This window comes from Rhinopithecus roxellana, chromosome 2 (genome assembly GCF_007565055.1).
Source record: "Rhinopithecus roxellana isolate Shanxi Qingling chromosome 2, ASM756505v1, whole genome shotgun sequence".
Taxonomy (NCBI): Eukaryota; Metazoa; Chordata; class Mammalia; order Primates; family Cercopithecidae; genus Rhinopithecus; species Rhinopithecus roxellana.
In genome coordinates, this window is record NC_044550.1 from 52,218,026 (window position 1) to 52,278,973 (window position 60,948).

At 42.1% G+C, this 60,948-nt stretch overlaps 1 protein-coding gene across 4 annotated transcripts; it reads left to right on the top strand.

Annotated features, from left to right (window-relative positions):
- The first annotated feature begins 35,132 nt into the window (after positions 1-35,132).
- On the top strand, positions 35,133-60,326 carry PLAC8 (placenta associated 8). Of its 4 annotated transcripts, none has more exons than XM_010358950.2 (5): positions 35,133-35,287; positions 41,774-41,914; positions 44,655-44,779; positions 55,903-56,016; positions 60,047-60,326. In XM_010358950.2, exons 2-4 carry the CDS (start codon positions 41,803-41,805, stop codon positions 56,005-56,007), a joined length of 342 nt encoding a protein of 113 aa, XP_010357252.1. In that variant the 5' UTR covers positions 35,133-35,287; positions 41,774-41,802; the 3' UTR covers positions 56,008-56,016; positions 60,047-60,326. The 4 variants fall into 4 exon arrangements, with proteins under 4 accessions (XP_010357252.1, XP_030772122.1, XP_010357253.1 ...); XM_030916262.1 differs by lacking the exon at positions 35,133-35,287 and adding an exon at positions 36,753-36,770; XM_010358951.2 differs by lacking the exon at positions 35,133-35,287 and adding an exon at positions 39,488-40,163.
- The last annotated feature ends 622 nt before the right edge of the window (positions 60,327-60,948 follow it).

The following is a 60,948-nucleotide window of genomic DNA, read 5'->3' on the forward strand; positions in this document are numbered from 1 at the left end:
AGTAAGGCAGGGCAGGAATGGAAGTTTTGATATTTGGAACAACGTAACTAAAAAAAAAAAAAGGAACTGATAAATCTTAATTGGTTCATTCACTTACTCTTTTCTCCCTCACAGGTCAAATTCGCATTTTTTTTTCCACAGGTCAAATTCACATTTTGGTTAATGATATAAATGATGAATTGATGGGTGCTGACGAGTTGATGGGTGCAGCACACCAACATGGCATAAGTATACATATGTAACAAACCTGCACGTTATGCACATGTACCCTAGAACTTAAAGTATAATAAAAAAATAAAAAAAAAAAAAAAAAAAAAGAAAAAGAGGCCGGGCGCAATGGCTCACATCTGTAATACCAGCACTTTGGGAGGCCGAGGTGGGTGGATCACCTGAGGTCAGGAGTTCAAGACCAGCCTGACCAACATGGTGAAACCCCATCTTTACTAAAAATACAAAAATCAGCCGGGCGTGTTGGCGGGTGCCTGTAATCCCAGCCACTCAGGAGGCTGAGGCAGGTGAATCACTTGAACCCGGGAGGTAGAGGTTGCAGTGAGCCAAGATCACGCCACTGCACTCCAGCCTGGGCGACAGAGTGAGACTCTGTCTCAAAAATGATAAAAATAAACAAATAAATAAATAAATTCATGTTCAGTCAAGTTCACGATGGGAAGGACTTTGCTGGAGCAGAAACAAGGGATGGGCTTGGAGGTGTATAGGAATGGACCACCAGCACCCACATGGAATGAAAATGAGGTCACATATAACAGACATGAATCCAAAATCAGTAGGCAGAGAACTTTCTCATGTCCCACAAGGCTATTGTGGAAGCTGGGGTGAATATGGAAATAAAGAAGTGTCAAAGAGGAGGGGACTTCTGAGATCCTAACAGGACCACTGTGAGTGCTCAGAGTGAAAAATACATTCTTCTGCACACCTGCGTACAGTTTCATTAAACTGTAGGCAACTCAGTGGTTCACAAAACAGCCATCCCTGTCTCCCTGTTCAGAGCTCCCCAGTGAGACCTTGCTGAGCCTGAGATACATTGATGTCACCCTTCTACAGAGAACTTCCACAAACTCCTGCTGCTGTGGCGTCCAGATCCAACCTAGGTCCTGCCGTATGCCAGCTTCGTGTTTCACACGCAGGTTTCTTACTTCCAATAAATCCTGTTTGGAGGTTATGTTAGCCAGAATCAGTTTCTGTCACTTGCAATCAAAGAAACATAATAAAGAATGCCCTTCTTTTTCTTCCTTCTAGCAAAAACTTTCAAAGATACATTAAAAAAATAAAAAAGAATGCCTTCTTCAGCCCCCTAACAGCTAAGATTTATGCATCCAGGGAAACTGAGAAGATTAGCAAAATAAATAGCAGGTTTAAGATCCTTGTCTGCACTCCAGTTTCTTTTGAAATAAATACAATTCCAGTGCCATTCTCCAAGATGACTGCCACTTGAAAAGTTAACTTCCTTAGTAATTCTTGTGTCTTTAAGTATGGCTTCATGAAAATTACTGTATGCTTCTTTTAAAACTGAACACAAGATTGGCAAAATGTTGGCAAGTTGGATGGTGGGTATATGGAGATTATTACACTTTTCTACCTTTATGTATGTTTGAAATGTCCATAATGAAATGAGTTTAAATGTTGTCATGCCAAAGGCTTTTATTATTTTGGATTTTCTTTCCACTCGTAGGCCAGGTGTTACTTTGTATGGTCCCACGTGCTGTAGGCAGCCTCCTCAGTCCATGTAAGTGTGGTTTTCTTTCTTTGAGAGCCTGTAACTGCATTTGGCACTTCCTTAATCCCCATTGAGTACATTCACTCCAGGAATTGTTTATTGAGTGTCTTAGTCCATTTGGGCTGCTATAACAAAATTCCATAAACTGGGTAGCTTATCAACAACAGAAATGTATTACATGTCTGGAGGCTGGGAAGTACAAGTGCAAGGCATCAGTAGATCCAGTGTCTGGTGAGTGCCTGAGTTCTGGTTCACAGATGGTGCCTTCTTGCTCTGTCCTCACGTGGTGGAAGGAGTGAATTATGGGGGCGGTTTTCCCCACACTGTTTTCACGAAATCTGAAGGTTTTATCTCAAGTGATTCTCTCGCCTCAGCCTCCCAAAGTGTTGTGATTATAGGTATGAGCCACCATGCCTGGCCAACTGACGAACTCTTGACATCTGCTTTCTCTACATTTTCTCCTGGAGGTTTTAGGCACCTCACACTTAACAAGTTGAAAAACAGCTTTAGATTTTCTCAAAACCTATTCTTCCACCCAGCTCTGATCTTCCCCATTTTGTTTTCTGGCTCCACCCTCCACCTGGCTGCTGAAGCCAGAAAACAAGAAGTAATCCTGAATTTCTTCCTTTTCTTCCTATCCCCTAATCTAACTCATTAGCATAAAGCTTTTCTTGATTGTGCGTCTCAGAGTTTGGACTCTTGTAATCTTGAAGGCTGGAAACATTTTAAGAAAATGGCTACCTGTTGGCCGGGCACAGTGGCTCATGCGTGTAATCCCAGCGGAGGCCCAGGTGGGCGAATCACGAGGTCAGGAGATCGAGACTATCCAGGCTAATATGGTGAAACCCCATCTCTACTAAAAATACAAAAAATTAGCTGAGCATGGCGGCGGGTGCCTGTAGTCCCAGCTACTCGGGAGGCTGAGACAGGAGAATGGCGTGAACCCGGGAGGCGGAGCTTGCAGTGAGCCGAGATCGCGCCACTGCACTCCAGCCTGGGCAACAGAGCAAGACCGCATCTCAAAAGAAAAAGAAAAGAAAAAAAAAAAGAAAAGAAAAGAAAAGAAAATGGCTGCCTGTTTGCTGCTAGAAATTTATATCTTTTTCTCTGAGTGAAAATTGGGAATTCCTGGGAAAGATTCTTCTTTTTTTTCTGGGAAAAAAATTATTTTGTTTTCAGTTTTTCAAAAGAGCTATCTTGTTTTGAACTAATCACCTGATGTTTTAAAAGCATATCTTCAATATGAATGAAGGTTTAGTGTTCACGGGAGCAGACAACTAACTTGGTTTTATATTATTTTATTTTATCTTATTTATTTATTTTTTTGCAATGGAGTCTTGCTCTGTTCCCCAGGCTGGAGTGCGGTGGCGCAGTCTCGGCTCACTGCAACCTCCGCCTGCCAGGTTCAAGGGATTCTCCTGCCTCAGCCTCCTGAGTAGCTGGAACTACAGGAGTCCGCCCCTACGCCCAGCTAATTTTTTTGTATTTTTAGTAGACGGGGTTTCACCATGTTGGCCCAGATGGTCTCGATCTCTTGACCTCGTGATCCACCCACCTCAGCCTCCCAAAGTGCTGGAATTACAGGCCTGAGCCACTGAGCCCGGACTCATTTTTGTATTCTTAGTAGAGATGGGGTTTTGCCATGCTGTCTAGGCTGGTCTCCAATTGCTGACCTCAAGTGATCTGCTCCCCTCGGCCTCCCAAAGTGCTAGATTTACAGGCATGAGCCACCGTGCCTGGCCTCTAACTTGGCTTTAGATGACAATTATTTATAGTTGTGTCTCAGCCTGAACAAACAAAACCAGAAGCTCTCTCCTCCAGCAGCCATTCCTGAGTCTACAGGCCAGACTGAAAAGACCTGATATGCACTGTCTCCTGAAAGAGAGCAGATTGGGGGTAATGCTGGAATAGAGGATAAAGGAGCATAAAAGGATAATCATTTAGGAGAAAGTGTATTGGTTACTGTTCTTCAAATTTCAAACTGGAGATCTGTCAGCCTCAGCATCTCAGATTAACACATCTGCGCTGTTCTATCAATAAAAACAAAAAGATGAACAAGGAAACATTTTTGGTCATACAAATGTAACATCAGTCTCTGCCCCCCACCTCCTATCGTTGGGAATTTTCTGGACTTTATGAAGTTGTCCAAAGACAATTATATCAGATTAGAATATTAAATATACTGTTTAATAATCTAGACGTCTGTCCCCTGCCGGTGGTGTGGGAGCTTGGTGAGCAGGGGAAGGAGTACAGCGGGGAGATGTTTTCCATGCGATGCCATGAGGAGGAGGAAAAGACTAAAACTGCCTTTGCAAAGATTATGAGAGTGACAGAAGTCTAGCATGGCTGACTCCATCTTGCTTCTAGTCTCACCAGCTGGCTGTCCTCACTCATTCCTGGGCATACACCAAGCTAACCACTGGAGGAATTTATTTATAGTTTAACTTTGAAGCAAGGATAATAGTCTCTCCCTAAAACTAGCCCCCTCCTTGCTCAGGGACTAAGACCACCTTTGTAAGACTAATGAAAAGTCACAAGATTAGAATTATGGGAGGAACCTGAATTTTGGTAAAACGTAGGCATGGTTAAAGAATAACCAGTCATTGTTTTTCTATAATCCCTTACCACTCAGGAGTCATGAAGCCAGAGTTCACAAGATTTGTGGCTTCCCAAATTGCTCCTGCAGATAACATCACTATTATAGAACCTACGATTGGTCTTTTGAGATGTTCTTCAGACTTTTGCATTCTGGTGACTGACTGACCACCTGGACCCATGACTCACGACTCAACCAGTCCTGTGACCTCCAGACTTAACACATGAGGACTGTTTTCCACACTCTTATGATTTTATCCTCAACCAATCAGTAGCACCCATTTCCTAGCCCCCTGCCTGACAAATTATACATTAAAACACTTGCCTCTAAGTTCTTGGGGAGGCTGATTTGAGTAATAAGCTCTCACTGGTTGCTTGGCTAGCCATGTGTTAGTTAGACTCTTTCTCTACTGCAATAGTACTGTCTCAGTGCATTGGTTTTATCTGTGCACCCATCAAGAAGAATCTGATGGGTGATTACAAAAGGAGGAGGAATTTTGGAGGTCCTGAACCTGGGAGAAGAGAGAAGAGGGAAAAAATGCCTTAAGGAAAGTATGGGGTTCCTGGGTGCTGGCTTTTATTTTTCTCCACTAAACAGTGCTGTAGGGAGGCTTATTTCTGAAAACATTGCCATTGAACGACTTATTTGTAAATGTCCTTGCTCATTCTTAAGCTCGTACTATGTGCTGTGTGGCTTTGAAGGCAGGCACCTCACTGCTTGGTGTTTTCTGCTGAAATCACATGGTCACCTACTGTCTATGTCCACAGTTCCTAAACCCTGTCATTCTGCTGCCAGGCCCTTTCTGTGGGCTGTGGCTTTGTAAGGAAAGAAGCAGTCAGGATTCTCCTCCAGATGCAAATATTCAGCCCTCACTCTGACATGTTTCACAGTTTAATTTCTTCCTCTACTATCACTGGGTCAAAATTCTTGAAACAAACAAAAGGATATAACTTGAAAAATTATTTTGCAGACAAAGTCCACCACGCTGGCAGGTTTCACTGCTTCCTGAAGATACTGCTTTTTGCTTGCTTTTCTTCCAAATGGTAAAGCAGATCTCAGGATACATATGTGGCTTTGCTATTACTGTCTTCTTTTCCCTCTTGACAAATGAGAAGTTCAATGCTCATTGAAGCTTTTTGTAAAGCTGTGGTATAAGAACTGGCATTATGGAGTACAGGTCTTTTCCCCATTCACAGTGTTTGTGACCAAACTCAGGTGAGCTTTTAGGCCCAAGAGATTAGTGGATTACACTTCGCATTTAACAAACCCTGTTCCTGCACCAGTATATTGTCTCTTTTAACCTTAAAATCTAGGAAATACTAGGAAAGCCTTATTTCCACTTTTTTTTTTTTTTTTTTTTTTTTTTTTTTTTTAAGAGACAGTCTTCCTCTGTCACCCAGGCTGGGGTACATAGTTTACTGCAGCCTCAAACTCCTGGGCTCAAGCAATTCTCCTGCCTCAGCCTCCCAAGTAACTGGGACTACAGATGCATGTCACCATGCCTGGCTAATTAAATAAAAGGTATTTTTTGTGCAGAGGAAGTCTTGCCATGTTGCCCAGGCTGGTCTCAAACTCCTGGCCTCAGGTGATCCACTTTGGCCTCCAAAAGTGTTAAGATTACAGATGTGAGCCATTGCACCAGCCCTTATATCCACTTTAGTGGTGAGGAATCTGTGGCTGAGAAAGGCCAAGCAATATGCTTGACTTCACACACTAGCAAGGGGATTGGTGAGGCATGAATTCCTCTCTAGGCTCTTCTGCCTTTGCCAGCCCCTGCCTATGGGGCCACCCTGGGCTCTGACCATGGCCCCTGCTCTCCACGCTCTCACACTGCCCCTGAGCAATCTCATCCTCTTACAGTTTTAACTGTCAGCTGGATGCTGATGATTTCTGAATGTATATCTCCATCCCAGACCATTCTGAGCTCATGTGTTCAAATTTCAGCTGAATGTCTCTACTTGGGTATCTCATGGGCATCTCAAACTCAACATGTCCCTAAGCAAACTCTGAGTTATGTATTGCACTCAAGCTTTCTCCTCCTCCTGTATCATTTCCTCTCCTTCTTCCCTTCCTCCCTCTCACTCTCTCACTTCCTTTTTCTTTCTGAGAATTCAGGGTTTTTTCTGCCTGATTACTCTTCTTAGTTTCAATTTCAGGACTTTAATAGATGAGAACATGTAGAATTTTTGTTTAAGAATGCTAGAAAGTAAAAACATCCATTTGGGGGAAAACAAAGCAATCAGAACTTTAAAGACTATAGATATTGCAACTCTGAAACACTTAACAAAAAGTAAATTCACCATGAAAGTACTAATTTGGCATTTGAACACAAAATATTTATCACTATAAACTAAGGAGAAATGACTAAATTTATATGTCTGTGTGTCCTCTGTAGATATGTCCTGTTCTCTGACATCTGTGGGAAGGAATTATCCATGGTTTAGCAGAAATTCTGATTTGCCTCATTTTTTCATTTCTCTCTCACCAAAAATAACTCTTTTTGTTCTTGTTGTTTTCTCCTGATGTTTACTTTTCAGGGTCTAACTTTATCCAGATCTGAAAATCCAGACAATCCAGCTACTTCTCTCTGTATCAGGAAACAGAGGCCTGGGTCTAGAGACAGGGTCTTGGTGAGAGAAGGACTCAAAACCATGGGATACAGCATGACTGGGCAGCACCACAGCTGTGGAAGGTGAGAATGTTTGGCAGCATATGACTCAAGACATATGGATCTACATAAAGAAGAAAAGTATCCTGTCCTTGGGTAGGAGAGCTGGGTTGGGCATCAGTTGGTAGTTTTGTGTTTACTGATTTCATCTTCTTAAAACCGTTTCATGATGGTTATAGATTCTGGGGACCAAGAGTGTGGAGGGCCTGGAGAAGTGGTGATATGGTTTGGCTGTGTCCCCACCCAAATCTCATCTTGAATTGTAACTCTCATAATTCCCACATGTCATGGGAGGAACCCAGTGCGAGGTGATTGAATTTTAGGAACAGGTCTTTCCTGCACTGTTCTTGCAATAGTGAATGAGTCTCCCAAGATCTGATGGTTTTAAAAATGGGAGTTTCTCTGCACTAGCCCTCCCTTTGCCTGCTGCCATCCACATAAGATGTGACTTGCCTTCCACCATAATTGTGAGACTTCCCGAGCAACGTAGAACTGTGAGTTCTCTGTTAAACCTCTTTCTTTGTAAATTGCCTAGTCTCAGGTATGTCTTTATCAGTAGCTTGAAAACGAACTAATACAGTAAATTGGTACAAGTAGAGTGGGGTGTTGCTGGAAAGATACCTGAAAATGTGGAAGCAACTTTGGAACTGGGTAACAGGCAGAGGTTGGAACAGTTTGGAGGGTTCAGAAGAAGACAAGAAAATGTGGGAAAGTTTGGAACTTCCTAGAGATTTGTTGAATGGCTTTGACAAAAATACCAATAGTGATATGAACAATAAAGTCCAGGCTGAGATGGTCTCAGATGGAGATGAGCAACTTGTTGGGAACTGGAGCAAAGGTGACTCTTGTTATGTTTTAGTGAAGACACTGGCGGCATTTTGCCCCTGCCCTAGAGATTTGTGGAATTTTGAACTTGAGAGAGATGATTTAGGGTACCTGGCAGAAGAAAATTCTAAGCAGCAAAGCATTCAAGAGGTGATTTGGGTCATTTAAAACTAAATAACTAAAGGCATTTAGTTTTAAAGTGGTTTAAAACTAAATGACTAAAGGCATTTAGTTTTAAAGTGGAAGCAAATCACAAAAGTTTAGAAAATTTGCAGCCTGACGATGCAATAGAAAAGAAAAACCGTTTTTCTGGGAGAAATTCAGGCCAGCTGCAGAAATTTGCATAAGTAATGAGGTGTAGGATGTTAATACCCAAGACAACAGGGAAAATGTCTCCAGGTCATGTTAGAGGTTTTCACGGCAACCCCTCCCATCACAGGCCCAGAGGCCTAGGAGGAAAAAGTGGTTTCATGGGCTGGGCCCAGGGTCCCCATGCTGTGTGCAGCCTAGGGACTTGGTGTCCTGAGGCCCAGCCACTCTAGCCGTGGTTAAAAGGGGCCAACACAGAGCTCAGGCTGTGGCTTCAGAGGGTGCAAGCCTCAAGCTTTGGCAGCTTCCACATGGTGTTGAGTCTGCGAGCGCACAGAAGTCAAGAATTAAGGTTTGGGAACCTCCACTTAGATTTCAGAAGATGTACGGAAATGTCTGGATGTCCAAGCAGAGGTGTGCTGCAAGGGCAGGGCTCTTGTGAAGAACCTCTGCTAGGGCAGTGCGGAAGGGAAATGTGGGGTTGGAGCCCCACACAGTGTCCCTACTTGGACACTGCCTAGTGAAGCTGTGAGAAGAGGGCCACCGTCCTCCAGAGCCCAGAATGGTAGATCCACTGACAGCTTGCATGTGCACTTGGAAAAGCCACAGACACTCAACACCAGCCTGTGAAACCATCTGGGAGGGAGGTGAAAGCATCTGGGAGGGAGGCTGTAACAGGGGCTGAACTGCCCAAGACCATGGGAACCCCCCTCTTGCATTAGTGTGACCTGGATGTGAGACATGAAGTCAAAGGAGATCATTTTGGAGCTTTAAGAACTGACTGCCCCTCTGGATTTCAGACTTGCACGGCCCCAGTAGCCCCTTTGTTTTGGCCAATTTCTCCCATTTGCAATGGCTGTATTTACTCAATGCCTGTACTCCCATTGTATCTAGGAAGTAACTAACTTGCTTTTTATTTTACAATCTTTCCAGCTCACAGGCGAAAGAGATTTGCTTTGTTTCAGATGAGAGGTTGGACCGTGGGCTTTTGAGTTAATGGTGAAATGAGTTAAGACTTTGGGGGGACTGTTAGGAAGGCATGATTGGTTTTGAAACATGAGGACATGAGATTTTGGAGGCCTGGAGCAGCATGATATGGTGTGGCTGTGTCCCCAGCCAAATCTCACCTTGAATTATAACTCCCACAATTCCCACATGTGGTGGGAGGAACCCAGTGGGAGGTGATGGAATTATGGGGATGGGTCTTTCCTGCACTGTCCTCATGATTGTGAATGAGTCTCACGAGATCTGATGGTTTTAAAAACAGAAGTTTCCCTGCACAAGTTCTCTTCTCTTGTCTGCCTCCATGTGAGACATGCCTTTCACCTTCTGCCATGATTGTGAGGCCTCCCCAGCCACATGGAACTGTAAGTCCAATAAACCTCTTTCTTCTGTAAATTGCCCAGTCTTAGGTATGTCTTTATCAACAGCATGAAAACAGACTACTAATGCAAGTGGGCAGAACTGAACAACAAACAGAGAAAGAGGAGTGGGGGGATCCTCCACCATACAGGGATTATATCAACTTCTGAGTCAAGGTGAAGGTAAACTGCAACAGGTCATAGTCCTTAGACCCCAGGACTAAGAAGAAAATAAAAAAGGCTGTGCTAGCTAAGGGAAAGCTGCTTGGAAGCCTATCCCAGAATCGTCCAGGGATTGATGGGGGATCAGGAGAACATACACCCAGATGTGATGCTGGTACAACCCAGAGTAGAATTTATTCTGTCTTTCATTGACCACATTGCTGGAGATCAGGATCATACAGATGGAGTAGTAGCTTGTGCTGCTGGACTAATAGGGGACTTATGTACAGCATTTGGGAAGGATGTACTGAAATTAGTAGAAGCTAGGCCAGTAATCCATGAATTGTTAACTGAAGGGCAGAGATCGAAGACTAACAAAGCATAAACCCTTGCTACAACAAAAGAACTGAGGAAACTGAAGAACCAAGCTTGATCTGTTACCATTGGGATGATAAACTGAGGACCCCCACTGGAAATCTCCAATCTTTTGAAAAACGTGGAAGTGAGGAGTGTGCACAGATGCTGAATGTTTGGGAATGACAGGATGAGTGAGTGAGGCTTGAAAACACACCACATTGAAAATCCTGCCATAGCAGCAGCCACAGCCACCAACAGCAGTGCTGTTAGTGAGCTAAACAAGCACTGACTTCGTAGAAAACCATAACATCGGCCATCTTGGAAAAGAGAAAAACAATGGAGTTACTTATTAAAAAAGAAAGAAAGAAAAAAAAAAAGACTATGCTTATAACACTCTAGTTCTAGGTACCAGGCTTTTCAGTGCTGGGAAATGCCAGTGAAAAGGTATGAGAACTTTCAAAACTAAGCCCAATCAGTGGTTCAGGAGCAAGATGGTTGATATAAGAACATTTTGTCATCTGGTTTCCAGGAGTTAGAACAACCGACTGGGGAAAAAACCCTGGCTGTGTCATATTAAGACTATCATGGCTGGGCACAGTGGCTCACACCTGTAATTTTGGGAGGCCGAGGCGGGTGGATTGCCTGAGGTCAGGAGTTCAAGACCAGCCTGGCCAATATGGTGAAACCTCATTTCTACTGAAAATACAAAAAATTAGCCAGGCATGGAGGCAGGTGCCTGTAATCCCAGCTACTCAGGAGGCTGAGGCAGGAGAATTGCTTGAACCTGGGAGGCGGAGGTTGCAGTGAGCCGAGATCGTGCCATTGCACTCCAGCCTGAGTGACAGAGCAAGACTCTGTCTCAAAAAAAAAAAGAAAAAATTCTGCTGCAGTCCGCCACTTTTCCCTTTTCGGACGCCTCTCTCTCTCTCTGCTCTCCTCTATCCTTTCTTCTGCCTATTAAACTTTCCACTCCTTAGCCCACTCTGTGTGTGTCTGTGTTGTTAATCTTCTCCGGGCAAGATGACAAATCCCAGGTATCTACCCCAGACAATGGTGCTGCTTCCCTATGACAGGAAATGTCCTCTCCATGGGGCGTAGACCAAGTAAATGACTTTGTAACTTTCCTTCAATCTCTTCATTCACATAGAGCGTACACCAAGCAACCAATGGAATCCTCTAGATGGTATTTAAACTCCCAAAGATTCTGTAATGGGGCCCTTGAGCCTCTATGCTCAGGACCGCTCCCACACTGTGGAGTGTACTTTCATTTTCAATGCATTTCTTCAATCTTTCCTTGCTTTGTGCGTCCATTTTGTCCAGTTCTTTGTTTAGGACCCAAGAAACTGGACTCCCTCCACTGATTTCGATGACACCATGGAGCGCCCTGCCCTGATCTCATCCTCTCTTTCAGAGGCAATCTGAATTTTGCACTACAATTTCCTTGATTTTCCTTACAGTTTCACCACGTATGCAGGTATTGCTGACCAACATACTTTTGATTTAAAAGTGTATGTTATCATATAACATGTATTCATTATATGGAATTTCTATAAATATCAAATACCATATGTTTTCCTCTGACTTGCTTTTTCCCACTCATTGTTATATTTTTGAGCTCACCAATATTGATCCAGACAGCTGAGGTTCATTCACTTTCGCTACAATATAGTATTATTTGTCTGATATTAATATAGCCACAGCAACTTACTTTCAGCTAGTTCCCTGATAGACCATTATCCATCTTTTGACCTACTAAGGTTGTATGTAGTGTGCTGGGGCAAATCTTGATAAGAACATAGAGCTAGATGTATTTGTTTACTTTTAAAATCTGATCTGGCAATTTTTTATGTTTTAACTGAGGTATTTAATGTGATTGCTGATACGTTTGGGGAGAAAAATCTGCCATCTTATTTTGTGCTATTTATTTCTTTTTCTATTTCTCTGTCTTTCCCCTCTTCTTTCTTGACTTCTTTAGACTTGATTTGAGTCCCCACTTCTAGTTCACCCCACCGATAGGAAATTTTCAAAACATAGAATTTTAAATGTAATCAAACTATAAAATGAAAGGGAAAATATGAATATGTTCAGACAAAGAAGGACTCAGAAAATGTACTTCTCACTCCCATCCCGTCTTAGGAGGTCACATTCATATGTCCCCCAGTCAAATGAGAGAATAAGCCAATGAAAGAGGATGTCTAGGAATCTATAAAACCCCAGGAAACAATAAAGAAAAGTTTCAGATGGACAGAAGCACAGCAAGTCTAGAGAAGAATCCATCCAAATTGGAGCAAGAGGGTAGAGGTTTCAGGAAGAAGCTATGCAGGGAAAACAGAACTCCAAAGATCTGCAACCAGCATTGAAGAAATGATTAAGATAGGTAAGGTAAGGAGACAAAGAAAAATGATCTGAAACTTCAGAAGAAAAAAAATGTCCTGGCCGGGCGCGGTGGCTCAAGCCTGTAATCCCAGCACTTTGGGAGGCTGAGGCAGGCGGATCACAAGGTCAGGAGATCGAGACCATCCTGGCTAACACGGTGAAACCCTGTCTCTACTAAAAACTACAAAAAACTAGCCGGGCGAGGTGGCGGGCGCCTGTAGTCCCAGCTACTCGGGAGGCTGAGGCAGGAGAATGGCGTAAACCCGGGAGGCGGAGCTTGCAGTGAGCTGAGATCCGGCCACTGCACTCCAGCCTGGGTGACAGAGCAAGACTCCGTCTCAAAACAGAAAAAGAAAAAAAGAAAAAAAAGTCCTGACTTCATACCTCATCAGTTAACTTTATTGTTATTTATTATTAATCTTATGTTGTAAGCTGTGAAGCAATTTGCCCAAGGTTAATGCTTCCTCCCAGGGCTATTGTTGGGGATTGAGTTCGTTAACACAGTAATTAGAAGAGTGTCCAACAATTAATAAGGGCTACATAAGTATTTTTCAAATAGATGATGGGAAATGCAGCTTGGCTTTGCCCTTAGCAATAGTCACATAGTCACAGTAATGTTACTATTGCTTTTTTAAACTAAATTCAGCCATGAGGCAAAGTACAAATGACTTAATTATGGTTACAGAATGAGATGTAAAGTTTTATCAACTTTGAAAATATATAAAAGCTTTGAATATATAATATAAAATATCAAAAACACAGATGACAGAAGTTGGGCAGTAGAAACAAGGGCAAGAGAAGAAAGGAAAGGATACTGCTCACCTCTTAAAACGGAAAGTCAAGGGATACTGTCTAAAGTAGGAGAAACCAAAGATAAAGGTCCAGTCAAGTATTTAAAGTTATAAGGGAGGCCGGGCGCGGTGGCTCAAGCCTGTAATCCCAGCACTTTGGGAGGCCGAGACGGGCGGATCACGAGGTCAGGAGATCGAGACCCTCCTGGCTAACATGGTGAAACCCCGTCTCTACTAAAAAATACAAAAAAAACTAGCCGGGCGAGGTGGTGGGCGCCTGTAGCCCCAGCTACTTGGGAGGCTGAGGCGGGAGAATGGCTTAAACCCGGGAGGCGGAGCTTGCAGTGAGCTGAGATCCGGCCACTGCACTCCAGCCCGGGCGACAGAGCGAGACTCCGTCTCAAAAAAAAAAAAAAAAAAAAAAAAAAATAAAGTTATAAGGGAATTGGGTGGAGTGCAGTGACTCACATCTGTAATCTCAGCACTTTGGAGGCCAAGGTGGGCAGATCAATTGAGGTCAGGAGTTTGAGACCAGCCTGGCTACCATGGTGAAACCCTGTCTCTACTAAAAATACAAAAACTAGCTGGGTGTGGTGGCGCATGCCTATAGTCCCAGCTACTCAGGAGGCTGAGGCAGGAAAACTGCTTGAACTCAGGAGGTGGAGGCTGCAGTGAGCCGAAATTGTGCCACTGCATTCCAGCCTGGGTGACAGAGTGAGACTCCATCTCAAAAATAAATAAATAATAAACTAAAATAAAGCTATAAGGGAATTAAAGTAGGAATTAAAAATAGTTTGTGGCCAGGCGCGGTGGCTCAAGCCTGTAATCCCAACACTTTGGGAGGCCGAGATGGGCGGATCACGAGGTCAGGAGATCGAGACCATCCTGGCTAACATGTTGAAACCCCGTCTCTACTGAAAAAAAAAAATACAAAAAACTAGCCGGGTGTGGTTGCGAGCGCCTGTAGTCCCAGCTACTCGGGAGGCTGAGGCAGGAGAATGGCATAAGCCCAGGAGGCGGAGCTTGCAGTGAGCTGAGATCCGGCCACTGCACTCCAGCCTGGGCGACAGAGCGAGGCTCCGTCTCAAAAAAATATGTATATATATATAGTTTGTAGTTTTATTGAGGCAGGCAGAAGGGTGACTCTGTAAATGAGCTAAATCTTCCTCTATCATGCAGAAAGTCATACTTTTTTTTTTTTTTTTTGTGAGCAATATGGCTGTTTATTTCACCTGGGTGCAGGTGGGCTGAGTCAGTCAAGGGAGATAAGGGTGGGGCCGTTTTATAGGATTTGGGTAGGTAAAGGAAAATTACAGTCAAAGGGAGGTTGTTCTCTGGCGGGCAGGAGTGGGGGTCACAAGGTGCTCAGTGGGGGAGCTTTTTGAGCCAGGATGAGCCAGGAAAAGGAATTTCACAAGATAATATCATCACTTAAGGCAAGGACCGGCCATTTTCACTTCTTTTGTGGTGGGCGAGGCAGGGCATTTGCACTTCTTTTGTGATTCTTCAGTTACTTCAAGCCATCTGGGCGTATACGTGCAAGTCACAGGGGATGCGACAGCTTGGCTTGGGCTCAGAGGACTGACATTCCTGCCCTCCACTGTAAGAGTTACCCAAAGCATCTGTGATGGTCCAGAAGGCTTCCGAGGAGATGTGGCAGCGTGGATCTTCAGCCGCTAAGCCGAGAAGGTCCGATTTAAAATTGATGAGATGTTCCTTGGGCTGGTTGGTCTGAGGACCAGAGGTCATAGGTGGATCTTTCTCACGGAGCAAAGAGCAGGAGGACAGGGGATTGATCTCCCAAGGGAGGTCCCCTGATCCGAGTCACGGCACCAAAATGTCATGTGCGTCCATGTGAAGAGACCACCAAACAGGCTTTGTGTGAGCAGCATGGCTGTTTATTTCACCTGGGAGCAGGCGGGCTGTGTCGGAAAAGAGGGTCAGCCAGAAAGTCATACTTAACATCTAAAATTATTAACCAAGACATAAGCGTATAATATGTTATTCAGAGACATGAAGATAAATCCCAGAAAAACTTAAAAAAGAAACAGAAACAATTAAAAGAATTAAAAGTAGTTCCCTCTATGTAGCAGGATTGAGACCACAGAAAAGTAGGGGAGGAGACTGCTGCTTTTCATTATAAATCCTTCTCTATTATTTGAAAATATTTAATCATTTATATGTACTACTTTAAAGAAAAATGAAAACTTTTTTTTTTTTTTTTTTTTGAGATGTGTTCTTGCTCTGTCTCCCAGACTGGAGTGCAGTAGCATGATTTTAGCTCACTGCAACCTCTGCCTTCTGGGCTCAGGTGATCCTCCCACCTCGGCCTCCTGAGTAGCTAGGATCACAGGCATGCACCACTACGCCTGGCTAATTTTTTGTTATTATTATTTGTCGATATGAGGTGTCCCTATGTTGCCCAGGCTGGTCTTAAACTCCTGAACTCAGGCAATCCTCCCACCTAGGCCTCCCAAATTGTTGGGATTACAGGCGTTAGCCACAATACCTGGTCTAAATCTTGCAATTTTTAAGTTCTTAAGTAGTTACTATAATTTACCATCATTCATATCCTAAATTATTTTCAACTTTAAATAAAGATTAAATTTCTCCATGATATTATAGGGAAGAGGTTGGAATGTTGAACAAATATTTTTAAGTTTTAAGGTGCACCAAATTACTAGCTTTCGTAGGGAGTCTTTAAGCCTTGGTCGCTCACTCTTTTAATTACACTGTTCTTTTTTTTCCCTTGATCAAGAATTGTCAGGTTTGCACAATAATTAAAGTTTTCAAAAGCCTCTGGAAGCTTCCATCGTAGCTACAGTTTCTCATATACACCTTGGTTTTCTTTCCTTGTTGGGGTGGGGAGGAAGGTAAGAAGAATCAGGAGGCTTCCTTGATATTGAGGAGGAGGTTCAAGATGTCTGGAGGGTCCAGAGTCCAATAACAGAACCAAGTCCAACAGTATCAGTGATGTGATGTCAGTCAAGTTATTAACACATAGCTAAGATCCCAGGTTCCTACTAAGCCAATGGACAAGGACCAGGGGACACTCTGGGGCAACTGCACCTGCATCACACTTTTCCCAAATGCCAGGCAAGCCCGTGCTATCACAGGCTGAATCTTTGCAGTTTCTGCTCCAGCCTACAGATAGGAATCCTGTCTTGTTAAGTGACTGGTGATTACGCAGGGCCTTAACACTACTCCCTATTTCAGAAAAGCCAGTCAGCAATTAAAAAGAACAAACACAGATAGTCCCAACCCTGTTCCAGTTCCTGGTTCTAGTCATTTCTAAGGGCTATTTATATCTCTGCCTTTAGACTTTTGTTTCTTTTTATCTTGCTTCGCTTTAGTTGGGAGCGGGGAGGGAGTACCTAAGCGGGTTTCTATCTCATAGCCTCGCCCTAACAAGAGTTCCCAGATTTCATGAAGAAAGCACAGCCTATCTGCAACTCCACAGCTATTGAGTACAGAGACAGTGTCCCACATCACCAAAATGAAGTCTTCCATCTGGCTGCAGGTGGTCAGGAATTTAATCTGTAGTTAGGGGCTCCACAGTAAAGATACACCTGTAATTTACCCAGGGAAACAAATGTCATAACTTCTTCCATAACACATACTCATGATCATAAAACCACATTCTCAGTTGTAACCTTCTGGGAATGTACTTCCATCAGACATAAAGTGACTCAGGTTACTGGCATGAGCTTGAATTGCACCAGAATCTAACCACAGAAATAGGTTTCCACAGACTTTACTATTGCAATACATATCTTCTCCTTTACCAAGTGAGTTGTAAATGATACGGTTGGTCTTAGACTGGACACAGCGGCTCATGTCTATAATCCCGGCACTTTGTGAGGCCAAGGTAAAAGGACTGCTTGAGCCTGGGAGGTCAAGGTTGCAGTGAGCCATCATGGCGCCACTGCACTCTGGCATGGGCAACAGAGTGAGACCTTGTCTCAAAAAATGAAAGGAAAAGGGGAAGGAAAGGGAAAGGGAAAGGGAAGGGGAAGCAAAGGAGTAGGGGGAGAGAAGAGAAAGGGAAAGGGGAAGGGGAAGGCAGGAAGGAAAGAAGGAAGCAAGGAGAGACAAAGTACAAAAGAGCATATAAATATAGCAGCCATTTGCCATATTGGCATCAACCCTAGAGTAAGAAAAGGCAGATTTTGTGACAGTGTAAAAGTGCTTTATGTAAATATAGACCACAGATTAGTGATGACAGACAGAAAAAGAATATATCATAGTTTCTTTAGATTTAGATTTATTTGGATTTAGAGTTGGAATTTAGATTTAGAATGGATAACAGTATGGAGAGAATGTTTTCCCTTTTCAATTTTCATGTCATGTTTTGTTTGTTTTGAGATGAAGTCTCGCACTGTCGCCCAGGCTGGAATGCAATGGCATGACATCAGCTCACTGCAGCCTCCACCTCCCGGGTTCAAGCAATACTCCTGCCTCAGCCTCCCAAGTAGCTGGGATCACAGGCACACATCATCATGCCCGGCTAATTTTTGTATTTTTAGTAGAGACAGGGTTTCACCATGTTGGCCAGGCTGGTCTCGAACTCCTGACCTCAAGTGATCTGCCTGCCTCGGCCTCCCAAAGTGCTGAGATTACAGGTGTGAGCCACCGTGCCCAGCCTTCATACTGTTTTTTAAGGCTATTATTCATGGGGAACTGGAGTCGGCAGGAAGAAATTTGTTCAAGTGCCAAATTTCTGTTTCATAATGAGATTTTTTTGAGCAATCTATATTATATTGTTTGCTCTTAGTTCTATCAGTTATCTATTTCTGGGAACAAACCACCCCAAAACTTAGTGGCTTAAACCACCAACCACGTATTTTGCTCACAAATCTGCAATCTGTGCAGAGCTTAGAGGGGACAGTATATCTACTCCAAATGGCATCAGCTGTGGTAGTTGTACAAGGAAGATCTATTATCAAGATGGCTGGCAAGCTCGTGCTGACCCTTAGCTGGGAGTTCAGTTGGGGATGTGGTCTGGGTTTCAGGTTTTCTCCACATGAGCCTCTCATGGACTGCAGGGTTCCAAGGGCAAGCATTCCAAGAAACAGAAAGTAGAAGATGTTAGTTTCATAAGTCTGGCCCAGAAAGGGGCACAGAATCAGTTCTGCTGTTTTCCATGGCCAAGAAGCCACAAAGTTCAGCTTCAAGGGGAGAAGACATAGACCTCTCCTTTAGATAAAAGAAGTACTAGGCCGGGCGCAGTGGTTCACGCCTGTAATGCCAGAACTTTGGGAGGCCGATGCAGGCAGATCACTTGAGGCCAGGAATTTGAGACCAGCCCGGGCAACAAAGCAAGACCCTTGTCCCTAATTAAAAAACAAAACAAGCTGGGCGCAGTGGCTCATGCCTGTAACTCTGGCACTTTGGGAGGCTGAGACAGGCAGATCACTTGAGGCCAAGAGTTTGAAACCAGCCTGGCAACATGGTGAAACTCTGTCTCTACTAAAAAATACAAAAATTAGCTGGGTGTAGTGGTGCACTCCTGTAATCCCAGCTACTCAGAAGGCTGAGGCACGATAATCGCTTGAACATGGGAAGCTGTGACTGCAGTGAGTAAAGATTATGTCATTGCACTCCAGCTTGAGCAACAGAGGGAGACTCATCTTAAAAAAAAAAAAAAAAAGATGAAAGAAGTATCAAAAGAAGTAGTGAAGAATTTGGGGGACATATTTTAAAACTGAAACACAAGCTCTCCTTTTTTTTTTTTTTTTTTTTTTTTTTGCATGGTATGCTAAGTCTACATGGCCTGTTCAGAAAATCTAGTGCAAAGAGGAAAAAAAAACATATATAGACATATGTCATATATCCAACTTCAGAGCTGTAAAGTGGCTTTAGGGTCAAAGTGAGGAGTTTGAGAGAAGAGGGATAAAGGGGTGAGAGAAGTATGCAAAGTGTAATAAATGGAAAAGAAAAGAGAAGGCAAGTCATAGACTATATCAGAGGTTAAATACTGGGATCAAAACCAAAAGATGATGAAGTAAAAATAATCATCTGGACTTAGTTATCTTTCTCTCTTTCAGATTCGTGCTTATCAAATTTAGGCACTTGGTACATGTAGAAACGTATATGATAAAGATGGCATCTTAAATCCCTGGATGGAGCAAAGTAGACTTTTAATAAATAGTGTTGGAATGACTGGTTAGTTGTTTGAAAAAAGAGAAAATTAGATCTAGAGCTCACATTATACACAAAAATAAACTCTAGATGGATTAGGGAGCCCAATGTAAAAAATGAGACCATGAAAGTACTAGAAGAAAACATGAGGCCGGGCACGGTGGCTCACACCTGTAATCCCAGTACTTTGGGGGGCCAAGGTGGATGGATCACTTGAGGTCAGGAGTTCGAGACCAGCCTGACCAACGTGGTGAAACCCCATCTCTACTAAAAATACAAAATTAGCCAGGCGTGGTGGCCTATGCCTGTAATCCCAGCTACTTGGGAGGCTGAGGCAGGAGAATTGCTTGAACCTGGGTGGCAGAGGTTGCAGTGAGCCTAGATCATGCCATTGCACTCCAGCCTGGGCAACAAGAGTGAAATTCCATCTCAAATTAAAAAAAGAAAACATGGTTGGATTCCTCATTAATCTCAGTGCAGGGAAAGGCTTTTAAACTATAGCTCAAAAATCTAGATGCAGTAAAAGAAAAGACTGATACATTTGACTACATAAATTTTTTTAAATTACATGCTAAAAAATGCCATAAACAAAGTCAAAAGACAACAAACTGGGAGGAAATATTTGCAACACATTCCACATTCAAAGGGTTAATATCTTTAATGTATAAAGAACTCTTAAAAACTGAGGCCAGGTGTGGTCCCTCAGGCCTATAATCCCAGCACTTTCGGAGGCTGAGACTGGAGGATCAGTTGAGCCCAGAAGTTTGAGACCAGTCTGGCCAACATCAGAAGACCTCATCTCAAAAAAATAAATTTAAAAAGACAAGCCAGGTGTAGCTGCAAGTGTGGTCTCAGCTACTTGGAAAACTGAGGCAGGAGGATTACTTGAGCCCAGGAGTTCAAGGCTGCAGTTATTGAGCTATGAACATGTCATTGCACCCCAGCATGAGTAACAGAGCAAGATTCTGTCTCTAAAACAGAAGAAAATTGAGGAATAAGGGCCAAAACTCAATAGAAAAATATAACAAAAATATGAACTGACAATTCTCACACACCCAAAAAAATAAGATTTTAAAACAGCCCCAAAACATGAAAAAATAGTCAAACTCAAAATTAGAGAAATACAGCTTAAAACACAAAAACACAATTTTTCACTTATCAAATTGGCAAAAATTAAAAAGCATGAAACACGTGCAACAGAGTGTTGCTGGTGAGATGGGGAAGAAGATACTCCCATACATTTCTAGTGGGAATACAACTAGTATCACCTTTCTAGAAGCAAGTTTGGCATTATCTAACAAAACTACATACGTACGTACCTTTTGACCACAGTCCCACTTCTATAACCTATTCTGAAGATAAACCTCCAACGATAGGAACATACACATGCATTCAGTTATTTCTTGCAGCATTGTTTATAATTGCAAACTATTAAAAATAAACTAAACGTCCACACACAGGAGATGGTTGAATAAACTATGGTATTCCCACACAATAGAGTACCCTATAGCTATTAAAAAATAATGAAGAAGATCTCTATTAGCTAATATGAAATGTTTTCCAGGATTTAAGTCTTAAAAAGCAAAATGCAAAAGAGTAGCCATAGTGTGCTATCTTTCACATAAGAAAATATGCACATATCTGCTCCTTTGTACAAAAGAAATGGGAGGATAAACCAAAAACTAAAGAAATTGGTTACCTTTAGGGGATGGGGGTAGGAAAGGAGTGGAAAGAAGGGGGAATAGGAATAGGGCAGCAGAGATGAGGAGAGTATAGCTTGCTTAACCACACTAAAGGGGGTAGGAAAGAAAAGAACTACCTTAAGGAACTTTGAAAAACAGTGTTTATTTTACTTTATTATCTTTATTTATTTATTTTGAAATGGAGTCTCATTCTGTACCTTAGGCTGGAGTGCAGTGGTGCGATCCCAGCTCACTGCAAACTCTGCCTCCTGCGTTCAAGCGATTCTCCTGCCTCAGCCTCCAGCATAGAATAGCTGGGATTACAGGCACAGACCGCGATGCCTGGCTAATTTTTGTATTTTTAGTAGAGACACGGTTTTGTTCACCATGTTGGCCAGGCTGGTCTCAAACTCCTGATTGCAAGTAATCCACCTACCTCAGCCTCCCAAAGTGCTGGGATTACAGTTGTGAACCACTGCACCCAGCCTGGAAAACAGTATTTTGACTGGATATTGTGAGGCTAAAGATGAAAGGAACTATACACAAACTCTGTAATCTAATTAGTAAATTTGTTTCTCATAGAGGTATGCATTAGCAATTCTGAAATCATTTTAAGATTAGACAGATAAATCATGATGATGATGAAGACAGATGGATAGATAGGATAGAGATGTATGTATGCAGCATATATGTATACATATTCACATATATATGCAAATATACATACTTATCCTAGCTGTACTGAAGTGGCCTAAAAGCAATGATAACCCAACAGCAATAAGCCCAGCTAGCAAGTAGATCTTGGTTTCTAAATACCATCCCCCAGTGAAAGGAACCAAGGCTCCTCGAGGAAGAGGTTAATTCCAGGGCTGGGGGAGGGAAAATACAAGATGTATCTGGAATATCTTGTGATGCCAGAGAGTAAGAAAGTGCTCATAAAAGATGAGGGCATGTGAAAAGGACACTGGAGCCAAGCCAAAGGACTTCTCGATGGCCAAAGTGGGAACACTTTGAGCAATAAAATAAATAATGATAGCATTAGATTATAATCCATAGAATAAAATAAGTAAATAAATAATCTAATGGATAAATAAATGGAAAAAAAGAGGACTTTTCCTTACAGAAGAATTTTAAGTAATGAATGAACAAAAAATGAGGAAATAGAAACTTACTTTTGCAAACAAAATCTACCAAGGAAACTAAATTAGTAAGTGAAAGTGACAGGAGATACAGGGTAGTTGCATAGTCTCAAGCAGCTCATCCAAGATGTTTATTGATTACAAAGGGGAAAATAGTAACTTCATAGTGGAGACAGACAAACCCGACCTTAGCCAAGTGATCAAGGTTAACATCACCAGTAATAAAACACATTGACATCATATATGATCTGATACAATCACTGAGAAAATGGCAGAGAAACCCATATCGAGAGGTTTTCTACAAAATAGCAGACCAGTATTCTTTAAATATGTCAGTCATGAAAGATAAGGAAAAACTGAGGAACTTCTCCAGATGGAGGAGACTAAGGAGAGATGACAACAAATGCAATGTGGAATCCTGGATTAGATACTCAAACCAATAGAGAACATTCATGGAAAAACTCTTGAGATTCAAATAATGTCATCAGTCATTAGTACATTACTGTACCAATGTTAATTTCCTGTTTTAAATCATTGTATTATGGTTACAGGAGATGTTAATTTTAGGGCAAGCTAGGTGAAGGACATATGGGAGCTTTAGCCTATTCTTGCAAATTTTCTGTCCAAAATTGTTTCAAACTTTTAAAAAATACATAGGCATTTGGAGGAAAAAATTCTCTCATGTTTCTATCATATATCTAACATATATATCCTTCAATCAATAGCCAGTTACCACAAAGATCTTGTGAGTAGAATTCTAAAAAACTATCTTCCCTCAATGAAGTGTTTTTTGTTTGTTTGTTTGTTTGTTTTCTTTTGACATAGGGTCTTGTCTGTCACCCAGGTTGGAGTGCAGTGGCTCAATCTCGGCTCACTGCAACCTCCACCTCCAGGTTCAAGCCATTCTCTTGCCTCAGCCTCCCAAGTAGCTGGGATTACAGGTGCGTGCCACCACTCCAGGTTAATTTTTGTATTTTTAGTAGAAACGGGGTTTCCATGTTGGCCAGGCTGGCATCAAACTCCTGACCTCAAGAGATCCGTGGCCTCAGTCTCCCAAAGTGCCGGAATTACAGGCGTGAGCAACCGCGCCCATTTCCTCAATAACATTTTTATTGCTTACTCACAGGTTCAAATCAGATAAGAAACAATGTTTGCTGATCTCTTAAAGAGCAACTTTCCACTGCTAGGACAGTATTTTTTTTTTTTCTTTTGAGAGGGAGTCTGTCTCTGTCGCCCAGGCTGGAGTGCAGTGGTGCGATCTTGGCTCACAGCAAGCTTTGCCTCCTGGGTTCACATCATTCTCCTGCCTCAGTCTCCCAAGTAGCTGGGACTACAGGTGCCCACACCACCACACCCGGATAGTTTTTTGCTTTTTTTTTTTTTTTTTTTTTGTATTTTTAGTAGAGACGGGGTTTCACCGTGTTAGCCAGGATGGTCTCGATCTCCTGACCTCGTGATCTGCCCGCCTCGGCCTCCCAAAGCGCTAGGAGTACAGGCGTGAGCCACCGCGCCCAGCCAGGACAGTATAATTTTAAGTATATTATTACTCAAGAGTTTTTCAGCTGTAAAGTGATGGGAATGAAATTCAACTTGAACTTTTGCTGTGTCGCCCAGGCTGGAGTGCAGTGGCGTGATCTCGGCTCACTGCAACCTCCGTCTCCTGGATTCAAGCGATTCTCCTGCCTCAGCCACCCGAGTAGCTGGGACTTCAGGCAAGCGCCACCACGCCCGGCTAATTTTTGTATTTTTAGTAGAGACGGGGTTTCACCACGTTGGCCAGGATGATATCGATTTCTTGACCTCGTGATCCACCCGCCTTGGCCTCTCAAAGTGCTGGGATTATAGGCGTGAGTCACCACGCCTGGCCCAACTTGAGCTTATTTAACCAAAGTGAAAAAGGGCCACGGCAGGGGAGGTAGAAGTTGGTAATTGTTGGCTTAGGTAGCTGTGAGGATTTGCCGGGCAGGTCACAGAATCTAAGGGAGAGCTACCGGAAGCCCGGGCCTTGGAGTGAGGAGTGGAATCTCAGTGCTCCTCTCCTCTCCTCTGCCTGCACATTGGAATCATTCTCCCCTGCTACAGTCAGACTTCCTCCATGTAGCCAGGGAAGATGGCCACCAGCAAGGCTATGCTCTCACTCCAAGTAAACAAAATTCCAACAGAAAAGAGAGAGCAGTTTTCCTTCCCCTTCCCCTTCCTTCTCCCTTTTTTTTTTTTGAAAGAAGTCTCGCTCTCTCGCCCAGGCTGGAGGGCGGTGGCGCGATCTTGGCTCACTGCAACTCCGCCTCCCGGGTTCACGCCATTCTCCTGCCTCAGCCTCCCGAGTAGCTGGGATTACAGGCGCCCGCACCACGCCTGGCTAAGTTTTGTATTTTATAGCATTTTTCAGAAAGAATTTTAATTGGCCCTGCTAAGGTCACATGCTCAATCTTTTAGTCCAATCAGTTTCCGAGGACATAGAGCTCTACCATGGGCTAAGCCTGGGTAACACTGTTGCTGGCATTGAAATGAGTCCCAGATTCTCCTCAAGAAAAGACTGGCTGCCCAGCTGCAAGGAGTGTAGTTAGCTGGTGTTCTGGTGGTGGCTTCCATGACCAATTCTTCTTCCTCTTTTCACAGATGTTACCCAATAATCTTTCGCAAGCATAGCCAACCTGGGACCCATGCCCTGCCTGGGGTTGCACCACACCACCAGAACCATATATAATGTAGGTGAACAGGCTTTTCAAAGAAATGAATGATTTGTGTTTAACAATTATTTATAAACAATTGTAAGACAGGTTGTTTTGACCAATGGTGTACTAACAATCATTGTAATGATAACTCAAACTGGAATAAAGTTTTGATATTTCGATTTATTTTATTTTTATTTTTTAGAGATGGGATCTCACTCTGTCACCCAGACTCAAGTGCAGTGGCATGATCATAAAAAGAGTTTAATTTACATACCTACTTTTGTTGCAGAGAACTATGACAGAGTGATCAAATAAAAGGCTTTCAGAAATAAAAATACCTACATTAGGATAATATTCTGTGGGAAAATCAGAAGTGAAATGCAAGTTGGCGAGAAACAGGAACAATGTAAAATTTCTGACTATTAAAGAGCTTGCTTCAGCATTTTTTAAATAGGTGTGAATGGGTTATAAATTGCCGTGGAGCAATCTGGAACTGAAGGGCTGGCACAGGGGACCAGCCACCACCAAAACAGGTGTGTGGACTCCTCTGGGATTCTCAGAAATGCTTTCAGAATGAATGGGAGCTTAATTAATGGCTGGACATCTTGCATTTGGAACTTCAAATTATTATTATTGGTATTGAGGGGAACAGAGACCCCTATGAACACCTAAGAATAAGGAGACGGCCGGGCGCAGTGGCTCACACCTGTAATCCCAGCACTTTAGGAGGCCAAGGTGGGCAGATCACGAGGTCAGGAGATCGAGACCATCCTGGCTAACACAGTGAAACCCTGTCTCTACTAAAGAATACAAAAATTTAGCTGGGCATAGTGGCAAGTGCCTATAGTCCCAGCTACTTGGGAGGCTGAGGCAGGAGAATGGTGTGATCCCAGGAGGCGGAGATTGCAGTGAGCCAAGATTGCGCCACTGCACTCCAGCCTGGGCGACAGAGCAAGACTCCATCTCAAAAAAAAAAAAAAAAAAAAAAAAAAGAATAAGGAGACATGGAGGTTCCATTATGTGCACGTATGTATTACTACTTTTCTGTTGAAAATAAGTGCCATATTAATTATTTAAAAATACATTTCCTTAATCTATTCAAGAATCCCTACAACCACCTCCTGCCTAAAGGTCTGATAAATACATGCGCTATGGTTTGAATGTTTGTGTCCTTGTAAAATTCACATTGAAAATTAATCCCTATTGTGATGGTATTAAGAGGTAGGGCTTTGGGGGAAGTGATTGAGTCATAAGGGCTACCTGGCCCTCCCACCTTTTCTGCCATGTGAGGACACAGCTTTCATCCCTTTTGCCCCCTTTACCATGTAAGGACACAGCAAGAACATGCAAGCCCTCATCAGATACTTTTAATAAGTATCCCAAGTGATTTTGTTATATAGTCAAGATTAAAAACCACTGAAGATCCCTTCTAACCCAGAGGTTACTTAATTCTAACTATAGCTGGTGCCTTCCTTATGACTATCAAAAGTATTTGAAAAATCATTCCAGTTTAGTATATAACAAAAGTGACAAATCAGGAAAATATGAACTTTGTGGTAAACAGCATTGTTATAACTGTATAATCTTAAGATAAAGATAAAATTGGATCTGTTTCTCATATTGTACATGAGAATAAGTTCAAATTCGATGAGAGATTTAAATGTAAATAAACAATAAAAGATCTAGAAGAAAATAGGAGTAAATACCTTTATAACCTAAAAGTGAGGTAAATTTTCCTAAGATTCACATTTCAAAAGAAATAAGAGGAAAGATTAACCATTTTTACTATCTAAAACCTTAATTTTAAAAATGTGTAGCAAATAAAATGAGCAAAGTATCAATTTGAAATCACTTTGTATTTTATTCTTAAAATGTGTATATGTTTCTTTGCTCTAACCCCTGAAAAAGCCCAGTGACAATGAGCACCTCTAGTATCTAAATTATGGTCTCTAACTAACATTTCCCACTAAAAGAAGCCAAGACTCCTTGGGAAAATTGTCAATTTCAGGTCTGAGTCAGAAAATATATAAATTGATCTGGGAACATCTTGTGGTACAGAAAGCAAGCAATATGGTTTAAAAGAACAATTTTAGGCTGGGCACAGTGGCTCATTCCTATAATCCCAGCACTTTGGGAGGCCAAGGCAGGCGGATCACGAGGTCAGGAGATTGAGACCATCCTGGCTAACACGGTGAAACCCCATCTCTACTAAAAATATTTTAAAAATTAGCCAGGCGTGGTGGCAGGCGCCTGTAGTCCCAGCTACTTGGGAGGCTGAGGCAGGAGAATGGCATGAACCCAGGAGACAGAGCTTGCAGTGAGCTGAGATGCGCCACTGCACTCCAGCCTGGGCAACAGAGCAAGATTCAATCTAAAAAAAAAAGAACAATTTTAACATCAATAAGAATAACTGCAATGGGCCAGGTGCAGTGGCTCACCATTATCCCAGCATTCTGGGAGGCCGAGGCACGCAGATCACTTAAGGTCAGGAGTTGGAGACCAGCCCAGCCAACATGGTAAAACCCCATCTTGACAAAAATTAGCCGGGCATGGTGGCACATGCCTGTAATCTCAGATACTCGAGAGGCTGAGGCACAAGAATTGCTTGAATCCAGGAGGCAGAGGTTGCAATGAGCCAGGATCGTGCCACTGCCCTCCAGCCTGGACGACAAGGAGAGACTTCATCTTAAAAAATAAAACAAAATAACTGCAATGGATAAAAATGCACCAAATATGTTTAAATTCATACGTTCATAATGAAACTAAAAAAAACTTTCCATCATTGGATACTTTTGAAAAACGCTAGGAAACAGCCCGTTATTTTGAAAACTGGTGAATAAAGGGAATAAATAAAATATACATTTGCCTTTTTATAGGAATTATACCTCACAGTAACCAAATGGTTGATGAGGAGAATTTTCTTTTTTTAGAATCATTTCACCTAATAAATGAAAAAGGAATATGTGTTAGTTCTTGTCCATTGAGAAGCAGATGTCCAGACTGGATGAAATGCAAAAGGATTTTACTTGAGGAAATGATTGTGTGAAAGGAAATATGGAAGGAGCAGGAGAAGGCTGGGAAGGCTGACAGACTGTGGTGCAAAAGGGTGAAGGAGAGATGAAGAGAAGGCTGGTTGAAGCATCCTAAACTGCTCTGCAGTATAAGGAGGTTTGCCAAAGCCATCGAGCCAAAGTCAACTTACAAAGGCATCCCATGTCTCCCAGAAACAGGTCTACCGTAATATCCCCATTGCACTCAGTTATTGTTGGGAGGAATGGCCTCAGTACAAATGCAGCATTGTATTTCAAAGCACAGCAGCTGGGGCCTGACTTCAGTGACACTCCATGTAGTAGGAGGTCTCCTAGGCACATTCTTATGGCCATCTCAACATGATATAATTAGAATATGACTATTTTGCAACCTCTGCTGAAGGAATGGATCCAGGCAATGATCATCAACCAACATCAGAAAAAGGAAATCCACTAAACATATATGTCTTCTTAGGACAGTACAGAGTGGTACCTATGAAGTGTTCTTGCCAAAACAAATTTACCTGAATCTGATCAAGCTTCTAGGGATAACTACCATGTGACAGGAAATACAAGGGGACAGAGGAAGGGGTTAAATGACATAACGGGCGTAAAATCTGCCAATCTAGACTGTAGGAAACACTGGAGACAAACAACCAGGTTTATTCCATATATAAATTGTGTGCATTGGGGCCGGTGGTTGTAAGAAGTAGGGAAAGTGAGAGGACACCCATAGATTTTAAAAGACTTAAGAGATATGTGGCAATGTATACACCTTATTTAGATCTTGATTCAAACAAAAACAAATGTTTAATATTATGAAACAGTCAGGAAAATCTGAACACTGAATAGTTGATAATACAAAAACTCAAGGGGCTAGGTCTGATATATTTGGTTTACAGTTTTATAAATGGAGGTTTTGTTAGATATACATACTAAAATACTCAGTGATATTTACCTTCTAAAGATGTATACTAAAATATTAACTAATGAAACAATATGATGTCCAGAAGTTGTGTCAAAATAATCCAGGGAGAAAGAACTAACAATTTGGTGTGGCAATAGACTGAATAATATTAACCGTAGTTGAAAATTGTTGAAGCTGGATGATGGGTCCAGTTCTCTCAACTTAATTCTAGGTTAAATACATTGATTGTAACAATATGCAAGAGCCAAGAAGAGGGGTATGAAACCTTCTCTACATCATGGTCTATGAACCACAGAAGGAGTTCAGTAGGGCGGCCATCCCATTGTCCACTTCTTTCCCAAGCGGAAGCACCCAGTTCCAAGGGAGCTCTCCTGGCTGGAGCAAAGAATGCACACCAGCCTGGGCAACATGGAGAAAGCTGTCTCTATTAAAAAAAAATACAAAAATTAGCTGGGCATGGTGGTGCATTCCTGTAATCTCAGCTACTCGAGAGGCTGAGGTGGGAGGATCACCCGAGCCCAGGAGTTGGTGGCTGCAGTGAGTCGTGGTGCACTGCATCCCAGCCTGAGTGATAGAGCGAGACCCTGTCTCCAAAAGAAAAAAAAGAAAGAATGCACAAAATTGATCTATAACTACATGCAAGGATGTAAGTGAATCTTAGCAATACGTGTTAGACCTTCCTTGCAAATTATATGAAGTATCTACTAAGTGGAAGAGAAATAAAATGAATAAGAAAATACGGCCAGGCGCAGTGGCTCACGCCTGTAATCCCAGCACTTTGGGAGGCCAAGGCGTGTGGACCATTTGAGGTCTGGAGTTCGAGGCTAGCTTGGCCAACATGGTGAAAGCCCATCTCTACCAAAATATACCAAAAAAAAAATTAGCCAGGCATGGAGGCACATGCCTGTAGTCCAGCTACTCAGAAGGCTGAGGAAGGAGAATCACTTGAACCCAGGAGGCAGAGGTTGCAGTGAGTCAAGATTGCACCACTGCACTCCAGCCCGGGCAACAGAGAGAATCTGTCAAAAAAGAAAAGGAAGAAGGAAAGGGAAAGGGAAAATGATCCCCCTGCTTGAGCCTCCCAAATCACTGGGATTACTTCCTCTTAAAGTACTGGCTTAATCTCAGCACTTTGATAGGCCAAACCAGGGGAATCGCTTGAGCCCAGGAGTTCAAGACCAGCCCGGGCAACATAGGGAGACTCCAATCTCTAAAATAAATTTAAAAATTAGCCAGGCATGGTGGTGTGGTCCCACTTACTCGGGAGGCTGAAGTGGGAGGATCACTTGAGCCTGGGAGGTTGAAGCTGCAGAAAGCTATGATGGCACCACTGCACTCCAGCCTAGGTGACAGAGTGAAGTTAAGTAGTGCCCCTGCCTAAAAAAAAAAAAAAAAAAAGCCAGACTTATGTGATGAAGGGTAACAAGGACCTACTTCAAGTAGAACTGAAGGAAAGATGTCAAGGCCTGAACAAGAGTTCAGATAAGACAGATAAGAGTTCTAGATAAGAACATTCTAGACAGAGGAAACCACAGGTGCAAGGTTCTAAGGAAGAGTGAGCTTTGTTTCGGGAACAGAAGGAAGGCCAGTGCAAATGGAGAATGACCATGATGGAATTTGGATTTTATTCCAAGTGTAAGGGGAAGAAATTGGAGTGGTTTTGTCGGAGTTACAAAATTTGATTTACATCTTTGAAAGATGATCCTGGCTGCTATGTTGGAGGGCAGGAATGAAAGCAGGGGGACAAACAAGGAAGCTTTTCCAACAGTCCAGATGAGAGTTATAGAGGATGACAGTGGAGATGGAGAAAAGCAGATGGATTAGTTATACATGTCAGAGGTAAAACCAACAGCTCTAGCCAGTTGAATGGCTGGGAAGTGAGGGATGACTTTTAGGCTTTTGGCTTAATCAATGAGTAGACTGTGGTGCCAATTACTGAGGTGGAGAAGGTTAGGAGGTGTGTGTGACAGAGGATGAGAACTGAAGGTTTCAATGGGGACATGTTAACCTTGAAGTCCTAATTTTAATATTTACATATTCAAAGATATGTAAAGTAGACAGTTTTTCTGGAATGGTCCCTATTTCAAGTCTATCCCATTATCTTCATGAGTCAAGATTTTGGGTCAGCAAAGTGGTTACCTGTCTCTTCTGCTGAGTCCTGCCTCTTAATCTTGGCTCATTCTGTTCCACCTCTGCATCATCAGCAGTTTGAAACCTATCCTTCAAAGTTTACTTCATATAGAAAAAAATCATTAACTTTCCCAACCCACAGGGAATCTTACTAGTAGTTAATTCCTATTACATTGTATTCTGTCCTCATTTTCTTTCTGCTGGTATGGCTTCACAAATTTTCTTTTCCTTTCTTTTCTTTTTTTTTTTTTTGACAGCGTCTTGCTGTGTCACCCAGGCTTGAATACAGTGGCACAAACACAACTCACTGCAGCCTTGAGCTCCTGAGCTCAAGTGATCCTCCTGCCTCAGCCTCCTATGTAGCTGGGACCACAAATGTGCACCACCATGCACAGCTACTTTCTGTATTTTTTGTAGAAACAGGTCTCACCATCTTGCCCAGGCTGGTCTCAAACTCCTGGGCTCAAGTGATCCACCCACCTCGGCCTCCCAAAATGCTGGGGTTACATGCATGAGCCACTGCACCCAACTCTGTCCACATTTTCTAGCTGTCTGCAATATATTGCCTTGTGTTGTCCTACAGTTGCTCCCAGCATACCTTAAAAAGATGGACTGAACGTATAAAATCCTTTATTCCCTAATCTGGGTAACATAATGATAAAGATGGACATGGCCTTGATGTAATTTGACCTCTTTCCTTCATGCATTCATTCAGGACAAGAACCAGGGTGAGGCAAACAAGGTGCCTACGGGCACAAAATTTAAGAAGGCACTCGCTCTTGATGAAACTGCAGGACCAAAATATAAGTATTTTTTTGTTCTTCTATATACTATGTGGCCAATATTGCCCTTCTAAAAGATAGTACCAATTTATAATGCCACCAAAAATCAACCAGTCTACTATCAGCTTTGTAAAACTTTGTTAAAGGCTGGGTGTTTTTGGTTGTGGGGTTTTTGTTTTTTTTTTTTTTTGAGACAGAGTCTCACTCTGTCACCCAGGCTGGAGTGCAGTGGTGCGATCTCAACTCACTACAACCTCCACCTCCCAGGTTCAAGCGATTCTCCTGCCTCAGCCACCTGAGTAGCTGGGACTACAGGCACCCACCACCACGCCTGGCTTATTTTTTTGTATTTTTAGTAGAGACGGGGTTTCACTATACTGGCCAGGCTGGTCTCAAACTCCTGACCTTGTGATCTGCCCGCCTCGGCTTCCTAAAGTGCTGGGATTACAGGCGTGAGCCACTGCGCCTGGCCTGGATGTTATTTATTTATTTGTTTATTTATTTATTTATTTATTTATTATTGTGAGACAAGAGTCTCTCTCTGTTGCCCAAACTGGAATGCAATGGCGCTATCTGGGCTCACTGCAACCTCCGTCTACCGGGTTCAAGTGATTCTCCTGCCTCAGCCGCCCAAGTAGCTGGGATTACAGAATTTGCCACCACGCCCGGATAATTTTGTATTTTTAGTAGAGACAGAGTTTCTCCATGTTAGTCAGGCTGGTCTCGAACTCTTGACCTCAGGTGATCCGCCTGCCTCAGCCTCCCAAAGTGCTGGGATTACAGGCATGAGCCACCACGCCCGGCCATATTTTTTACTTTTTTGAGACGGAGTTTCGCTCTTGTTGCCCAGGCTGGAGTGCAATGGCACAATCTCCGCTCACCACAACCTGCGCCTTCCGGGTTCAAGTCATTCTCCTGCCTCAGCCTCCCGAGTAGCTGGGATTACAGGCATGCACCACCACGCCCAGCTAATTTTGTATTTTTAGTAGAGACGAGGTTTCTCCACGTTGGGCAGGCTGGTGTCAACTCCAGACCTCAGGTGATCTGCCTGCCTCATCTTCCCAAAGTGCTGGAATTACAGGTATGAGCGACTGCGCCCAGCCAAGCTTACTGATTTTTAAAATGTACTTTTCCCCCTTAAATACAATAAATAACTATTTAGTATACATTTGTTGCCATCTTTTTGATTTTTCAGTTTTTTAATTTTTAATTTTAAAAAATGAGATCTCACTATGTTGCACAGGCTGGTCTCAAACTTCTGGGCTCAGGTGATCCTCCCGCCTTGGCCTCCTGAAGTGCTGGGATTACAGGTGTGAGTTACCACACCTGACCATGTTGCCATCTTTTTATTGTGGAGTTTATACATAGTATTTGGAAGAAAATAGGCTATCTGGAATTCCACATTTCTCTTTTTCTTTCTCCTTCTTTAGATTTCTTTGTTTCTTTGTTTTCACTAACATTGATTATGTGTTAAGCACTGTTTTAAATGTTTTGCATGTATTAATTTTTTGAATTTTTCCTACAATTCTGTGGGGTAGGTGCAATTATTACCCTCATTTGACAAGGAACCTGCGGCATAGGAATGTTAAGTGGCTAGCAGATGGCAGCTAGGAATTGGGACTGAAAAGGGACTCTAAGCACTTAGAGTCTGCCATAATGCCACAAATTCTCACTGTACAACCCCACACAATAGCTTTGTTCTAGTGGGAATGATTTCCCATCCAAATCTTTCAGAGTGAATGACAGGGAAAAACTTCAGAGTGAATGATAGGAAAGCTGGCCACTCTCATTTCTTAATTTTTTTTTTTTAGAGACACAGTCTTGCTGTCACTCAGGCTGGAGTGTGATGACACAACATAGCTCACTGTAACCTCAAATTCTTGGGCTCAGGCAATCCTCCTGCCTCAACCTTCCAAGTAGCAGAGACTACAGGTCTACGGGCACTTACCACCATGTCTGGCTAATTTTTTAGTTTTTTTTTTTTTTTCTCAGAGACAGGGTCTCACTTTGTTGCCCAGGCTTGTCTTGAACTCTGAACTTAAGCAGTTCTCCACCTGGGCCTCCCACTGTGCCGGCCAACTCTCATTTCTGAAAGGTTTTGTTAAACAAAGTTTATGAGAGGCCATTGTTATGGACTAGCCTCCTGCTTTAGGCCCCAGAAGATCAGACCAAACCAGAACGGAGTCACTTGTGCTAAGTGACATATAATCAAACTGAACTTTGAAATGGGCCAGTTTTCCAAAAAACAGGAGATTTCAGTCAACCTGAGTCAGTGTAGTAAGGAAGGTCTTCTCTGTTTTAGTCTTATAAGGAAAGTAACTTTGAAAAAACCCATCTAGCTTGTTTTCTCTGTTTCTGCTTTCTTCAGCCCTTTCTGTTTATAAAGTCAAACTTCTCTGCTTAGCTCACCAGAACATTCATTCTATTTTATAGAATGATGTGTTGCTTGATTCTAGAATTGCAAATAAAAGGCAATTACATCTTCTAAACTAAATTTGTTGTAATTTTGTATTTTGACAATTTAAACTATGGAATCAGAAATTCAAAGCCTATGAACAAAAATTTCAAAAGAAAGAAATAGTAATACCACCAATAAGAAGAATAATTAGGCCGGGCGCGGTGGCTCAAGCCTGTAATCCCAGCACTTTGGGAGGCCGAGGCGGGCGGATCACGAGGTCAGGAGATCGAGACCATCCTGGCTAACACGGTGAAACCCCGTCTCTACTAAAAAAATACAAAAAACTAGCCGGGCGAGGTGGCGGGCGCCTGTAGTCCCAGCTACTCGGGAGGCTGAGGCAGGAGAATGGCGTAAACCCGGGAGGCGGAGTTTGCAGTGAGCTGAGATCTGGCCACTGCACTCCAGCCTGGGTGACAGAGCGAGACTCCTTCTCAAAAAAAAAAAAAAAAAAGAAGAAGAATTAAAAAGGTACAAAGACATTGGAGGTAGCGTTCTAAAAAGAGCCATAGTTTGGAGCTGAGCTGACATGAGCTAAAATCCTAAGTGAGTAACTTGTTAGCTGTGTGGCCTCTGAAAGTCAGCTCAAGGATCTGAGCTTGTTTCCTCACCTCTAAAATTGGAAAAAATAAGGCCTATCAAAGTCATCAACGAATCATTGAAATGCTTGGCCTATTTTAATATTCAGTATCTGTAAGCTCATACCATTAAAGGGTACTTGAGATGCCAACTACTATATAATCTGAAACAATAACGATCTTCTTTTTTCCCCACAAAGATAACAAAAAACAAACACACACACACAAAGAAACAGTAAGTTCTGCCAGACATGTAAAACCAGTCAAACTATATAATGAATTAAATTCTTTCCCCACTGAAAAGACAGATCAGTGTACCTAACACAATATAGGAAAAGGAACACACCTTATTTGGTAAGAGATATATTCATTCTCCAGATAAGAGAAACACACATTGAAACCACTTTTGCTGGATTACGCTGGCCAATGAGAGCGTCTGAAACTGTTCTTTGTACTATGCACTGCGATAGAAACACAGTTGCCTCTCTCCTTTCAGTAGTTTTCATTTGTGGTGAGATTCTCTCCCAGGACACAAGACATTTCCTCCTCCGAACTTTGTTTACTAATTGTAAGTACAAGTAAGAACTTCTTTTAAAAACTTAGCATTGAAAAAAAAAAGCTTTCTTTAAAAATTATTTGATCTCCTTGTTTTTTTCTTAGCATGTTATATTTTGAGTTTCAGCTAAAAGACTAAGGTTTTCTTATCTAATTGCTTTAAATTTATACATTTAGTCAAATTCAACAATTTCGTGCTAAGCGTTTTGCCAAATGCCAGGCTTTTCAAAGTAGTGTAAGATCCCAGCCTTGAATCCTTATCAACTGCTGCTGTCTGCAGCAAACACATATTATATACATTGTATTTAGTAACATGATCATTAATTTCACTCTTTATTTCAATATGTATGCATGTTGACTTATGCTGGTCTAATTTCTTTCTGCTTTACAAATATTCTATTTTATCCATTCAAAATATTTAGAAACAAGATAATGGAATTTTGTAGATTTAGCTAATGAGTTATAAGAATCCTTGAATTCTCATTATGAAAGTAAGAAAAACAGACTAGAATGCTTCAAAATTAAATTCTGGTGCTTCATTAATACGTATAAAGAGAGATGGAGAGATTATGAAATGGAAATGTTTCAATCAAAGCAAAAAAATGAAATTTAACATCAATAAACAGTAGAAAGAAGAGAAAAATCTCAATAATATGTCTAGTGTCTGGATTAATCAATATTAATAATATGTATTAATACATCATGTATTATATTAATATTAATGTATTTTAATAAGATAGTGGGCTGTCCTCAGGAGTGAGGTGCTCATAGAAAGGAGAGACAAATACAAGATTGATTCTTAACTAATAGATAAAATTAAGATGTTTAAAATATGAACCAAATACTGCAAGATTTCCTGACATTGAGACCATTCCACAGAAAGAATTTCCTAAAGAAAGGTATTCTAGTCTCATTCTCCCAAGCTCGCCCACCAAGATTCCCATTCCACTTCCTCCTGCCCCTACTTTTCCTGCATTTTCCAAGGTGGCCCCTGCCAATTTTTTTTATCACTCTCTCTGCTCCTGTGGGGTTAAAGATGGTGTGGAACAAAACAGCTGTGTGGTCACCCCGCAATGGGTAGAACTGCTGGCCACAGAAAGGAAACCTCAGGCATCTCCCTAGCCCTTACCAAATCCAGCACAATAAAATATTTGCTGAATTAAATTGGATCTGTTAGTAACAGTAGTAACAGAAGAAAAATAAGGCCACTGGCTATGGGTTACAAAGTGTGCTCTGCAAGGCCACTGGCATTAGAATCTAGTGAAGTGCCCAGGATAGTTCACATGCCTGCACCTGAAGAGAGAGGAGCTAGTTTGGAATGTGCTCCTGGGAATGCGGGAGGGCCTAGCATGGGATTCATCACCCTGGAGAAAGATACTCTTTTTCGAATTCTCACCAAAGCAGCTATGTGCTCACCAAGCCATGTCTGTGAGAAGGGCCACCTTTTTCTATTTCACAGGACAAAATCCTATGGCATAAGGGCAGCAGCCCTGCAGGTACGTGTTACAGATTCTTAGACCTTAGCTCATTCTATCTAAATCACGATGTCTGAACAGTGTGTAGAATTCTACATTGTACAGATTCCTCAACCCTAGCTCATTCTATCTAAGTTACAATCTCTGAGCAGTGTCTAGGAATCTACATGTTAAAGAGCTGTCCAAGTGGTTTTACTAATAGTAACCTTTGAGGGCCACTGAACTAAGGAGACAAGCTGATACCTAAGGTCCTAGAAATTCTAGATTTTCAAGGAAATTTTCTCTCCACTTACTGTTGACCTTTTACCTTGAATGGCTAAGGCTAAAATTTTCATGGCTAAAGCAAAGAGAATTGTGGTTGTTTGGAAAAAGCAACAATTTTACATTTGTTTCTGTTTTACATTTGTTTTAACTTAAAAGATACCTTAAATTTTTAAATGATCACAGAGGCACATACAAATGAGTGTGTTTGCTTTCTCATCTCAGTTTTATAACTATCAAGAAGGTATTTTTTTGAATAAGGTATCTCACGGGAGAAGTTATTAGACCCTTTTTAGAATAAGCTGGAAATGACAGATGGAAGTCCTGGATAGCAGTTCCCTTTAGGACTACTCTTCTATGCAGGGATAAGGCGAGTAGACTTCTCCACCAATATAGGTAATCTGCACTAGAGAGGAACTTATAATAGCATCAGAAACCTCCTGGGGTCCCCCATTCTGCACCAGTTCCTAGTGCTAATATTCACAGAAGCACCTGGGTCCCTGCAGTCTCCCACATTCAAAAGAGGAAGTCAAAAGTACAAAAGTAGGGAAGGAAACAGAAACATACAATGTTGACTGTTGGGCTAAAGATTGTTGAGGCTACTGCATGGAGGAAGTAAATGTTCACACAAACTAACTGGCAGTTAGCATATGGATATTTGAGATACAGTTGATATATATATATAAATATATAAATATATATATATATATATATTTTTTGAGACGGAGTCTCGCTCTGTCGCCCAGGCTGGAATGCAATGGCGTGATCTCGGCTCACCGCAACCTCCACCTCCCAGGTTCAAGCTATTCTCCTGCCTCAGCCTCCCGAGTAGCTGGGATTACAGGCATGCACCACCACGCCCAGCTAATTTTGTATTTTTAGTAGAGACAGGGTTTCTCCACATTGTTCCGGTTGGTCTTGAACTCCCGACCTCAGCCTCCCAAATTGCTGGGATTACAGATGTGAGCCACAGCGCCAGGCCGATACAGCTGCTTGGTACAGAATATAGAGATGGCCACTGAGTGGATTTCAAAGGCACTCAGAAAATGTTCAGGACTCAGCCTGCTATGAAGTCTAACATTAGCCAATTTGAATACACAAACACATATGCCGTACGCTAAGTAAAGACAGTCAGGTAAAGGAGAAACAATTAGATAATTGCAGGGTAGTTTTTATTCTGAAATCCTCAGACTGCTGTTATTGTATTAAAAATCACAATATAGCCTTCTTGAAAAAATAAGGGTGTAAAATGAACATGTTTTTCCCCTGAAGGAGTTGTAGGATCATCTTTATTTATTGAATACCAGTTTCGTGCCAAGCATTGGCTAGGGGCCAAGAGGGAAAAAAAATATAAACAGCTATAGTATCATTTGTATGACATGCCCCTCCTTTTTTTTTTTTTTTTTTTTTTTTTGGGGGGGGATAGAGTCTCGCTCTGTCACCCAGGATCCACCCGCCTCGGCCTCCCAAAGTGCTAGGATTACAGGCATGAGCCACCGTACCTGGCTTGGTATGCCCCCTTAAATTTTTTTTTTCTAGTCACTGGATTTGCTTTTCGTTTCTGAAAAGGATATTTGTTTTGCTTATAAAAGAAATAAATGCTAAGTATAAAAAAAATTATCGGCCATGGGTGGTGACTTACACCTGTAATTCAGTGTTTTGGGAGGCCAAGGCAGGAAGATCACTTGAGGCCAGGAGCTCAAGGTCAGCCTGGGCAACATAGTGAGACCCCCATCTCTACAGAAAATGAAAACAAATTAGCCAGGCACGGTGGTGTACGCCTGTAATCTCAGCTACTCAGGAGGCTGAGGTGGGGGGATCACTTGAGCCCAGGAGTTCCAGGCTGCAGTGAATTAAGATGGTGCCATTGCACTCCTGCCTGGGCAATAGAGAGACCTTATCACAAATCAACAAAAAAAAGTCCATCAGCCAATCACCTAGGGATAACCACTTGACATTACTGATAATTAGCATTTCATATTTTTTCTGGTATTTGATAATTAAGATGAAATGCATAAGAAATTAGAATACATATTCTCTAGCATTTCCTGTAATGCTTCTTCCTCCAAGATTCCAAATGTGGGAAGCCATCACCCAGAGATATGGTTTCGACCATGTTAGTACTGGAGTTGGGATTTAGGGAAGATCTGGGCCCCATCTGTGGAGGTCTAAAGAGTCAGGTGAAACATTAGCCTTGTTTGCGTTTTCAGGGCTGGGCTCTCGCCCTTGTTTGCTGTGCACCATCTGGAGCCTGCATCACGCATGGCCTCAGCCAGCCGGGAAGCAGAGAGCGTGGTGACGGGGCCGCTAGTGAGCTCCTCCTGTGTACCAGGTCCCGAGTTAAGGTTTTTAGAAACCTCGGTGAACTTGGCCCACAAAATTCCCTGCCTTTGTGGAGCTTACCCTCGGTGTTGGGGATTTGGGACTTACTTTTCCCAAAGCCAAGCTAATACTGTAAAAGGGGTGAGTGACGAAAACGGAATCATTGCAAGGTCCTTACCTCTTATTTCATGAGATTGGCGGCATGAGTGTGTCTAGAGAGCTGTGATTGCTTCCTCTTACATTGTGGGCATGTACAGCAGGACTAGAATCCAGGGTCCATCTAATAAGCATTCAAATCAGCGGGCGGGGGAGGGGGTGGGTGATAGTTTCTTGTCTTACTTTCCGATCCCAGCGTTGCTCAGCCCATACCATCTGATAAAAACTTTTTACAATTTAGAAACAAACGCCGGGTGAGCCTGGGCGCCCGGAGCTACAGAGTGGCGGGTGCCTGGGAGGGAGCGGCACCAGCCCTGCCCAGCGCTGCGGCTCCTGGCGCCTGCAGGCGGGGCTGGGCTCCGAGACCGCGCGCCCGCTGCCCGGTTCACGCCGAGTCCCCAGCGGCGCGCCGCCGGGCGAGTGGTCCCCCGAGGGCAGCCATCCGCAGGCGCCGTTCCCTGATTGCGCCAGCAACAATGGGAGGTCTCGTTGAGATGGATTCTGCGCGGACTGCTCTAAGAAGTCACCGGCAGGCAGGTCTGGTCCCAGCAGAGGAGACCCAGGGGTCCCAGAGCGGCTCTGGCGGGAGACATAGTGCGGGGGGTGGTAATCAAAGAGCTCCGGCGCAGCTGCGGCTCACAGTCCCCCTTCTCAAGTGCAGAGCGGGCGGAGAAGGTGCAGAGCGGGCGGAGAAGGTAAGAAGCCCACCCACCCACTCCCTGTCTCCTGAAGCCCCTGCTTCAGACCTGTCCCTGCAACTGGGGAGGAGCCAGGGGGGCTCTCCGCCTCCCCGATCCTCCTCCCTGGAAGAGGCGGGAAGGCAGCGGCCGCCAGACACACGTTCGCCTAGTCCATCACCCGACGGCTCTGCCCCTAGACGGGGACTCCTCCGCCGCCACACACACACCCGCGGATCATGCACGCCCTGAATGATCCGCTCAGCCGACCCCTCCGGTTTTTTGTTCACTTACTGGAACCTTCTTTTGCAGAAAATCTTGTTTGCTGTGGGATCCACAGATAGGTCCACCTCCCTCTTCTGGTGTAAAAAAGCAGTGAACGGCTAATATGGTACATTGAAAAAAAAAAAAAAATCAAGCAGAAGCCATAACCACTTTAATGTATATGGAAGGGCACATCTAATACATTTAAAATAAGCTTCAGCTATTCTGAATACAGTTCATGGTATTTTTATTTAAAGACAAATTCTTTAGAATGAGCCTGTAAAGTGGGTAGGTCAGAAACCCCATTTTACAGATTAATAAGTGGACATTTAAATGACTAGTTAAATGATGAGTCTAAGATCACAGTTTCAGAAACTAAGACTTGGGCAAAGACTCTCTCACTCCTAATCTAATTCATGTTACCTGACCCTACACTGCCTCTCATGATGTAGAGAAATGAGGAGTAACCTTACCAAATGTATTTCTTAGATAAACCGCCCGTACCACACAGCAGCGTCCGTCAGGCCAGCGCTGACAGAGGATTGCAGGCTCCCAGTAAATATGAAGTGAAGGACAAGTCAGGAAGTAGGAAGACTGGAAATGATTGTCCATAGGAAATCAGTCCAAAACAAAAATAATAAATTAGGAGCAAGAAGTGGGGGGATATACACAGAAGTTTAGGATGATGCCATTTTAGAGAATGCTATTTTCCATAATTCACTATTTTCGGCCACTATCACAGTTTGCTCATTTGTTTCGCTGCCTGTGTGGATACCAGGTACCTGTCTAAAAACAGTACATGAGCAACACTGTTCCGCTCTCTTACCCCACGAGAAGCAACTGTTCACCTTCCCAGTTCAGAGAATTCTGTGGTTTTTGTTTTGGGGGGGGGGGTTGTTGAGATGGAGTCTCACTCTGTCGCCGAGGCTGGAGCGCAGAAGTATGACCTAGGCTTAATGCAACCTCCACCTTCCCGGTTCAAGCGATTCTCCTGCCTCAGCCTCCCGAGTAGGTGGAATTACAGGCACACGCCACCAAGCCTGGCTAATTTTTTGCGTTTTTAGTAGAGACGGGGTTTCGCCATACTGGCCAGGCTGGTCTCGAATTCCTGACCTCAAATCATCTGTCCACCTTGGCCGGGATTACAGACATGAGTCACCGCGCCCGGCCCAGTTCGGTGAATTCCTTCCTCCCACCTGCACGGCCTCTATCTTGTGAGAGGTGGAGACAGAAATTCTGTTCTTCAAACAGAGCAACTTCCTCTACACTGCCTCAGCATCCTGCCCTAAAGTGGGCTTTCAAGAGCAACCTCGAGATCTCTAACGCCACTCTTTGACTTTTCAGTCCACTGCTTTTAAGACCCAGCACTGAAAATGCAATCTCAGGCGCCGGTGGTCGTTGTGACCCAACCTGGAGTTGGTCTGGCACCCCAGAACTCCAACTGGCAGACAAGCATGTGTGACTGCTTCAGCGACTGCGGAGTCTGTAAGTGTGGGGAAAGCACCCCCTTAATTGATATCAAGGTGAATTACCAATAACTAAACCCTTCCCCTGTTCCTCCCTTATCGTGTAGAAAAAGTTTCTAACTTACTACAGGCACTCTGCATGTCAGGCAATGGTATGTTTAGCAAAAAAAAAGCCTCCGTACGGTAAGTTAATTTTTCTCCAGCCCTTCAAAGAACAGCCTTATTCCTAAAATAAGTTCTGGGTTAAGATAATAGCAAAAGAGCTGATTGATTCTAACAACGAGCAGGTCTGGCCTGACTAAATAGACCTTACATTAATTTAAAAATTCCAAGTTGAATTTGATTTTTTAGAAAGACTATTCTTGCAACATATAAATTAACCTCACTATTTTATAGTTACATTGTGTCCAGTACCCAGGGGATAGTTTTCATTCATGGTTTCCATATGCATTCAGAGAATAACTATTTTCATTCATATATTTAGGTTTTTTACACACCTGAGAATAAAGAACTCTGTGGCAATTAGCTTGTCACTGAGGAAAAAGAAAAATCTCTGACTGCTTTGTTTTCTTTTTCTTTCTTTCTTTTTTTTTTTTTTTTTTTTGAGACGAAGTCTCACTCTTGTCCCCGGGGCTGGTGCAATGGCACAATCTCCACTCACTGCAACCTCTGCCTCCCGGGTTCAAGAGATTCTCCTGCCTCAGCCTCCTGAGTAGCTGGGATTACAGGCGCCTACCACCACACCCCGCTAATTTTTGTATTTTTAGTAGACACAGGGTTTCACCATGTTGGCCAGGCTGGTCTCGAACTCCTGCTCAGGTGATCTGCCAGCCTCAGCCTCCCAAAGTGCTGGGATTACAAGCGTGAGCCACCGCGCCCAGCCTGTTTTCTTTTTATAAGATATCTCTAAAAGATCTCTTACTTCGAGATCTCTCTAAATGAACTTGCAGGAAAGGAAGTTTGGGGTGAGATGGGCATTGCAGAGAGGAGCGAGGTGCTTAGTTCTCAATAATGACCAAGAAACAAACAAACCCACCTACAGAAAACTTGCTCTGAAGTCTATTTGCTTGCCTTGGTCCACATAGTACTCTAAGACAAGAAAATAAAATACATTATCCTTTAACTTGACAGTTGAAATTGACTTTGAATGAGAGTTGAATTGAACCTTGTTTTTGCTTTTTGTTTCTTTGACAGAGTCTCACTTTGTCACCAAGGCTAGAATGTAGTGGTGTGATATCAGCTCACTGCAATATCTGCCTCCCCAGTTCAAGTGATTCTCCTACCTTGGCCTCTGAGTAGCCGGGGTTACAGGCACGCACCACCACACCCAGCTAATTTTTGTAATTTTAGTAGAGACGAGGTTTCACCATGCTGGCCAGCCTGGTCTCAAACTCCTGACATCAAGTGATCTACCTGCCTCGGCCTCCCAAATTGCTAGGATTACAGGCATAAGCCACCATGCCTAGCCTGAAATTGAACTTTGAATGTGTTAAGAATTACACTCAGGCTGGGCGTGGTGGGTCACACCTGTAATTCCAGCACTTTTGGAGGCTAAGGCGGGGGGGATCACAAGGTCAGGAGTTCAAGACCAGCCTGGCCAATATGGTGAAACCCCACCTCTACTAAAAAATACAAAAATTAACCAGGTGTGCTGGTGGGTGCCTGTAGTACCAGCTACTGAGGAGGCTGAGGCAGAAGAATTGCTTGAACCCGAGAGTGCCATTGCACTCCTGCCTGGCAACAGAGCAAGATTCCATCATAAATTCATTCATTCATTCATTCATTAAAAATAAAAAAAATTACACACTCAGTAGCATAGCAAGGGAAAATTACCTAGGGAATGAAACAATTGGGTTCGTTTTTTCACTCTCATTGTCTGGGGTGATGACTTAAGCTTCTCAGGACACCAGTTCAACATCTGCAAATCAAAGTAAGAATTAGATCACATTGGTGAAACTCTCTAAAGATGAACATGTTAACCCTCTCACCCCTAGTTTATTATTACCCAATTAAATGAATACATAAGTTCCAATCAAAGCTTAATTGCTTAGTAGCACATTTTCTTAAATGTAGATCTGATCAAATAATTCTCCCCTCTTAAAATGTTTCAGTGGTTCCTCATAACTCTCATGACACACTCTTAACACTCAGACTTTTTCATCATCTGGTCCCCAACCTGCCTCAACCCACAGCTAAATCTTCATCCCATCCCAGGGCTCCAGCCATGTTGAATGAACACTAGCCTTTGCCAGGATATGCCAGATTACCTCAAAGAGGCTCTTTTCCTTTTTGTCCACCTTTAAAACATCTCATCATCCTTCAGTAGTCAGCTCAAACAGCATTTCCTACTCAGGGCCTCGTAGGCCCCATTTTTCTGGGTGACCTGTTGACATTTTAAACACGTTTCTGTTGGAGAACTTTCCCTATGATCTGCCTTCACTACTAGACTTGAGCCAGGGGCACTGTCAGTACTGAGGATAATGTCTGGAAAATGAATACGTTTTACTGAATCAATGAACAAATGAATGAAGGCAGAGCTATGACAAGAATGATATACTTTACAAAGGCGTGGTCATTCCTGAAATGATTTGCGTGTGGAGGGAGAAACTGATGCAAAGCTAAACAGAAACATTGAAGATGGACTTAGCAGCCGGCTATGTGGCCAAGGCCTCGTGACTTGGACTGCCATTTGTGAAAGCAAGCTAAACTGTGGCACGGGCAGAGTGGAGTAACGTGTACCCCTGGTTTCATGTGTCTAGGTCTCTGTGGCACATTTTGTTTCCCATGCCTTGGGTGTCAAGTTGCAGCCGATATGAATGAATGCTGTCTGTGTGGAACAAGCGTCGCAATGAGGACTCTCTACAGGACCCGATATGGCATCCCTGTGAGTCTCTTACCATACCATCTCACTCAAATCTGCAACCACATTCAAAATAATTATTATAAACATGGAGATCATTTGATGTATACATCTTGTGAAATTGATTGATAAGAGTTCCCTAGCATGTACAATCTTGCATTCAGTTGTAGCAACAGATCTTCTGGTTATGTGGCCTCCTTCTAGGTTTCTGTTGAAAACCTGAGAAAATAAATAACTCGTATTTGCAATGGATGTCATACAATGGAAGAGGATTATTTAGGATCTACTGTACCCCAGATGCATTACATGTATTATCTCACTTAATTCTCACATCATCTCTGTAAAGCGGTAGGTCTACAACATTTTACCGACGAGAACTTTAAAGTTTTAAGAGGTAGAGTAATTCCCTCAAAGATAATAGTAGAGAAGGAGTCAATACTCAGTTCTAACTGTCCATTCATACACTTTCCATTACACCAACTCCACTTTTTGTAGGTGAGAGATTATATTACTTAGGGTTCTCCTAAGTGCATTAGAAACAAAACCAATAAGATTGGGAGTGGATGTGTGTGTGCTTGTGTGCATGTGTGTGTGTATGCACATATATATACAGGCAAACTTCAGATATACAGGTTTAGTTCCAGACCACCACAACAAAGCGAATATTGCAATAAAGCAAGTCACATGATTTTTTTGGTTTCCCAGTGCACATAAAAGGTATGCTTATACTGCACTATAGTCTATTAAGTATGCAATAACATTATGTCTCAAAAAACAACATATGTGGCTTAATTTTAAAATACTTTATGGCTAAAAAATACTAATAATAATCCATCTGAACCTTAAGCAATTCATGTTTTTGCCTGTTGAGGGTCTTGTCTCAGTGTTGGTGGCTGCTGACTGATCAAGGTGCTGGATACGGAAGGTTGGGGTGACTGTGGCAATTTCTTCAAGTAAGGCAACAATGGTCTGGGCGTGATGGCTCACACCTGTAATCTCAGCACTTCGGGAGGCCCAGGAGGGCTGATCACTTGAGGTCAGGAGTTAGAGACCAGCCTGGCTAACATGGTGAAACCCCTCTCTATTAAAAATACAGAAATTAGCCAGGCGTGGTGGCAGGTGCCTGTAATCCCAGCTACTTGGGAGACTGAAGCAGGAGAATTGCTTGAACCCAGGAGGTGGAGGCTGCAGTGAGCCCAGATTATGCCTCAGCACTCCAACCTGGACGACAGAGCAAGACTCCATCTCAAACAAAACAAAACAAAAACAAAAAACAAATAAGGCAACAATGAAGTCTGCCTCACCGACTGACCATTCCTTTCACGAAAGGAAAGATTTCTATGCTGTTTGATAGCAGTTTACCTACAATAGAACTTCTTTCTTTCTTTTTTTTTTTTTTTGAGACGGAGTCTCGCTGTGTCACCCAGGCTGGAGTGCAGTGGCCGGATCTCAGCTCACTGCAAGCTCCGCCTCCCGGGTTCACACCATTCTCCCGCCTCAGCCTCGAGTAGCTGGGACTACAGGCGCCCGCCACCACGTCCGGCTAATTTTTTTGTATTTTTAGTAGAGACGGGGTTTCACCATGTTAGCCAGGATGGTCTTGATCTCCTGACCTCGTGATTCACCCGCCTCGGCCTCCCAAAGTGCTGGGATTACAGGCTTGAGCCACTGCGTCCGGCGGAACTTCTTTCAAAATTGGATTCAGTCCTCTCAAACCCTGTTATGGCTTTATCAACTAAGCTTATGGAGTATTCTAAATCCTTTGTTGTTATTTCAACCATGGTCACAGCCTCTTCACCAGGAGTAGATTCCATCTCAAGAAACCACTTTATTTCTTTCTCTTTTTTTTTGAGACGGAGTCGCACTCTATTGCCAGGCTAGAGTGCAGTGGCGGCAATCTCAGCTCACTGCAACCTCCGTCTCCCGGATTCAAGCGATTCTCCTGCCTCATCCTCCCGAGTAGCTGAGACTACAGGCATGCGCCATTACGCCCAGCTAATTTTTGTATTTTTAGTAGAGACAGGGTTTCACCATGTTGGCCAGGATGGTCTCAATCTCCCGACTTCATGATCCACCCGCTTTGGCCTCCCAAAGTGCTGGGATTACAGGCGTGAGCCACCATGCCAGCCAAGAAACCGCTTTCTTTGCTCATCCATAAGAAGTAACTCCTCATCTATTCAAGTTTTATCATGAGATTGCAGCAATTCAGTGACATCTTTAGGCTCCATTTCTAATTCTAGTTCTCTTGCTATTTCTACCACATCTGTAGTTACTTTCTCTACTGAAGTCTTTCACACCTCAAAGTCATCCATGAGGGATAGAATCAACTTCTTCCAATCTCCTGTTAATGTTGATATTTTGATCTCCCCCCAGGAATCATGAATGTTTTTCTGTTTTGTCTTTTGAGACAGAGTTTCAGTCTGTCACCCAGGCTGGAGTTCAGTGGGGCCATCTTGGTTCACTGCAGTCTTCCCCTCCCAGGTTCAAGCGATTCTCCCACCTCAGCCTCCCGAGTAGCTGGGGCTATAGATGTGCACCACCACACCGAGTTAATTTTTTATTTTTATTTTTTGGTAGAGATGGGGTTTTACCATGTTGGCCAGGCTGGTCTCGAACTCCTGACCTCAAGTGATCCGCCTGCCTTGGCTTCCCTAAATGCTGGGATTACAGCTGTGAGCCACCACACCTGGCCAGGAATCATGAATATTCTTAATGAAATCTAAAATTATTAATCATTTCCACAAGATTTTCGATTTACTTTCCCTAGATCCATCAGAGGTATCACTGTCTATGGCAGCTACAGCTTTCAAAAAGGTTTTTTTTTTTTTTAATAATAAGACTTGAAAATCAAAATTACTCATTGATTGGCTTCAGAATATGTTCTTTTAGAAGGCATGAAAACAACATTAATCTCTTTGTATGCATCAGAGTTCTTGGATGTCTAGGTACACTGTTAGTGAACAGTAATATTTTGAAAACAATCTTTCTGAGTGTAGGTTTCAGTAGTGGGCTTGATATTTGGTAAACAATGCTGTCAACACATGTGCTGTCATCAGGTTTTGTGGTTCCATTTATAGAGCACTGGCAGATTTAGCATAATTCTTTTTGTTTTTTCTCATGGGGTGGGGGAAAGAGAAGTGATTAGAATAATTCTTAAGGGCTCTAGGATTTTACAGATAGTAAGTGAGCATTGGCTTCAACTTAAAGTCACCAGTTGCATTATCTCCTACAAAGACAGTCAGCCTGTCTTTGGCAGCTTTGAAGACAGGCACTGACTTCTCCTCTCTAACTATGACTTTCCTCAATGGCATCTTCTTCCAATAAGGCTGTTTCATTTTCATTGAAAATCTGTTTTTTAGTGTAGCCACCTTCATCAATTATCTTAGCTAGACCTTCTGGATAACTTGCTACCCCTTCTCCACCGGCACTTGCTGCTTCACCTTGCGATTTTATGTTATGGAGATGACATCTTTCCTTCAACCTCATGAATCAACCTATTTTAGCTTCAGACTTTTCTTCTGCAGCTTTCTTTTTTGTTTGTTTGTTTGTTTTGAGATGGAGTCTTGCTCTGTCGCCAGGCTGCAGTGCTGTGGGGCATGATCTTGGCTCACTGCAAACTCCGCCTCCCGGGTTCGAGTGATTCTCCTGCCTCAGCCTCCCGAGTAGCTGGGATTACAGGTGCGCACCGCCACACCCAGCTAACTGTTTTGTATTTTTAGTAGAGACGGGGTTTCACCATGTTGGCCAGGATGATCTCAATCTCCTGACCTTGTGATCTGCCCACCTCAGCCTACCAAAGTGCTGGGATTACAGGCGTGACCCACCACGCCCAGCCTCTTCTGCAGCTTTATCTCTCTTATCCTTCACAGAATTGAAGAGCATGGGGGCCTTGCTGTGGATTAGACTTTGACTTATGGGAATATTGTGACTGGTTTGATCTCCTATCCAGACCTCTCAAACTTTCTCCAGATCAGCAATAAGGTTGTTTTGCTTTCCTATCATTTATATGTTCACAGGAGTAGCATGTTTAATTTCCTTCAAGAACTTTTCCACTGCATTCGCAACTTGGCTAACCATTTGGCACAAGAGGACTAGCTTTCAGCCTCTCTCTGGTTTCAATATGTTTTTCTCACTAAGCTTAATTATTTCTATATTTTGATTTAATTAGGAGATATGGTACTCTTCCTTTCATTTGAACATTTAGAGGCCATTGTAGGGTTATTGGCTGGCCTAATTTCAGTATTATTGTGTCTCAGGGAATAGACAGGCCCAAGGAAAGGAAGAGAGATGGGAGAACAGAACACCTGATCAGTGGAGCAGTCAGAATACAGACATTTATCAATTAAATTTGCTGTCGGTATTAGTCCATTCTCACATTGCTATAAAGAAGTACCTGGGCTGGGCTGGGCACGGTGGCTCACGCCTGTAATCCCAGCACTTTGGGAGGCCGAGATGGGCGGATCACGAGGTCAGGAGATCGAGACCATCCTGTCTAACAAGGTGAAACCCTGTCTCTACTAAAAATACAAAAAATTAGCTGGGCCTGATGGCGGGCGCCTGTAGTCCCAGCTACTCAAGAGGCTGAGGCAGGAGAATGGTGTACACCTGGGAGGCGGAGTTTGTAGTGAGCCGAGATTGGGCCACTGCACTCCAGCCTGGGTGACAGAGCGAGATTCCGTCTCCAAAAAAAAAAAAGAAAGGAGGAAGTACCTGAGGTTGGGTAATTTATAAAGAAAACATTCTTGCATTGCTATAAAGAAGTACCTGAGACTGGGTAATTTATAAAGAAAAGAGTTTTAATTGGCTCATGGTTCCACAGGCTATATAGGAAGCATAGTGGCATCTGCTTCTAGGGAGTCCTCTGGAAGCTTACAATTATGGCAGAAAGCAAAGGGGGAGCCAACACTTCACATGACTGGAGCAGGAGGAAGGGGGACATAGGTGCTACACACTTTTTTTTTTTGAGACAGGGTCTTGCTGTGTCACCAGGCTGGAGTGCAGTGGTGCAATCTTGTCTCTCCCATCTATCTTTGTGTGTGTGTGTGTTTAGTAGAGACCAGGTTTCACCATGTTTACCAGGATGGTCTAGATCTCTTGACCTTGTGATCCGCCTGCCCCGGCCTTCTGAAGTGCTGGGATTACAGGTGAGAGCCACCATGCCTGGCCTGTGCTACACACTTTTAAACCACCAGATCTCACGAGAACTCACTCACTATTGGAACTAAGGGGAAAATCTGCCACTATGATGCAGTCACCTCCCACCAGGCCCCACCTCCAACATTGGGGATTACATTTGACATGAAATTTGGGTGGGGACGACATCCAAACTATATCACCGTCTTATATGGATGGGTGTAGTTCATGGTGCCCCAAAATAATTAAATAGTAACATCAAAGTCTAATGATCACAGGCGGCCATAACAGATACAGTAAGAATGAAAAAAATTGAAATATTGCAAGAATTTCCAAACTGTGACACAGAGACATGAGGTGAGCACACACTGTTGGAAAAAATGGCACCCATAGACTTGCTTGATGCAGGGTTGCCACAGACCTTCAATTTGTAAATTGCAGTGAGCTGAGATTATGTCATTGCACTCCAGCCTGGGCAACAAGAATGAAACTCCATCTCAAAAAAAAAAAAAAAAAAAAACAGTGATAGCTGATTATAAAATCATCTTTTAAAGAGGACCAAAGTGAGAAAACAATTGTCTGTGGATGACAAAGACATTTTAGGACAGCCACAGTTAAAGGCACAATTGACAAGGAAATTTACTTCTGTGGCACACAGTCATTCAACATAATAATTATAATTATTATTGTTAACATATACTGTCATATTAGAATTATAGCAGTTTTATATAATTTTGGAACATATACCAATAACACATTTACACAAATGTAGACCAAAGAAAGTCATTTCATATTTGACAATGCTTCCTGCATGATTTTGGTACCAAATAAGCCATTTTAAGACTTTAGAGGACCTAATATCTAAATATTAGGTTAGAAAGAGACATAATTTATAATTTGATTTTGGAAAGGTTGTCAAATATCAAAGGTTTAAAACACCAGATATCACAAAATAGAATCCCAAGTCACCAGAAGTCATTCATTTGGCAAAAATAACTAAAAAAAAATTTTTAAAAAAACCAAAACTTTTATTCTAATAGAGGAGACTTAGCTTTCTAAACAAGACTCAATGAAGATAGCATGAAGCCAGCTGAATCTGTCTCTTCTTTCTGTCCTCCTTTTTTTCCCTGCCATTTACCCAAAGGAGAAAACAAAACTCTTTCGTTATCTTTTAACATTACATAAAAATCATCTTTGAAAAAGAAAACCGAGTTTCAAGTTTGCATTAGCACATCTTTAATGCTAAAGCTAGTTTTTACATAAAATTGTATATATCTATCCAGTTTTAATCAGTTTGACCATAAGGTAAGATTTTTCATAAACTTTTTAGAACACTTTATAATTTTCCATCAAACAGCAGATCCATTTTCTAAGAAAACCCTGTTATTTGGACACATGGGCCCAGATTCTGGCACATCAGTATGATTTGAATGTTTTAACCTATGGAAAAATGCTAAATAATTTTTTTTAGCTCTTGGCCAACTTGTTTATACCCACAGAATTTTTTACAAGATCAACCCTTTACAAACCCTTTTCACTTTGCTTAAACCTTTAGTTTTGTCCTGTTACTCTTTTAGGTTAAGACAATCTTTAAAACCCTAGGGCCCAGCACAGTGGCTCACGCTTGTAATCCCAGTACTCTGGGAGGCCGAGGTGGGCGGATCACAGGGTCAGAAGATTGAGACCATCCTGGCCAACATGGTGAAACCCCGTCTCTACTAAAAATACGAAAATTAGCTGAGCATGGTGGTGCACACCTGTAGTCCCAGCTACTCAGGAGACTGAGATAGGAAAATCGCTTGAATCCTGGAGGCGGAGGTTACAGTGAGCCGAGATCTTGCCACTGCACTGCAGCCTGGCGACAGAGCGACACTACATCTCAAAAAAAAAAAAAACCCTCCAAACTAGACAAAATTACATTCTCTTTAACAAAAGCCATACTCCTATGCCTTCTTATAATCTTTTACCAAAAACACATTGCCTACACACCTTGTATTTTTTAAAACTGTTTCTCCAGTGGTCTCAATTACATGTTATAAGATTAACTCTTAGCAACTTTTCTTTTTGGTGAAAACTCTGATAAGTAAGAGATTTTAATTATGTGTTGGGGTGGAGCCTAGGACATTAGACAGAAATCAAGATAAGGTCTCACTTTTTAGCATAGCTAGCGGGCATGGCTCTCCATATGTCCCCAGGCCTTATATATTATCTAAGCCTCCAAAGTAGGTAAATCGAACAATTTTCAAAAGTCAAAGAAACAGTTTGACCTTAAAGCATTTAGCAAATCTGATATCTGACCTTAATTTAGGGCAAATGTCTACATTTTCAAGACAACTTATTTTACCAATAATCTTTAAAACTGTCCTTATTTCCAAAAGATTACTAAAGCCATGTGAACAAAAAGGCATTAAAGTTTCCATTGTTCTGACAAAATATTTTATTTAAGCCCTTTTTTTCTAAAATTAATCAGAGTTCTTTTATATATAAACATCACACACACAGACACACATACATGCAGACACACACACACACACACCTCACATGTAAATACAGACAGACAGAAGATTCAGCACTTGTAAGATTTTTTCATTTGCCAGTTTCTTAATTGGATGACTGGCTTCAGAGTGGAGCCCTTGGAGGAACAGGGCTGGGAGAGCATGCGTTTCTAGGACCAAGTAAGTAACGAATAAACAGCTGAAGGCAAAGACAGATCTCCAAAGTTAAAGATGCCATTTTATACTAGTTTCTGGATCCCCAAAAGGAGGGAAATACTACAGAAGACAGTGCAGTGCTTTTACCGACTGTGCATTTCATTACAAGGCAACCCAAAGCCAATCAGCCCATTTTGTAATCAGCCCATCCTCATGAGATCTCATCTCCCAGTGAGGGGTGAGGATGTTGCCTTATCTTCCAGGTGGCCAAGAGCATGCTTCTCTGATCCAACTGTGCAGAGTCAAGTATCCCTCCATAATTACTGTTAACCACCCCTTAAAGTATATTTCCTACTTAGTTATTACACACCAAAGCTCTCTCATAATGCAGAGTAATTGCTGATACCCCCCAAACTCAAAACCGTCAGATAACACCATGCAAAACAGAACAGAGCCTTTGATTTTGACAGGGATCTACCCACTTTGGCTGTATCCAATTCCTGGGGTTTCATGAAGAAAACAGTGTTTTTTTTTTTTTCCAAAATGCGGTCTCTGGTGCCTCCTCTGTTTTTCCCAATGAGTCCTAGGCTACCAGAAGTTATCTTAGGGCCTCTCATGTGCCTTAAGGATGACAAGACCAAAAAAAAAAAAAAAGAAAAATGGAGAAAAATAATTCAGTCAACTGAGAAGAAAAAAATCTTTTTTCAGAAAAACAAGTTGCAAGAAGAGAAAAACATAAAGGCCTTTTAAATATACCTATAGCTTGTTTATCCACTTTAAATTAAGCTGACTTTTAACTAAGTCCTCTCTAAAAAATAAATCCTTTCAGATACCTTATTACTCGACTTTAGCCATGCCAAGTGGCCAATATTTCTGGTTTCTGAACTTTACCAAAGGTAACCTCCTAGGTTCTTCAAGGACATGGCAAGCGGTTTCTTTTTTACAAGATTTACAATCTCCACGAGGTAGTTCAGAGAAAGGAAAATTCAAGAGGGGAAATCAGAAGCTATCCATTGGTGGAAAAACACCTCAATAAATGGCAAAGTGACACAAATAACAAACCAGAAAGGAATCATTCCAGAAGCCAACAATTGAACCCAGGCCACCACTGCCAAAAAGATAACGCCTTAGCTGCTGAGCTATATAGCATTGAGCAGTTTCTACTGCTTTTCCAGAAGGAGCCTAGAGAAACCAATTTCAAGCTCACAAGGCTTTTATCTGCTCAAGAAAAATTTTTTGGACTAACTATGACATGAACCCCCAAATTCCTGTCCTCTGGATGGTGGAAACCAAAAGAAAGTATCCCCATATGGTCACAAGATTTAGCTCTCAAGGACATAAAACAAGACATAGAAATGTCTTACAGTATTGTCTATCATATATCAAGTAGGAAAAATAAGTTACGGGATAGTATGACCTCATTTTTAAAAAACAAAAGAACTCCTGAAATGCCAAACTCTATATGTCTATGTTCATAGCTGTATCTTCGTCTAATCTATATTTATATGAGTCATAGGCATAGAACAAAAGCTAAGGAAAGAGGATACACAGGAGATTATTAATAGTTTATCTCTGGTAATGACATTGGGTAGAAAGGGATTAGACTGTTATTTTCACTTAATATTGTTCTGTGCTTCAATTTGTCATTAAAATTATCTATAGCATGCATTTAAAATTGTTTTAATTTTTATCATTTTTAAATTTTGTTCACAAGTGCTGTCAGTAAGCATTTTTTTTGGTAATTCACAAAATGATAAATATTTTTAAGTGACAATATAAAATAGTTTCAGCTAGGTGCAGTTGAGCACGCCTGCAGTCCTAGCCTGAAACTCTTTTTCAGGAGACTGAGGTGGTGAAACTGCCTTTGCAAAGTTTTGACCGAGACAGTGGAAGAGATCTAACTTAACTGGCTCCATCTTGCTTCTAATCTCCAAGCTGTCCTTATTCATTCCTGGGTGTAGGCTGAACTAACTTTGGGAGAAACTTAGTTTATAGTTTAAACAAACATGGTAATAGCCCTTTCCCAAAGCAGACTTCCTTTTTGTCTGGGGACTAGATTGCCTTTGTAGGACTAACATTAGCCACAAGATTAGAAATTATAGTTTAGAAGTCATGGAGCTGGAGGCTACAAGGTTTTGACCCTCCCTAAACTGCTTCTAAGATCAGTGCTTGATATGGTTTGTAGACCCTGCACTTGATGGAGATTAGGGTTCATCTCGTGCCCTGCCCGTGACTGTGTTCAGTTTCAAGTCGATTAAATGCCAGGAATGTAAATGCCACTGTTTTCTAATGCAGCTTTAATATTTTTGTTTATCAAAACCCTGAAACAAAGTGTTTTTAAAATCATCTAATTTTACAAAGTAGTCCCCAAAAGTTTCTTCCTTACTTCTTCCCTACAGCTGATGTCTTGGGAATTTTCCTCCATATCTCCAAATCACATACTTGTATTGCTACTTCTTGACTTTTAGTTAGAGGCATTATCTGTTAACCTCCTACTAGGGAAGATGTGAATTTAGTTCTGTTTTCTCCTTCTCCCCCTACCACACACATGTGCCCTCTCCCCCATCCCATTCTTTCTAATATAGTTATATGGTTAATTCCATATTCAGTGTTTACGTTAGGATACTTTTATTTGTTTTATTCAACTTCAGAGCTGAGTCATGTAGTAAATATGACTGCTTTTCCTGCTCAATTTTGTTTCTCCTGGTATTAGTAATTATTGAGTTTTTTGTTAGTATTTTTCCTCCATTTACTTATGGGTCCTTTAACCCCAAATTGTTTGCCAGTTTTCTAAATCTCTTCCCAACACCTTCAACACGTAGATGTTTTATCATTTTCATCTTCATGATGAAATCACTTCCAGTCCTACTACCTTTTGAACTAGTTGCCCATTATTCCTAGTGCTTAGCTCTCATCCCGGGATCTCCCTTCACCATGACCCTGGAGATTCCATTAGCTTCTCTCCTATGTTAGATTCCTGCTTCTTATATCCCATATCTTCCTCTTCCTTGGTTTACACCCACATTTTGGTGGAGCACATCCTCTACTAACTTCCTGTGACAGAGAGGAGGTCCAGGAGAAAAGAGTTTTGAAATTCCTCTTCCTAAAGATATTTAACTCTCATACTTGATAGTTTGGTTGGACATCTTCTTATATTTTCAGAAATGTAAAGTGTAGAAAAATATTTTCTGTCATAAAATGAGACAACATTTATATGAAAAAGCGAGGTAACATTTCCTAAATGTATCCATCCAAACTCTGAATCTGAAAGAGCAGTGCCTTCTGCTTCTCTTCAAGATGTGGCAAGTCTTAATTCCAAATAGGTGAATTTTATATTTTTATTTCTTTTTTGTTTTCAAACAGGGATCTATTTGTGATGACTATATGGTAACCCTTTGCTGTCCTCATTGTTCTCTTTGCCAAATCAAGAGAGATATCAACAGAAGGAGAGCCATGCATGCTTTCTAAAAACTGATGGTGAGTCAATGCAAACATTCCTCTCAGAATATATGGGTTTTTAGAAATATCACTAAAGACTTTGTCAATTATTCATTGTTTTGAATAATTCAGCAATAGCTATTTCTTAAGTCTCCTAAAGTGCTATCATAATATCAAGATTGGCTTTAATTTCTTCTTATGAAGAAGATAGCTCCATACTTTGAAACCATAATTTAGTAAATAAAGGAATGGTGAATTCTCCAAACTTCTCAGAATTCTGGTGATCTATTAAGGAAGCACTTACCAGCTGTAAAATACCAGAGTATGGTGGGATACAAAAGAATTAGAAAACATTTTCCCTGTTAAGACAAACAAGTTGACAAAAGGAATTGGTAAATAATTATAAAATAGAAGAGCAATGAAAATAACATACTATATGATATTTGGATTGATTGTGGCATAAAGCATCTATCATAGCAAGGTGAGGTTAAATAGAAAACTCCTATTGGAGAAGTTGAACTTTGAAAGAGGTGGACATAGAATTTAGAACATTTGGAAATGTTATATGGAATTCACCATCTGAAATTCAATCAAGTCATTTTCAACTAATTTTTTTCAGGACTACCTATTGAGGATGTAGTTAAGTAGAAATCAACATGATTTACTCCATCCCCTGTAGAATATGTCTTGAGTATGGGAAGAAAATAATTTTTCTACTCTTTATAATAGCCAATTTCCTTCCTGAAGTGATAAGGACTCTGTATAAGTTAATAAAAATAACTCTTGGGAGATATGTAAAAAAATGTTCATTTACTTAGCAAGTAATGTATCAAGGATCTAGGATCAAGTATACATTGTCTTTGCAAGTAATGTATCAATGTATCAATATCTAAGACTAGGTAAGATACTGTTAGGTATTGTGGTGGGGTTCGGGGGCAAGATGAATAAGCCGGTCCCTCTGTCATTATAGACTTTATACTAAAAAAGGGGGATTAGACAAACCCCTAACTAAAATGCAGAATTCAATTAATGCCTGTAGACAAAGTGGTATTTTATGTTCAGAGGAGGAAAAGATCACATCTTAACTTGTAAGATGTATAAGTGAAAGTTTCTTGAAAGAAGTGATTTTTAATTCTAAAGAGGAAGTGTGTATTAGTTCACAAGGAGAAACTGATGGCACTGAAACTGTTTTAGTTCAAGGATTTAATGAAGACTAAGTATAAAGGTGTGGGTGGGGCACTATAGGGAAATGACAAGGGATGGTGTAATAATCTGCCTGGCAACAGCCCCAGGGAGGAGAAGAGGCAGCAGTTACCTGAATCCTTAAGGAGAGAGCTGTGTGAAGAAGGCCGCCCTGAAAGAAACAGTATCCTCTCAGGAGAGGGTTGTGAGCAGCCCGAGGCAACCCACAGAACTGAAAAAGTACCCTGACCTCACTTTAGGATGTCCTTCTGGGTTTCCCGTTGGCTGAACCCACCAGAAAGGCAGAGGGCAGCCAAGTGTCACTGTAGTCCACAGGTCGCCTCCCAGGGCACACAGCAGGATGGTCAAGGGAGTAAGTGAATTAGATGGGGCAAACAGAGGATCACTGACTCAAGATGTGGTTTTAATGAATAGAAATGGAGGCTGAGTGCAGTGGCTCACGCCTGTGATCCCAGCACTTTGGGAGGCCAAGGCAAGAGGATTGCCTGAACCCAGGAGTTCAAGACCAGCCTGGGGAACATGTTGAAACCCTGTCTCTTCAAAAAATACAAAAATTAGCTAGGTGTGGTGGTGCACACCTGTAGTCCTAGCTACTTGGGAGGCTGAGGTGGGAGGATCACTACTTGAGCCTGGGAGGTAGAAGCTGCAGTGAGCTATGATCACACCATTGCACTCCAGCCTGGGCAGCAGAACAAGACCCTGTCTCAAAAAAAAAAAAAAAAAAAAAAAAAAGGAAAAGAAAAAGAGAAGAAATGAAATGTTGCTTCTAATCAGCAATATTCATGAAACTCGAGAGGCAAAAAAAAAAGAGAAAATATGAGCTTAGGTCCAACTTGGTTAGAACATATGGCATAAGTAGAAAAATAACGAAAAATAAAAGATTTTAAAAAGTGAATTGGGGCCTTAGCATGCAATGTCTGAATACTAAGCTAATGACCTGGTAGGAATTGGGAAGTTATTGCAGGCTTGAAGTAAATGAATAGAACTACACTTTAGAAATATGAATCTAAGGCTGGGCACAGTGGCTCATGCTTATAATCCCAACACTTTGGGAGGCCTAGGTGGGAGGATCACTTGAGCCCAGGAGTTCACCACCAGCGACCAGCCTGGGCAACATAGCGAGACCTCATCTCTACTAAAAAGTAAAAATAAAAATAAATAAAATTTAAAAATAGTAAATATTAATCTAATAGTAGCATATAGTACAGACTGTACAGGATGAAGCTAGAAGCAAAGATGGGGAGTTAGACCATTCCAACACTGTTTACTTAAATAAATGCATGAAATAATTTACATCAAATATCTACCCACACATTCATGATAATGAGTCCTGATAACACAAGTGTTTTCGTTAACCTCAGGGAAAATATCTCACTGAATCTTTAGATGGGTTTGAAGTAGAACACCTTGGCAGTCCTGACTCCTCCTCATCAACTTGGACCCTACATCACTCACTGGTAATAAAGCTTTAGATACACAGATATCGAAATGGGGAGAAACGAGAGAAAGAGCAAGGAATAACAACATGATTTACGTTAAAATAGATTGAGACAAAGGACGTAGGAATCAACTGGAAAATCTCCCCACAGTCCAAACTGGGACACTTTGAGGAATAAAATAAGGTCGTGTTAGATTATAACCCAACGTGTCAAATATTTATGTTTTTTTTTTTTTTTTTTTTTTTGAGACAGAGTCTCGCTCTGTCGCCCAGGCTGGAGTGCAGTGGCCGGATCTCAGCTCACTGCAAGCTCCGCCTCCTGGGTTTACGCCATTCTCCTGCCTCAGCCTCCCAAGCAGCTGGGACTACAGGCGCCCGCCACCTCGCCCGGCTAGTTTTTTGTATTTTTTAGTAGAGACGGGGTTTCACCATGTTAGCCAGGATGGTCTCGATCTCCTGACCTCGTGATCCGCCCGTCTCGGCCTCCCAAAGTGCTGGGATTACAGGCTTGAGCCACCGCGCCCGGCCATTATGAGTTTATACTAACATAAATGATTGAATAAAATTTGAAAATTGAAGAAAAGTATGTGTGTTGAAAGCAGGGAAAACTGGGAATTTTGAGATTTTCTGTGTGGGAGAAGAGACACATCTGCCATACGGAACTCCACATATTTAGGTAGGTACTCCTTCCTCAAGGAGAGCGGCATGATTCCCCACCCTGAAGTGGGGGTTTGCATGGTGACTTCCTTCCAAAAAGTACAGTATGAAAAGTAGAGCATGCAAGTACACTCTCTATACTGTATGGAGTAACTCCACACTGGAGAAACCTGACACAACGACCTGAGGCAGGTAATCGACGTCACCATCATTGGTAATATACTGGTAGTTTGCACCCCTGATTTGATGTGATGAGAATGGCACTTTACCTTTGTGGTCTTCCTCCCAAAACCTCATTACTCCAGTCTAACCATGAGAAAACCATCAGACAAACCTAAACTGAGGCACATTCCACAAAATACCTGACTACTCCTCCTGAAAACTGTCAAGGTCATCAAAAACAAAGAGAGGATGAGAAACAGTCACAGTTTAGAGGAGCCTAAGAGAACACGACATTTAAATGTAATGTGGTATTCTGGATGAGATGCTGGAACAGAAAAAAACAGTAGGTAAAAACCGAGTAATCTGTAGATAGTATGGGCTTTGATTAGTAATAATGTGTCAATATGGGTTCATTAATTTTGACAAACCTCCCATGGTAACGTAAGATGTTAACCAACAGGAAAATTGGGTGCTGGATACCTGAGAGCTCTCTGTACTATCTTTGCAACTTTTCCGTCAATCAAAAATGATTCTGCAATTAAAAGTTTATTAAAAATGGTAAAAGTACATTGAGAAAATTCAAAATTCTTCTTTGTGTGTCCTTTATAGGTGAAAAGCTCTTACCGAAGCAACAAAAATCAGTAGACACCTCTTCAGTTTGAGTTCTTCACCATCTTTTGCAACTGAAATATGATGGATATGTTTAAGTACAACTGATGGCATGGAAAAACTCAAATTTCTGATTTGTTATAAATGAATGTTGTCCCTGAGCTTAGCTAAATGGTGCAACTTAGTTTCTCCTTGCTTTCATATTATCGAATTTCCTGGCTTATGAACTTTTAAAATTACATTTGAAATATAAACCAAATAAAAGATTTTACTGACAAGATTCTTTATGCCTTTTTGCTCCCCTTAAAATGTCTTTTTCACTAGTTAATTCCAAGGGTCAGTCTCATAATTTTGTTTTTACACTTTGGTTTCTTTTTTGTTTTCTTTTCTTTTTTTTTTTTTTAAACAGAGTTGGGGGTCTATTTTTTCTTTTTTTTTTTTTTTTTGAGATGGAGTCTCACTTTGTCACCCAAGCTAGAATGCAGTGGTGCGATCTCGGCTTACTGCAATCACCACCTCCTGGATACAAGCAATTCTCCTGCCTCAGTCTCCCGAGTAGCTGGGATTACAGGTGCCCGCCACCATGCCCAGCTAATTTTTGTAGTTTTAGTAGAGATGAGGTTTCACCATCTTGGCCAGGCTGTTCTCAAACTCCTGACCTCGTGATCCACCCGCCTCGGCCTCCCAAAGTGCTGGGCTTACAGGCATAAGCCACTGTGTCCAGCCTAGAGTTGGGGGTCTTTCTATGTTGCCCAGGCTGGCCTTGAACTCCAGGCCTCTAGCAAGCCTCCCACCTCAGCCTCCCAAGGTGCTGGAACTACAGGTGTGAGCCGCTGCACCAGGCCTCACACTTTGGTTTCTGAGCAGGAGATTTTGTTCCACAGTAACCCAGCTCTCTTTCA

Excerpts from the sequence above, each read along its gene's own strand:
- PLAC8 (XM_010358950.2), top strand. The coding sequence starts at position 41,803 with ATGCAATCTCAGGCGCCGGTGGTCGTTGTGACCCAACCTGGAGTTGGT. Across the intron at positions 41,915-44,654 it reads CTTCAGCGACTGCGGAGTCT|GTCTCTGTGGCACATTTTGT; the intron begins GTAAGTGTGGGG and ends TCATGTGTCTAG. Across the intron at positions 44,780-55,902 it reads GGACCCGATATGGCATCCCT|GGATCTATTTGTGATGACTA; the intron begins GTGAGTCTCTTA and ends GTTTTCAAACAG.